This window comes from Callithrix jacchus, chromosome 21 (assembly GCF_049354715.1).
Source record: "Callithrix jacchus isolate 240 chromosome 21, calJac240_pri, whole genome shotgun sequence".
Classification (NCBI taxonomy): Eukaryota; Metazoa; Chordata; class Mammalia; order Primates; family Cebidae; genus Callithrix; species Callithrix jacchus.
Genome location: NC_133522.1, coordinates 36443663 through 36515751, shown reverse-complemented (window position 1 = coordinate 36515751; position 72089 = coordinate 36443663). Strand labels below are relative to the sequence as shown.

The 72089-nt window shown below is 37.1% G+C and overlaps 3 protein-coding genes, 1 long non-coding RNA gene and 1 pseudogene across 4 annotated transcripts; 2 read left to right on the top strand and 3 right to left on the bottom strand.

The window, feature by feature from the left end:
- Window positions 1-12719: 12719 nt before the first annotated feature.
- KRTAP15-1 (keratin associated protein 15-1) lies at window positions 12720-13025 on the bottom strand. The gene has a single exon (XM_035283372.2). It carries the CDS (start codon window positions 13023-13025, stop codon window positions 12720-12722), a length of 306 nt encoding a protein of 101 aa, XP_035139263.1.
- Window positions 13026-28616: 15591 nt separating this feature from the next.
- Window positions 28617-29420, bottom strand: KRTAP13-4 (keratin associated protein 13-4). Its single transcript, XM_003735386.6, has one exon. The coding sequence runs from the start codon at window positions 29364-29366 to the stop codon at window positions 28884-28886; it is 483 nt and encodes a 160-aa protein (XP_003735434.4). The 5' UTR covers window positions 29367-29420; the 3' UTR covers window positions 28617-28883.
- Window positions 29421-32608: 3188 nt separating this feature from the next.
- On the top strand, window positions 32609-34216 carry LOC128930354 (keratin-associated protein 13-3-like; annotated as a pseudogene).
- Window positions 34217-36529: 2313 nt separating this feature from the next.
- Window positions 36530-70717, top strand: LOC144580630 (uncharacterized). Its single transcript, XR_013530542.1, has 3 exons — window positions 36530-36740; window positions 66917-67047; window positions 68410-70717. It is a non-coding gene; the product is annotated as an uncharacterized LOC144580630 (long non-coding RNA).
- KRTAP13-1 (keratin associated protein 13-1) lies at window positions 64694-65558 on the bottom strand. Its single transcript, XM_008986556.4, has one exon. The coding sequence runs from the start codon at window positions 65505-65507 to the stop codon at window positions 64989-64991; it is 519 nt and encodes a 172-aa protein (XP_008984804.1). The 5' UTR covers window positions 65508-65558; the 3' UTR covers window positions 64694-64988.
- Window positions 70718-72089: the final 1372 nt, after the last annotated feature.

Genomic DNA, 72089 nt, shown 5'->3' with positions numbered 1-72089 from the left:
TCTTTCTTTTGACTGATTTCTCCCTTTGGGAATGGGAATGTTCATCCAATGTCAGTACCACCATTGTAACTTGGAAGTGAATAACTTGTTTTTGATCTTACAGGCTCACAGGTGGAAGAAATTTGGGTCTCAGATGAGACTCTGGACTTTGGACGTTTTATTGAGTTGACACTGGAATGAGTTGAGATTTTTGGGGACTATTGGGAAGGGATGATTGTATTTTGCAGTGTGAGAACAGGCAATTTGGGCGGTCAGGGACAGAAAGATATGGTTTGGATGTTTGTCCCCTCCAAATCTCATGTTAAAATGTGATTCCCAGTGTTAAAGGTAGGGCCTGCTGGGAGGTATTGGGGTCATGAGGGAGGATCCCTTATGAATGGCCCATTGTCTTTCCCTAGTAATGAGTTCAGGTGAGGTTGTTTAAAGGAGCCTGGTATTTCCTCCTCTCACTTTCTTGCTCCCTTCTCTCATGCTCACTCTCCTGCCATGTGCGATGCCGGCTCCCACTTAGCCTCTTGCCATGATTGTCAGCTCCCTGATTCCTTCACCAGAAGCTGAGCAGATGCTGGTGTTATGCTTGTGCAGCCTGCAGAACGATGAGCAAAAGTAAATCTCCTGTCTTTGTAAATTACGCAGTTTTTATGGCAATGCAAATGGACTGATACAATATGTGATATTTTAAAAAATTTTTCAAAAAAGGAGGGTGGCAGTTTAAATTGTAATGATAAAATCATATTAATAGAGTATTTTAGAAGGCCTACTTTTTAGGCATATACTTTCTTTTCCTTGCACATGATGCTTAGTCCTGGAGCATATTTTAATTCAATGTTTTGGAAATTAATGAATAAAATTATGTTGAATAACTCTTGATAAAACAAAAATTATTTTCTAAAAATAAAATATTTTACAAGTTCCATAATGTATAAGTGGATATTCCTCATCACCAACTCCCAGAAAATTCAACTAAATATTGATGCATGTAACATGTCAGTGTTAGTAATTTGATTAATGTGATAGATTCACTCAGATCATTTTGGGTAGATGTACATCCACTTATAGGACATATAGGATAAGAATGGGGTTATATATTTAGTCTCAGACCATTTTCTTTCCTGTTGGGGTATGGGGGAGGGGACAGGGTCTCACTCTGTCACCCAGGCTGGAGTGCAGTTGTGCAGTCATGGCTCACTGCACCTTCAACCTCCCAGGCTCAAGCATCCTTCTATCTCAGCCTCCGAATAGCTGAAAGTACAGGTATGCACCACTACACTCAACTAATCTTTAATTTTGTTTTTTTTATAGAGACGGGGTCATACTATGTGGCCTAGATTTTTCTTGAATTTGTGGTCTCAAGTGATCCTCGCACTTCAGCCTCCCAAAGTGTTGGGATTACAGGCATAAGCCACCTCACCTGGCCCCAGGCCACTTTCTAAAGGAAAATTCACCAAAACCACATTTTCTAATACCTGGCCTGATGATTGCTAGTCTGGAAACTTTACCTAAGTCCTTGAGCATTTCTCCTTCCATCTTCTTGTCCAAGCTGCTTCCTCTGTTCTCGTCCCAATACCTTTTGAGGTAGTTCCCAATTTCCACAATGACTGCACGATTCTCTCCTCAAGGCCACTGTCTGCCAGTGTTGTGTTCAGTCCCAGTAGTGCCAGCCAAGATTTTTCTCCCTCTCCCATCCTTGCCAGAGAAGTTACATCAGATTTACTGTTCCAGCAGTAGTAAATTTCATCCACTGGGCAGAAGATCTCCTGGCTTTTCATCTTTGAGTTATGATCTAATTTGTGATATCTCACTCTGTGGAACAGCTGATCATCTTGCTACTGTACCAATTCATAAGGATCTAGGATCAACTGCTAAATTTAAGGAACTTTTCAATCAATGCGTTGGCATATTTAGGGAAATTTTTGACTTCTAAATATTAGTAACTTAGCAATTCCCTACTGGAAAAAATGTCATAATTCAATATCTTTACAAAAAGAGTAACTATTTTTATAATATAATAGATAACATTCATAAAATAATGTGTGTGCATGAAAGAACCATATAGATGGAGAACCATGGAGATCTGTAACCTCAGCACTTTGGTAGTCTGAGGCAGGAGGATCACTTGAGCCCAAAAGTTTGAGATCAACCTAGGCCACTTAGGGAGACTCCATCCCAACAACAACAAAAAATAAATTGAAAAAAAATATATATTAGCTTGGTGTGGTGGCACATGCCTGTAGTCCCAGCTACTTGGGAGGCTGAAGTAGGAGGATTGCTTGAGCTCAGGAGTTTAGGTTTCAGTGAGTTGTAATCATGACATTGCACTCTAGCTTGAGTGATAGAGGCCATCTCAAAAAAGAAATTTAAATAAATTTTTAAAAACAGATTGTAAAGCATCATATAAAGATTAAACTTAAGATCTTTGAAAGAATTCAAACTTAAATATCTACTTGATTAATATTATTTTCTTTCCTTCTTTCTTTTTTTTTTTTTGGAGATGAAGTCTCCCTCTGTTGCCCAGGATGGAGTGCAGTGGTGCAATCTTGGTTCACTGCAACCGCCGCCTCTAAGATGCAACCAATTCTTCTCCTGCCTCAGCCTCCTTAGTAGATGGGACTGCAGGTACTCACCACCATGCTCAGCTAGCTTTTTTTTTTTGTATTTTTAGTAGAGGCAGGGTTTCACCATATTGGCCAGGCTGGTTTCTTTTTTTTTTGAGATGGAGTTTCGCTTTTGTTACCCAGGCTGGAGTGCAATGGCACGATCTCGGCTCACCCCAACCTCCACCTCCTGGGTTCAGGCAATTCTCCTGCCTCAGCCTCCTGAGTAGCTGGGATTACAGGCACGCGCCACCATGCCCAGCTAATTTTTGTATCTTTACTAGAGACGGGATTTCACCATGTTGACCAGGATGGTCTTGATCTCTTGACCTGGTGATCCACCCGCCTGGGCCTCCCAAAATGCTGGGATTACAGCCTTGAGCCACCGCGCCCGGCCTGGCCAGGCTGGTTTCTAACTCCTGACCTCATGATCCTCCTGCCTCGTCCTCCCAAAGTTGGATTCCAAAATGTAAGCAGATATATTATGTGTTATTTTTTAAAACATTGCTTTAAACTTGCATCAGTATATTTTCCTAATTTCAATTCATCTCTTTTAGGGCAGAGACTCTAATTTTATCTTCAATTATCGTTCAGTCCTCAGTTTGCAATTTCATCTGATAAAACATGTCTAGGTGCTTAAGATTCCTTCTGTGAGCATCTAGTGAACTAATAGTTGAACCATGGTTTCATGGGAACTCTGTTCCACTTACTGAGAAAGTGAGTAGACTTTTTAATAAAGGAATGAGTTTTTTGTGTGATAAGGTCAAACAGTACATGGAATTGGCCACCTTAGTAAATCCCATGTGGGCAATCTCTGTAGCAAATGTCTTCAAAATGTGAAACTTGTACTACTGATCACAAAGTCTATTTGTTGATGATGATAAGTATTTACTTTTAGTGGCAAACAATAGAATAGAATGGAGTGAAATGGGATCATATGAGGTAAAATAGAAATTATTCGAGTCATTGAATGTTTGGGTTTTCTGAAAAAGATCAAAAAAGTTTGAAGTAAAAATATTTTTCATTATGAGTCTGGGTCACATGAATTTGAAAGCTTCTGCTTTATAGAAAGTGCACTGGCACGCACTGCTCTAATAACAAAGCAGACAGCTCTCCTGTGTCAGAGAGGGTGTGTATATTCTTCAGTAGAGCTTGTCTTGGATCAGTTTTGAAATCTCACATAGAAGGGAGGGTAACAACATTCCTATGTGGTGTCCATTTTAATCTTATAGCACTTGGAAAGAATTTTCTTCTAGAGGTAGAGAAAGCTTATTTTTTTCTAAAACATTTAAATACATATGAGTATCGTCTTTCTAATACTCTATTTTTTAAACTGTCATGTAAGATTTTGAGGGTAAGAAGAACTATGTTTTCTCTTTTCTTTCTTTCTTTTTTTTTGAGACAGTCTCGCTCTGTCACCCAGGCTGGAGCACAGTGGTGGAATCTCAGCTCACTGCAACCCCTCCGCCTCCTGGGTTCAAGAGATTATCCTACCTCAGCCTCCTGAGTAGCTGGGATTACAGGCGGCACCACCACACCCAGATAATTTTTGTGTTTTTAGTAGAGACGGGGTTTCACCATATTGACCAGGCTGGTCTCGAACTCCTGACCTTGTGATCCGCCCACCTTGGGCCCTCAAAGTGCTGGGATTACAGGAATGAGCCATTGCTCCCATCATCTTTTTATTTTTTTAAACCCAAAGCCACCGCAGTGACTGCCACAAGTTGATATTCCATAAATATTGACTATTGACATAATACATTTTTATATTTTAGGACATATAAATTGAAATGATTGAAAATAATAGTGAGAATGTCCTAACACTATTGTAGGCCTTCCATTATATAACAAGTGTGTGTGTGTGTGTGTGTGTGTGTGTGTATATATATATATATATAGTTTTCTTAAATGGTTAGAGTAATTCTGCCAAATAGATTATTTTATTTTACTGTAAAAATGAAAAAAGAATAGGCTAAGAGGGGTCATTGAAGGTCATGAGCTCATATGTCAAAAAAATCATCCCTGATAACTCAGTTTGCAAGCAACAAAAAAAATACTTAAATAGGGTTCTTAAGAAGAATGTGTAGTAACTGAGAGAGGGTATATTAAGTCACCCTTTCATAATTTACCTCATGGGATACTAAATATTCTTGTCTCTCAATAAATACACTTTATTATTCTGGTTTTTTGTTTATTTTTTATATTTAGTCTTAATGGTTTCATAAAATGTTTTTTAAGTGGGAAAATATTTATATTTTTTAAGAGCTGATGTTAATGAAATCTGAAAAATAAAATGGTTATATACATCACAGAATTAAAACATATATAAATCAACTATTTGTGTTCACCCATTGAAATAGAGTGTATGTTTGGGGGATGGGGGGCAATGGACAAATTAAATATATTCTGAGTCTTCACAATAGAATTTGTATAACATTGGAATATAAAGAATAATTTTTAAAGGTGGGGAGGGATAGCCTGGGGAGAAATGCCAAATGTGGGTGAAGGGGAGAAGAAAAGCAAAGCACACTGCCATGTGTGTACCTACGCAACTGTCTTGCATGCTCTGCTCATGTACCCCAAAACCTAAAATCCAATAAAAAATTAAAAAAAAAAAAAGAATTTCATTACTCTCTTTCAATATGCGGAATATTCTGAGCATAGCATTTGAAGGAACAAAAGTAAAATGCTCCATGTCCTTAATTTTTATGCTGGCTTTCTTTGTGTTTCTTCTAACATTACATAAAATCCAATTACTTAAGTCAATATCAAAATAGCTAAAAATCTCTACTTAGCGGTTGTGAAACTGTAGTAGCTAAGTGGATATTGAGAGCGAATTGTATCATATGCAAGAAGGCCTGCTCTATACTTAGTTCTGCATGAATCACTTTTGTTTTTATGTAGAGGTGTCAAAATTTAAGTCGAGCCTGTCTTCAGTTGCATGAACGTTGTTCAACTCTCCACACTATTTCTTTCATATCACTGTTCTTCCATTTGTGCTCCATTGGCTCAAATAAATATCCTTAGAGAAATTCATCATGTGTGCTGTTAGCACCTCTAATAATATTTTTCAGCATTCATCCTGCCTCTTACCAGGCTATGTGAAACAAATTTGTAGAAATGCAATTCACTGTCAATAGAACACATCCCTAACACCTGAATACTATGTTAGCAGGATCTTTGAAAAAGTAATGCTCAATATTACCTTGCTTTAAGAAGCTTAGAAAGTTTGACTGAGAAAAACACGTACTTTATTACCCAGGAGATCATGACAGTTTACCATGATCAGGATGAATGTTCTTTTATTTGTACTTTTTTTAACCTCTTATATAAGGGTAATATGGCACAAAATATATAGAGAACGTTTTAAAAACAGACCTGAGAACACACTGCTGGCTTACTGTTTGATTTAAGATAAATAAGCTTTATTATAGCTCATACGTCATATCATGTATATAAATAAGTCAAATACCCAACACATCTCTTTGTGTTATTTTACCGATTATTAAAATATATTGCTGCAACATGTATGTTGTTTTTTAAAAGCCCACCAAATTTTGACTACTGCTTTTGAACATAACCTAAAAGTGAAAAGACGAATCAGTCTAATTTTCATAATTAAATTTTGTCTACAATGAAGCTTTCTAAATGTCGTGATCTTGTTTCCATAGAACAATCAAAGCCTAGCGATATAAGTTGCTACTAAAGGTGATACATTCTTTGAATTGTCTTGTATCCCTTTATACACAAATATACCTGAAACTGTCAATAATAAATACCTGCTGCTTCTGGAATGGAACATTCATCTCCTCTAAGAGGATTGTTCCATCTGCACAGTTTCCTGTTTTCATCAGGAAGTATATAGTAAGCATGACCTATGTGCTTCACAATGACATGTACATCAGAAACAGCAGAGAATACTAAGTTGATATAATGTAGGTCAGGACAAGACATATAGCCAGATTTCTACACTTAATAAATAATTTATATCAAAGGTACTGTGTTTCCTTGAAAGAAGAATGAATCACTTGCTAACCTTTTATTAAATGATACTCTGGAGGTAACAAATTATGCAGAAGACACAATCCTTATCTAAAGGATCCTTCAAGCCAAGTTGGGAAATTTGGAAAATAGGATATAGCTTTCAAACTAAAAAATATTCCCAATATTTTCTTAGCCAGAAGGATTTCAAATAATAAAACATAAACAAAGTGAATTGCAAATGTTATCTCAACTAAAATATTGCCTAAAACAGTCAAATAAAAATCTCATTTGAAAATCTGCCAAAATAGTAGATTACAATTAGATGATAGAGGGAAATTCTGAAATGATTACTTAGAAATTTCCAGTAATCCCCTGTTTCTTCTGTAATATTACGTAAGTTTGTTAGTATGGTATCTTGTGACCAATAACCTTTCTAGTTCAAGCTCAAGCTCTTGTCCTCATGCACCTTGTGCATCAGAATCCTCACCTTTGCTCGAACACTGCTTTTTATGTTTTACCTGTGATGTCCCTTTCCTGTGATCTTACCCTGCCATCTAAATCTATAATCCTTTAGGTCCTAAGTCAAGCTTTATCTTTTCTGGGAAAAGTCCTCCAATTTTTATTGCTTTTCTCATAAGATTGTATCAGTGTATTAGTCAAAGTTCTCCAGAGAAACAGAATCAATAGGATATCTTAGTGGAGAGAGAGAGAGACAAAATTGCCACTTTAATAACTGAAGCTTTCGATAAAATGTCTATGCATATTCAGTCACGGCTTTTCTTCTAATGAGTCCTCCACACTCCACAGTGCAGCTCTGCTAAGTACACAACTCTAGCTCAGCTGTGCACAAGAAGCATATTAGAGCAGAAGGCCATGTACAAAGAATTTGTCCGAAAATTGTTTCAATCTAGTTTTCCATCTTATGCTATTTCTGGCCATCACATTTCTCATGTTGGTTTCATTCCTTTACTATCCTTTTTTAAAATCTTATTTTATCATTTTCTGCTTTTCTGCTTTGTTCCTGCATTTTAACCAAGTATTTTCTCTTTTTGCAATTTCCATAAATCTTGGTACTATTGACAATTGGGTAGCATACTTCTTCATTATGTTTGTACCATCCTGAGTGTTGTAAGGTGCTTAGCAACATCCCCTGGACTCTTCCCTTTAGATGTCAGCAGCAGCCCCCGGTTTATGACAATGAAAAATGTCGCCAAACATTGCCATTTGTCTCCCTGGGGCAAATTATCTTCTGTATAGAACCACTGCTTTAGATGGGTATTTTAGAAATGAACTGTGTGGGATAGTTCTGGACAGCGGATGCTAGACCCCATTTGGGATGGAGCTAGAACAATATGGATGCAATATTATATTACTCCATGAATGCATAAGGTGCTATGGATGACTGCTGAATCAATATATTTATACTTCTTAAATCTAAAATAATGGCTGGCTACCCACTTAGCAAGTATTTTTCTGCTCTGGCATGTGGACATAATAGGTTTGATTGTGTTTACCTTATAATGACCTGTACAATTGTAATGGATAAAAATATGACATTTTTGTGACAAGCTTCTAAAATGCCTACATTATCTCTTGAGATCACACCCACTCAGGATCATCATGGACTAAGAGATAATGGTAAGAATTAGATGATCTCTTCACTCTATTTCAAATAATCAAGACTAATTGCTAGGTTATAGGCTCTGTTTTATTATCCCTTGGGCCTTCCAAGAGCTTTCTTCAATTTGTGTGACTTATTCTGTGTGTTCCTCAACAGAGAACTGAATTTAGTATCTACCTGCAGTGGTAAAATGAATTGTGAACTGTGTTTCTTCATTCTGAAGCTTTATAGCTGATATCACAGGCTTTACCCTTCATCTCAACATTTCAATTTAGTTCATTACATGAGCACTTTACTATGAACCTCTTCAGCTGTTTCTACCAAACATTGCATGCTGACAATCACCTACTCAAAGAGTTTATATTTCAAATACAAGAAAGCAAATTCATTTAAATAAGTATTATTTGGACCTGCCATGTGCCGCAGTTTATGCTAGGTCCTGGAGGGTGTAATTTAAAATAAGAAACAATATAGTTAACACACACACCAACAAAATTATACACAAAGCTATAACTTTAGTTAGAATGATTGCTGTAGTTAATATTTTGTGTCAACTTGACTGGATCAGAGGATGCCCAGGTATCTGGTTAAACATCATTTCGGGGTCTCTGTGAGAGTGTTTCTGGATGAGATTAGCATTTAAATCAGTGGATTCAGTAGATTACCTTTTCCAAACTGGATAGGCTTCATCCCATCTATTGGGGGCCATAACAGAACAAAAGGCAGAGGAAGGAGGAATTTGTCCCTTTTTCTTTCTGCCTGGCTACCTGAGCTGATACAGAAATCTTTTTCTGCTCTTGCACTAGGATTTACAGTCAACACTCTCAGTCAAATGGAGAAACTTTGATTATCTGTGAAATACTTTGTTGGTGTCTGTTCATTTCAAATTTTAAAAGAACGCAGAAGCCATTTATACTGATGTTGAGACTCCAGTTGATGCTCCTCCAAAGTATAGATAAAGTCAAGGAAAACAACTGAGAAGAATTAACTGATGTACCTTTATTGTAGTTACCAGAAATTTCAGCATTATGGTAAAATTTTGGAACAAGTTCCATCATGTTAAAGCAAAGTTTGGCAAACTTTTTTTTTTTCTGAAAGGGTCCAGATGGTGAATATTTAAGGCCTTAAGAGACATATGGTCTCTTTCTAAACCACAAACTCTTCACTGTAGCATGAAAACCACAATAGGCCATATGTAAACAGATGCTTGTGCCTCTGCTCTGATCAATTTCATCTACAGAAACAGGTGATAGCTGGATTTGTCCCACCAGCCATCATTTTTTGACTCCTCATCTAGAAGAAAAGCTCTATAAAAAAAAAGTTTGTTCTGTGATACTATGGTTTTATTCACCCTGACTCTATATTTGTGAATATCCATGGTATTTCATATAGGATTATAGTTACTTATATCACTTTCTCATTATTGAGCTTATATAATGAGTTTTCTTTTATTGTTATGTAAAATAATTTTACAGGGTGCTTTTCACATAAGCTACAAATTTGGTAGAGTCTCCAAAGCTGAGGGTAAATATTGGTAAATGACAATACTTCCCAGTCCTAGGCACATCCCCATGATTAGAGGTGGCCATGACAGCTTTACAGCTTTCCTGAGCCTTTTATCCCTAAAGTGCAGTTTAGAAATTTATAAGAGAAAGAAGTTTACTCTGAAATAAGTTTCATTCTTGTGGGATAGTACTACCCTCATGACACACAAAGACATGCACATATATACACCATTTCCCTCTCTTTGGCAAGGGAGAGAAGGTGATGAGACCCATTTGTAGAGAGTATGGTGGCTGGCTGAATGACAGACAGTAGTTTCATTATAATAAGAATGTTTTGGCTAGGCACAGTGGCTCACGCCTGTAATCCCATCACTTTGGGAGGCTGAGGCAGACAGGTTACCTGAAGTCAGAAGTTCGAGATCAGCCCAATCAATATGGTGAAACCCTGTCTCTACCAAAAATACAAAAATTAGCCAGGCATGGTGGCAAGAGCCTGTAGTCCCAGCTACTTGGGAGGCTGAGACAGGAGAATTGTTTGAACCCAGGAGGCAGAGTTTGCAGTGAATTGAGAGTCGAGATTGTGCCACTGTACTCCAGCCTGGGTGACAGAGCAAAACTATGGAAAGAAAAGAATATTTTATATTATAGGAACTCAAATGTTTGTTCAATGAATGCCTAACTGAAATAGTATTTTCTAACCCAATCATATGATCAAATGCTCTATGATGGGATATAAATCTCTCAAGACATGAGATATGTTTCAAATCCTCTCTAAACTCAGTTTTCTTTCTAGCAGGAAAAAAAGAAACACATGAAGCTAAGAAAACAAGTTTACTTAATGCAAACAATAGTAAGTACAGGATGCATTTACTAAAAGTGTCACACTAATAAAGGAAAATGTCATGTGTCTAGAATTGTTTGCCCACCAAGAGGACAAGGCAGAAAATTGAGCGTTTCTGTATCTCCTGTAGCTGTGAGACTAGAATAGCATACCCTAAAAGCAGGGAGCCATTAGAATTAGCTGAGTGGAAGACACCTTCTCTAGGACCAAATCACACTTCCATGGACAGTGCTGTGAGTGTGTGTTTCCTATGGGCCAAGAAGGCCACCTCCAGGACTAATGGATCCTAGCAGAAGAAAGCTCAGTGGGATGGAGCCCTAGCAGGCAGGAACTGTGGATGAGGAGTCAGGGAGAAGTCATGGAAGGGTGCGCTAACTCTGTCGGGCAATATTCAGTACAGGGGTTCAAGGCAGAGTGGGCTGGGGTGGGAAGAAGATGGTTACTAGAAAACACACCAATGTCTTCACTAGAAAAAGAACCAACATTCAGACATCTGTGGTGTCTTAGTTCAGACTAAGATACCATAGACTGGGAGACTCAAACAAGAGAAATTTATTTGTCACAGTTTCAGAGGCTGGAAAGTACCAGATCAAAGTTCTGAACTCTTTGGTGTTTAGAGATGGCTCTCATCCTGGTTTTCAGATGACCACTTTCTCTCTGTGTCCTTACATAGCAGAGAGCACTAACCATCTTGTGTCTTTCCTTATAAAGGCACCGATTCCCACATGAAGATTTCATTTTCATAAGCTAATTACATCCAAAAGGCCTTGTCTCCAAATACCATTGCATTGGGAATTAGGAGTTTAATATATGAATTTGAAGGAGGGGCACAAACATTACATGCTCAGTCCAGAGTACATAATAACAGAGGATATACAATGGCAAAGATTGGGTCTTAGCCAAATACGCAAACCCTCTAAGATCACCAGAAAATCTTTTTTTTTGAGACAGAGTTTTGCTCTTGTTACCCAGGCTTGAGTGCAATGGCGCGATCTCAGCTCACCGCAACCTCCATGTCCTGGGTTCAGGCAATTCTCCTGCCTCAGCCTCCTGAGTAGCTGGGATTACAGGCACGTGGCACAATGCCCAGCTAATTTTTTGTATTTTTAGTAGAGACGGGGTTTCACCATGTTGACCAGGATGGTCTTGATCTCTTGACATCGTGATCCACCCATCTCAGCCTCCCAAAGTGCTGGGATTACAGGCGTGAGCCACCGCGCCTGGCCCAGAAAATCTTTAAGATGCAATGAAGTACATCTGAGTTCCCTGCCACAAAGAGGAATGCTACTGTAAGTCTCTGCTGTGTTTCCACAGAGAGGTGTTAGAAATGAGATTCTGGACTGATCTGGTTTAAGATGGGTCCTTCAAAGGTGAGAACTGATCGGAATTAGGTATATTTATAAAGTCATATTTAGAATTGATAGGCACAGCAAAGAGAGGAAGCTGATATGAGTCCGTTGATACATAAACTGTTGCTTAATTAGGGAACTGTTTATTCAGGTCTGTAGACTACTGGATCCAACAAATTAACCTGTAGAAATTTCCCAAAGCATGCAGCAAAATGAGCTATTTGTTGATGTTATCTCGTCCCTGTAAGTTTTCTGAAGCCAGCAACGAAGTCCATGTTGACACAGGTGATCTAAAGCACCGTGTTGAGGCAAATGTCCCTGTCATCATTTTCTTTCCTCCCATTGTATCTTCTTGAATCAAACAGAAGCAAGGAGAAGTACACCGTTGGAAGACAAGGTGGAATATGGAAATTAAAAAAAAAAGCAACCTTCTTTAAACCACTGGTGTCCTCTAGAAACACATGACAGGCCTCAACTAAGGGGAAAGGGAGCAGCTTTGACTGTCGCTGTAAGACTGGTTTTTAAATTATGCAGCTTTGAACTGCTAATGTGAAATGAAAATAATTCTTGATAACTTAATGTGATCATAGATCTATCTATTGTATTGTTCAGGGATTCAGGGAAGCTAGAGCCCCACATTGAAGTGTGAAGTTCAATGGTGTTAAAAACAATGAAGTAGTTTCTAATTGTGCCTTGAGTCCTGTCTGCTTAATGCATCAGTTAAAATCAAAGATGACCATTTAATGATTCTTGATTTTCTCTCTTATTCAGTAGTAGGGGTATATTTTCATTCAGTGGGTCCTATATAGGGTCTGACATATTAATTCACATTTGGTTTCCACATCCAAGGGATCCTATGTAGTTAGTCTGGCAGGGGCTGCAGAAGATGGAATTCCTTGGGCAGTAGCAGGATGTCTGATAGGATCTGGCCAAATTGAAGGATGTCTGGCAGCTGGTGGGCTCACAATAGGTCTTCTGACAGCCATTGTAAAGAGAGGAGCCCAGTTGGCAGGTGTTTGGAGAAGAGATGGCATTGGTGGTGTAGAACGAATTATAAGTGGAAACTGGACATCCCAGGTAACCTCCAAAACAGCAGGAGGAGACGTTTCCAGAGCCGCAGTTGTAAGACATGTTACCAGGAGTTCCGAGTTCAGCTGAGTTGCAGTGAGGAGTGTGTGAGTGTGTGAATGTTCCCTTCTATACTGGATACTTATATACTCTAGCAGTGAGTGTAGTCACAAGTGCCCATTTTAATGAGAACATTTAATTACACTCCATTCAAAATGAAATACATTAATATTAAAAGAACTTTTTTTATGAATGCAGACTTCTACATGAAAGAATTTCATTGATTTTCCAAAGCAATTGTTCATGAAACAAAACATCATTTCTCATTCATTTTGCTTGGGTAGAATGAAAACCACCATAATTGTACCTATAAGATTGATGCTTCATTCATTCTGTCTTTCTAGATATTGGATCAAATGAGTAACACAGGGAGAGTTCTGAGGTGTGTAAAGATCTAAAAAATACTTTGTAGTCTGGAAGAGACATTTATCTTTCTCCAACGTTATAAATTCAACTGAGAATAGAAAAAATTTCAGTATCTCTTCCTTCTTTCATATCTTGTAAGCCTTTAGAATAAATAACCCAATAAAAATACTTATTGGTAGAATTGCTAAATGAGTGCCTAACATATTTGGGTTTAGAGTTCTTATAACACAAGTAGTCAAGTCACTCTTGTGGGCATGAGGGTTTAAGAATGAAGGGTTGAATTTTTGCAGAAGTGCTTTGAAGTTTACATTGTAAATATACTAAAGAAATCTCTTAGTCAGAGGTTGATTTGCTTCTTGATAGAAGTCATCAATAAGTTTGATTATCAAAAACCATTTATCCCCATAAGGTATATTTAATTTTTTGTGGTATTGATGTTACTGAGAGCAAAATAATAAGCACTAAATATAAAATATGTCTTTAATCTTTTCCTTTCTTTTCTCTCAGAGAGTGACATTTTTACTACAAAGGGAAAAGAAAAGCAAGAAATGGAGAAAATGTCTATCCCATGTAGTCTTCACAGAAAGATAAAATATTTGAAGAATTCATAGTAACAAATGACTTTATAAATTGAAATAAAGGTACAGGAAGGATATATGATGATAATGTATAATTGAGAATGAATGCCTTTGTGACCTCTGATGTATCAAATGACATATATTCTGCCTAGAGTACTAGAGTAATGAGGATTTTTCTGGACTCTCTCAGAGAGTTCATCAGAGCAAACTGTAAACAGAGAGAGGGCATGGACACTGGAAATGACTTAATCTGTGAGAATGGGCAAACCTCAACACATCTACCTTCAGAACTGATACATTCTATAGTGGAAGCAAGCTGAGACAGAACTACAAACCACTGCTCAAGGAAATAAGAGAGGACACAAACAGATGGAAAAACATTCCATGCTCGTGGTTAGGAAGAATTAATATCTTGAAAATGGCCATACTGCCCAAAGTAATCTATAGATTCAATGCTATCCCCATCAAGCTACCAATGACCTTCTTCACAGAACTGGAAAAAAACACTTTAAACTTCATGTGAAACCACAAGAGAGCCTGCATAGCCAAGACAATCCTAAGCAAAAAGAAAAAAGAGGAGACATCACACTACTGGACTTCAAACTATACTACAAGGCTACAGTAATCAAAACAGCATGGTACTGGTACCAAAACAGAGATATAGACCAATGGAACAGAACAGAGGCCCCAGAAGCAACACTGCACATCTACAACCATCTGATCTTTCACAAACTTGACAAAAACAAGCAATGGGGAAAGGACTCCATGTTTAATAAATGGTGTTGGGAAAACTGGCTAGCCATGTGCAGAAAGCAGAAACTGGACCCCTACTTGTCACCTTACACTAAAATTAACTCCAGAAAGATTAAAGATTTAAACATAAAACCTAACACCATAAAAATACTAGAAGAAAACATAGGCAAAACCATCCAGGACAGCATAGGCAAGGACTTCATGACTAAAACACCAAAAACAATGGCAATAAAAGCAAAGATAGACAAATGGGATCTAATTAAAATTCAGAGCTTCTGTACAGCAAAAGAAACCATCATTAGAGTGAACTGGCAACCAATGGAATGGGAAAAAAAATTTTGCAAAATACCCATCTGACAAAGGGCTAATATCCAGAATCTACAAAGAACAAAAACAGATATACAAGAAAAAAACAAACAACCCTATTCAAAAGTGGGTGAACAGACACTTTTCAAAAGAAGACATATTTGAAGCCAACAAACATATGAAAAAATGCTCATCATCAGTGGTCATTAGAGAAATGCAAATCAAAACCACACTGATATACCATCTCACACCAGTTAGAATGGTGATCATTAAAAAATCTGGAGACAACAGATGCTGGACAGGATGTGGAGAAATAGGAACACTCTTACACAGTTAGTGGGAGTGTAGATTATTTCAACCATTGTGGAAGACAGTGTGGCAATTCCTCAAAGATCTAGAAATAGAAATTCCATTTGACCCAGCAATCCCATTACTGGATATATGCCCAAAGAACTATAAATCATTCTATTATAAAGACATATGAACACATATATTCATTGCAGTCCTGTGTACAATAGTAAAGACCTGGAACCAACCCAAATGCCCATCAATGATAGACTAGACAAAGAAAATGTGGTACATGTACACCATGGAATACTATGCAGCCTTAAAAAATGATGAATTCGTGTCCTTTGTAGGGACTTGGATGAATCTGGAAACCATCATTCTCAGCAAACTGACACAAAAACAGAAAGCCAAACACCACAAGTTCTCACTCATAGGTGAATGTTGAACAATGAGAACACATGGATTCAGGGAGAGGAGCATCATACATTGGGGACAGTTGAAGTGGGTAGGGGAGAGACAGCAGAAGGTGGGGAGAGTGGGGAGGGATAACATGGGGAGCAATGCTAGATATAGTATGCACCTAAAATTAAATAATAAATAAATAAATAAATAAATAATATGGTAGATATTAAAAATAGAATTTGGATTACTAGGTAAAAGTTTTAAGGGAAGATTAAGCTAAAAATCTAAAATGAGATGCTTTGGCAATTAATGGTATTTCCATATTGAGGGACCTGGGAAAATATAATTAGGATGTTGTAAGTGGAATTCCAATCTGACAGGAGGCTGGAGATAATTGGTCAATTTCCTTCCATATTATAGACTTTATGATTCTAAACTTTTGAGGACACAGGTTGATCTGTAATTATGTTTCATTTATTAGGTAGCATAGTTTGTTTTGTGTTTCCAGAATAAACAATTCTTAGGCTTCTCAATTACGAATAGCAAAAAGCATTCTAGTAGTTTCCAAATTTTCCTGTTGTGTTTGTCAATAAAATATTGAATATCAAAATAGCCATACAAATATTTAGCTCACCTAAATTGAAGTTGGTTGCTTGCTTGCTTCAATGTCATCTATTCCCATAAAAGCAATTTCAGTAGAAGATTATTCTGGGGGATCAGATATTAAGTAATGTCGAGGATTCTTTTCTCAGAGTATGGATGTTTTTGCATTCAACTACTTTTGTTCAGAAGTGGAATGGAAACGTTTTTCTAAAAATGAGCAAATCAAACAACACAAAAACCGCAGCAAGAAAAATCTCAGTGTCTCCTCTTCCTCAGGGTATCAGTCTTCATTACACCATTACATCAAGGTGAAATACAAGTCACAGAACAAGAGAAAATATGACCATTATTTTAGAAGTGTTGTAATACTTGTCAGAAACACCTGAAAATAATTTATGTCAAAGTCATGTATGTTACTTTTTGAGGCAAGGGAAGAATCTTCTTAAGATGCTCCCTTTGTCTCACCACTGCAGGGCAGTTACTTTATAAACTTTCTTTAAAACGAATGTTTTTCAAATTCTGGGGATTCTTTTAGTGGGAAACACGGACTCTAATTAGAGATGAAATACACTGGGGATTTTTGCCACATGATTTATTTTTATTTTTAATGCTTTTTCAGCATCTTAGAGGAATAATCTTGAACATTCCAAAATGCATAAAGCAATTTATTGTTTTTAATTCACTCAACCATAAACACACATACACAAGGGAAGAAAAGCTAAGATTGATTCATAATAGTCTGCATACGGTTCTAAACAGAAGCACGGAAAATAAGGGAATCTTAGTAAATATTTTGTTAAAGCCATTCCAGTTGAGGTTTGATTTTTAGAAATATATTATATCTTGCATAACACCATTGCTGTTTTCTGATGACATTTTTCATTAAGTTAGCTTGCTATTTTGTGGTGACAATCAATGTATGTTTTTGTTTAAAACAAATGACTATGAATAGATCGGTTAGCTGGCAAGTTTGCTAGCCAGATGGCAACAATTTTGAGACAGATTGTGAAACGGATATCAATTATTTTTAATTAAGGCAGTTTTCCTCAGCCCAGACACTGTCTACCTCTAAAGCAGTTCTCTGAGTTATCTGCAGAGTGACCTTTGGTAAGGGAATATGAGTAATAGCTTTAAAGAGTCAACACGATTACCTGAATCCCAAGGCACAAATGTTACCACACTTCTAGTTGTAAAATCACAAGTAATACATATGTCTAACTATGTTGATCTTTTCTATTTCTTTAAAGTTGGCAGGTGACCTGTTTTTATGTGACATGTGGATGACATGACCAACGTTAACGGTGTATAAGTGCCCAGGTCCAAGAAGTGACATTCAAAGTCACAACTTTGTCACCCTCCTGCCAACATGTCCTACAACTGCTGCTCTGGAATATATGAATATATTTTCTGGAATATATGGATATATATTTTATGAAATATATGAGAATTCAGAGTGAGGATATCCAGTAAAAAGTTAAGATTTTAGTGAGTGAGATTTGTTGAAGACTACAGATCACCTAGCCTTGGTGCCAGATAAGAAATCAAGTCTCCGAATGAAAGTACTAACATATTCCAAAATTCATTAGCAAGTAGGACCAACCTGTTTTATACAATCACTTCTATACATTTGTTGAAGTCTCAACTTGCTCTTGTTTTTTGAGTTGTTTGATTGGCAACACTTTCTCGAAAAAATAAAATTCAAAACCAATGCAAAAATTCTTTTGATATAGTATTGGACTAAACATGCAAGTAGTTGATAATTTTTGAATCAGTAGTTATGCTCCAAATGTTTTATCATTTAGGTCAAGAACAACATTATTAAATGGATGACAAAGCTACCTACAGGGTAACAATATGGCTTTATTTATTTATTCATTTTTTTCAGTATCCAATACCATTTGATGATTGTCTCAATTTTTTATTTTTTCTTTATTCATAATCAGTAATATATTAGCATAAACAATGATTAGCTTAGGAAATTTCTACTTTACTTTTGTCATGTTTCATCTAGTGGATAAGTAGCATGCACAGTGAACAGAGTTTTTACTTTATTCTGTTGTTAATCTAAAAGAAGACAGAATGCTTAGAATTGTTCTTAAAATTTCTAAATAGAGCAGAACTATCACTTTTTTTTTTGAGACAACATCTGGCACTATGGTTTAGGATGCATTGCAGTGGCACAATCTTGGTTCACTCCAAGCTCTGTCTCCCAGGCTCAAACCCATCCTCTCACTTTGTCCTTCCAAGTAGCTAGGACTAGAAGCACACACAACCACACTCAGCTAAAAATTACCACTCTTGGTGCAAAGAGAACATGCAGACAGATCACTTGAGAAGCTAATTACACTTTTATACAAGTGATATGTCAGCCTACTCATTCAAGTCTTGGTGGAGGGTTGTTTGTTGTTCTCCCCTAGCCAGTAGTGCTATGGCCCATTCCACAGCTGCAAGACGCAGCAATATTCATCAAGCCAACAGTAGGTGGAGTTAGTAGGAAATTTGAGAATTTCTGGCTAGGTGTGCATGAAGTATGGGCATGAAATTTGTACTGCCACAAAGCCACAGATAAAGGCTAATCTAAATGCCCTTCCTACAGTAATTCGGCCATGTCTTGTATTGTTTAAATCTACAACTATTTTGTATTATTTGATAATACTTTTCTTCTTTAAATTTTGTAGATGGAAAAAAAAAAAAAGAAAAAAAGCCAAAAATAAAAGCTGATTTTTTAATTAAAAAAAAAAGTTAGGTTCTGAATTTCTACTGCTAAAGCCAGTTGATAATGAGTGCATGAACTTGTACAACAATTTTATGACATTTTTTAATCAACATGAGAATAGGTAGTATTTTGACTACATGAAAAGTATTTGATGCAATTTCACTGAAGACACATCAGTATCTACTTCAAAAGACAGCTAAGTGTTCAAGAAGACTGAGTTCTAAGATGGTTATTTACTATTAACAGTCGAAAAATATGTGTCAATACATCACGCTGATCTGCATCATTTTCATTTAGGTCAAATAATTGTTTTAAGTCATTTTTACTCATGTTAAATTATGTGTTTTCTTGTGCATGTACAAAAATAATTGACCAAATGTTGATGATATATACCCTTCCACTAGCAGGAAAAAAATCACTAAGAATTAAATAAACTCAGTTTTATATTAGAATTGTCAAATGCTTCAAACAGAAAATGAACTAATTCCAATAATGTTTTTGATTTCTTCACCTAGCCTAAAAAAATCCAAGTAAAGCTATGAAAAATTTATAATGTTCTGTTTAATAATGTTAATGTAATGTTATTTTAAAAGTTCAACATTGAAGATAAAATTATTTGTTGTATCCATAATGATAAAAAGTACAAATTTTGGTAAAGGACATCATGGTAAAGAAAATAGAAATCCTGTGGAGAAGATGCACATTTTTAACTGTGGTAAATATATAACTCACTTTGTATCTGAACAAGCTGCAATATTCTATCAATAAAAGTAGAACCTATAATTTGAAAAACTTTAAAATACTTTGTATATACTCTTGTATTGGCAAACAATACTTTTCCTTACCTCATCAATCACCATGTTCACATTTTTCTGCTGTAGTATTATCTTAGAGCCCTTTTTTCATTTATTTTTAGGTAATAATTTGTATTGTTTTATATGGCAAAGCATATGAAAGAAATCTTCTTATGTTTATTAATATTTTTTACACATTGTAGGCGACTTCTGCTTCCTATAATACTACTTTACTCAGGAATATTTCCATGAATTCACTCTGGTTGGTTCCATCCTCCTTCAATCCAACCTCACCAAAATGGGAATCTGCTTTACATTATTAGTGAGATGTCAGAAGAGTCTGCAGTTTCACCATTCTTCTTCATAATGTTCAGTGTTATTGAAGGCATCACTTGATATCTATCACCTTGAATCCTAAATCTGAACAAATCTACACTCATAAAAATAAATAAAATGTTAAGATTTGCTATGGCACTCTGAATTCCTAACACTTTCTTCCTGAGATGCCATCAAATATTTTTCTACCACTCTATTACTTGTTATAATCATTAAGAAAAAAAGTCATTTAAATAAATTAGTTCACCTCCTTTGGAGCTCTTCTCCTAAACTCTAAATTTATTTGTGTTTTCATTCTTTATTATTGATACTACTCAGGAGACTAAACAAATGAATCCAATAGTGGATTATCTCTATTCAGATGAATAGTAATTCTTCAGTATTGGTATAGTATTAGAAATACTAAATATTCATTGTTTAAACTAGGAGTTGTATTTTTAATAAAAAGTAAAAACAGAAAAGAATGACAAAACAGGGTTCATTCAAGAGATCATATTCTACCACGTCTTTGATTTATAAACCTTGGCAAGTTTTAAATCATTTTTGAGTCTCCATTTCCCCAAGCCTGTAAAGGTCTATAGTATATAATGTTTGTTTTTCTCACAGGATTGTTAAGTATTAAATGAAGATCTGTTATCTGATATCCCTTTCACCGTCTTGGATGGTATCCTCTCACCTGTGACCACAGGCATAGCTATGGCAAACCATTTTATCTCAGCTTTAACCACCCAACCACCTTTGTGTGGATAACATCTCCCCTCAATCACACTCAACACCTCTTTTACTGTATCTGGTCTTCTCCAAGGTCACAACTAGGAAAAAAGAAGGATCCCACTGTTATTCTTCCCTTGCATAATTATAAGCATCCAGGAAATAAACATCTTGGATGTTGTTCAGCCAATGGGAGAAATAAGTGGATGGATAAATGCTTTTCCATGATCTGATCCTGCAGTGGACAATTCCTAAGTCATTCTGCATGTTCCTAAAACGTTCTTACAAGATTTAGTCAAGTTTCTCTTCATAAAATAAACTCAAAAATGCGCACTTTCGTTATATTTTCCTCTTTGATTTTTTAATCTTCCATAGTGTCTCATACTTGCTTCTTGGGGTCTTGCACCAAATCTTTGACATTAGCTCTGTTCTGGGGAGAGGAGGAGCCAGAGTAAGACTAGTGGATATAAATGTTTGTTTAACATGGCTCAAGCATGTTGCTGTTAGCTTGATTGGGGTTGAGTCTTGAAGAACCATCAGTAGCAATTTGTCTAACATTTTTTCAAGGTTCTTGGCTTTCTTTCATTGGATTAGAACATGCTCCTTTAGCTCGAAGAAGTTTGTTATTACCCACCTTCTGAAGCCTACTTCTGTCAATTTGTTAAACTCTTTCTCCATCCAGTTTTCTTCCCTTGCTGGCAAGGGGTTGTGATCCTTCAGAGGGGAAGAGGCATTCTGGTTTTGGGAATTTTCAACCCTTTTCCATCAGTTTCTTTTCATTTTCGTGGCTTTATCTACCTTTGGTTTATAATGTTGGTGGCCGTTGGATGGGGCCTCTGAGTAGAGGCCCTTTTTTGTTGATGTTGATGCTATTCCTTTCTGTTTGTTAGTCTTTGTTCTAACAATCAGGCCCCTCTGCTGTAGGTCTGCTGGAGTTTGCTGGAGGTCCGCTCCAGACCCTGTTTGCTTGGGTATCACCAGCAGAGGCTGCAGAACAGCAAAGATTGCTGCCTGTTTCTTCCTCTGAAAGCTTTTTCCCAGAGGGGCACCTGCCTGAAGCCAGCCAGAGCTCTCCTGTATGAGGTACCTGTCAGCCCCTACTAGGAGGTATCTCCCAATTAGGAGACGTGGGGATTAGGAACCCACTTGAAGAGGCAGTCTGACCCTTACCATCGCTGCATTGCTGTTCTGGGAGATCCACTGCTCTTTTCAGAGCCATCAGTCAGCTACCTTTAATTTTGCTGAAGATGCTCTCACAGCTGCCCCTTCCCCCAGGTGCCCTGTCCCAGGGAGATGGGGGTTTTAATCTATAAGCCCCTGATTGGGACTACTGCCTTTTATTTCAGAGATGCCTTGCCCAGAGAGGAAGAATCTAGAGAGACAGTCTGGTCAAAGTGGGCTTACTGAGCTGCAGCACACTCCACCCAGTTCGATCTTCCAGGTGGCTTTGTTTACACTGTGAGGGTAAAACTGCCTAATCAAGCTTCAACAATGGAGAATGCCCCTCACCCCACCAAGCTCAAGCAGCCTAGGTAGACCTCAGACTGCTGTGCTGGCAGCAATAATTTAAAGTCAGTGAATCTTAGCTTGTTGGGCTTCTTGGTGGTGGAACCCACCAAGGCAGACCACTTAGCTACCTGGCTTCAGCCTCTTTTCCAGGGGAGTGCATGGTACTGTCTTGCTAGCATTCCAGTCCCAACTGAGGGGGATAAAACTCCTGCAGCTCACTCTGTGTCTGCTCAAATGGCTGCCAAGTTTTGCGCTTGAAACCCAGGGCCCTGGTGGCATAGGCACAGGAGGGAATCTCCTGTCTGCAGGTTGCAAAGACTATGGGAAAAATGTAGTATCTGGGCCAGAATGCACCATTCCTCATGGCACAGTCCCACATGGCTTAGTACTTCACAGCTTCTCTCGGACAGGATTGGGAGCTCCCTAACCCCTTGCACTTCCTGGGTGAGGCAACAACCCACCCTCCCTTGGCTCGCCCTCACTCTCCAAGAAGTCTCAATGAGATGAACAGGGAACCTCAGTGGGAAATGCAGAAGTCATCCACTTTCTGCGTTGATCTCACTAGGAGCTGCAAATCAGAGCTGATCCTATTTGGCCATCTTGCCAGCCCTCCATAGAGAAGAACATAAATGACCTGATGAAGCTGAAAAACATAGCATGAGAACTTCGTGAATCAAGCAGAAGAAAGGATATCAGAGGTTGAAGATCAACTTAATGAAATAAAGTATGAAGGTAAGTTTAAAGAAAAAAGAATGAAAAGGAACAAACAAAGCCTCTAAGAAATATGGGACTATGTAAAAAGACCAAATCAAACCTATGTTTGATTGGTGTACCTAAAAGTGATGGGAAGAATGGAACCAAGTTGGAAAACAGTCTTCAAAATGTTATCCAGGAGAACTTCACCAACCTAGTAAGACAAGCCAACATTTAAATTCAAATAATACAGAGAACAACATAAAGATACTCCTTGAGAAGAGCAACCCCAAGACATAATCATCACATTCACCAAGGTTGAAATGAAGGAAAAATGTTAAGGGCAGCTAGAAAGAGACTCCAGGTTACCCACAAAAGGAAGTCCATCAGACTAACAGTGGATCTTTCTGCAGAAACCTTACAAGCCGGAAGAGAGTGGGATCCAATAGTCGACATTCTTAAAGAAAAGAATTTTCAATCCAGAATTTCATACCCAGCCAAACTAAGGCCATAAGTGAAGGAGAAATAAAATCTTGAGACAAGAAAATGCTGAGAGATTTTGTCACTACCAGGCCTGCTTTACAAGAGCTCCTGAAGAAAGCACTAAACATGGAAAAGAACAACTGGTACCAGCCACTGTAAAAACATACCAAATTGTAAAGACCATCGACACTTTGAAGAAATTGCATCAAATAATAGGCAAAATAACCAGCCAACATCATAATGACAGATCAAATTCACATATAACAATATAAGCCTTAAATGTAAATGGTCTAAATCCCTCAATTAAAAGACAGACTGGCAGATTGGATAAAGAGTCTAGACTCATCAGTGTGCTCTTTTCAGGAAACACATCTCATGTGCAAATACACACATAGGCTCAAAATAAAGGGATAAAGGAATATTTACCAAACAAATGGAAACCAAAAACAAAACAAAACAAGAGGAGAAAAAAACAAAGCAGGGGTTGCAGTTCTAGTCTCTGATAAAACAGACTTTAAACCAACAAAGATCAAAAGAGACAAAGAAGGGCATTACATAATGGTAAAGGGATCAATGCAACAAGAAGAGCTAACTAACATGAATATACATGCACCCAATACAGGAGCAGCCAGATTCATAAAGTAAGTTCTTAGGGACCTACAATAATAGTGGGAGACTTTAACACCCCACTGTCAATATTAGACAGATCAACACAGAAGATTAACAAGGATATTCAGGACTTGAACTCTGCTATGGACCAGACAGACCTAATAGACATCTACAGAACTCTCCACCCCAAATCAACAGAATATACATTCTTCTCAGCACCACATCACACTTATTCCAAAATTGACCACATAATTGGAAATAAAACAATCTTCAGTGAATGCAGAAGAATGGAAATAATAACAAACAGTCTTTGAGACCACAGTGCAATAAAATTGGAACTCAGGATTAAGAAATGTACCACACAACTCCATGGAAACTGAACAACCTGCTCCTGGGTAAATAACGAAATTAAGGCAGAAATAAATAATTTCTATGAAACCAAAGAGAACAAAGACACAATGTACCAGAATCTCTGGGACACATTTAAAGCAGTGTCTAGAGGGATATTTATAGAACTTAATGCCCACAGGAGAAAGCAGGAAAGCTCTAAAATTGACACTCTCACATCACAATTAAAAGAACTACAGAAGCAAGAGCAAACAAATTCAAAAGCTAGCAGAAGATAAGAAATAACTAAGGTCCGAGCAGAGCTGAAGGAGATAAAGACACACAAAAAACCTCTTCAAAAACATAAATGAATCCAGAAGCTGGTTTTTTGAAAAGATCAACAAAATGGACAGACCACTAGCCAGATAAATAAAGAGGATAAGAGAGAAGAATCATATAGACAGAATAAAAAATGATAAAGGGGATATGGCCACTAATCTTTCAGAAATACAAACTACAATCAGAGAATACTATAAACACCAATACACAAATAAACTAGAAAATCCAGAAGGAACGGATAAATTCCTGGACACATATACCCCCCAAGTCTAAACCAGGAAGAAGTCAAATTCCTGAACAGACCAATAAAAAGGTCTGAAATTGAGGCAGTAATTGATAGCCTACCAACAAAAAAAGGCCAGGAGGGACATGATGGATTCACAGCTGAATTTTACCAGAGATACAAAGAGAAGCTGGTATAATTTCTTCTGAAACTATTCCAAACAACAGAAAAAGAGGGAATCCTCCCTAACTCACCTTATGAGGCCACCATCATCCTGATACCAAAATCTGGCAGACACACACACAAAAAGCTTTCAGGCAAATATCCCTGATTAACATAGATGCAAAAATCTCCAATAAAATACTGGCAAACCGAATTCAGCAGCACATTAAAAAGCATATCAACCACAATCAAGCAGATTCATTCCTGGGATGCAAGGCTGGTTCAACATACATAAATCTATAAACGTAATCCATCACATAAAGAAAACCAATGACAAAAACCACATGATGATCTCAATAGATGCAGAAAAAAATACTTTGAAATAATTCAATGCTCTTTTATGCTAAAAACTCTCATAAACTAGGTACTGATAGAACATATCTCAAAATAATAAAAGCAATTTATGGTAAACCCATATCCAATATAACACTGAATGGGCAAAAGCTGGAATCGTTCCCTTTGAAAACCAGCACAAGACAAGGATGCCCTCTCTCACCACTGCTATTCAACATAGTATTGGTAGTTCTGGGCAGGAAAATCAGGCAAGAGAAAGAAATAGAGTGTTCAATTATGAAAAGAATTCAAATTGTCTCTGTTTACAGATTACATGATTGTCTCAGTCCAAAATCTCCCTAAGTTGATAAGCAACTTCAGCCAAGTCTCAGGATATGAAATTAATGTGCAAAAATCACAGGCATTCCTATACACCCACAACAGACCAGCAGGAATCCAAATCATGAATGAACTCTCATTCACAGTTGCTACAAAGTGAATAAAATAGCTAGGAAAACAACTTACAAGGGACTTCAAGGATCTCTTGAAGGAAAACTACAAACCACTACTCAAGCAAATAAGAGAAGACACAAACAAATGGAAAAACATCCCATGCTCACGATAGGAAGTATCAAGATCGTGAAAATAGCCATAGTGATCAAAGTAATTTATAAATTCAATGCTATTCCCATCAAGCTATTATTGACTTTCTTCACAAAATTAGAAAAAAAACTACTTTAAATTTCATATGGAACCAAAAAAGAGCATGTATAGCCAAGACAGTCCTAAGCAAAAAGGACAAAGCTGGAGGCATCACACTACCTGACCTCAAACTATACTACAAGTCTAAGGTAACCAAAAAAGCATGACACAGGTATCAAAACAGATACATACAACACTAAAACAAAACAGAGACCTCAGAAATAACACCACACATCTACAACCATCTGAACTTTGACAAACCTGACAAAAATAAGCAATGGGGAAAGGATTCCCTATTTAATAATGGTGTTGGGAAAACTGGCTAGCCATATGGCCGAAAACTGAAACTGGACCCCTTCCTTATACAAAAATTAACTCAAGATGGATTAAAGACTTAAACTTAAGACTTTAAGCCATAAAAAATCCTAGAAAAAAACCGAGGCAATACCATTCAGGACATAGACATGTGCAAAGACTTCATGACTAAAACACCAAAAGCAATGGCAACAAAAGCCAAAATTGACAAGTGGGATGTAATTAAACTAAAGAGCTTCTACACAGCAAAAGAAACTATCAGTAGAGTGAACAGGCAACCCACAGAATGGGAGAAAATTTTTGCAATCTACCCATCTGACAAAGGGCTAATACCCAGAATCTACAAAGAACTTAAATTTACAAGAAAAAAAAAAAATCAAAAAGTAGGCAAAAGATGAACAGACACTTCTCAAAAGAAGACATTTATGCAGCCAACAAACATATATTAAAAAGCTAATCATCACTTGTCATTAGAGAAATGGAAATCAAAACCACAGTGAGATACCATCTCATGACAGTTAGAATGGCAATCATTAAAAAGTCAGGAAACAGCAGATGCTGAAGAGGATGTAGAGAAATAGGGACATTTTTACACTGTTGGGGGAAATGTAAATTAGTTCAACCTTTGTGGAAGACAGTGTGGTGATTCCTCAAGGATCTGGAACCAAAAATACATTTGACCCAGTAATTGCATTTCTGGGTATATACCCAAAGATTTATAAATCAGTCTACTATGAACGTATGTTTATTGCAGCATTATTTATAATAGCAAAGACTTGGAAGCAACCAAATGCCCATCAAGGATAAACTGGATAAAGGAAATGTGGCATGTATACACCATGGAATACTATGCAGCCATAAAAAAGAATGAGTTCATGTTCTTTGCAGAGACATGGATGATCAACTGGAAACCATCATTTTTAGCAAACAAACACAGAAACAGGAGACCAAACACCACATATTCTCCCTCATAAGTGGGAGTTGAACAATGAGAACTCATGGACTCAGGGAGGGGAACATTACACACTGGGGCCTATTGGGGGATGGGGGAAGAGGGGAAGAGGGGAAGGATAGCATTAAGAGAAATAAGAGGGCCGGGCGCGGTGGCTCACGCCTGTAATCCCAGCACTTTGGGAGGCCGAGGCGGCTGGATCACGAGGTCAAGAGATCGAGACGATTCTGGACAACATGGTGAAACCCCGTCTCTACTAAAAATACAAAAAATTAGCTGGGCACAGTGGCGCTTGCCTGTAATCCCAGCTACTCAGGAGGCTGAGGCAGCAGAATTGCCTGAACCCAGGAGGCGGAGGTTGCGGTGAGCCGAGATCGTGCCATTGCACTCCAGCCTGGGTAACAAGAGCGAAACTCCGTCTCAAAAAAAAAAAAAAAAAAAAAGAGAGAGAGAGATATGAAACTTGTACTTTCTGCACATGTATCCCAGAACTTAAAGTATAATAATAATTTTTAACAAAAGACGCATCTGTGCATTACCCAAGCCTCCTAAACCCAATTATTCCCACTTAAGATCATTGGTGAATGATCCTTACTCTCCTTACCAGTGGGAGACAGGGACCCTGGCACTTATACCTACTAACAAAGAGCAAGGCCTCTATTCTAACAGTTGCTTCAGCTTTACTTTGCTCTTGGTTGAACATTCACATTCAGATATTAGACTTTTAAGTATCTTTTAGTATTCAGTTTACCTTATAAATTATATCCTATTCTTGTTGTCTGCATTTCTAGTTTATGCATCAGATTTTCTGCTTTTCTATTTCAGTAGAAATGCATGTCCTTTATTCTTAGACAATTCTTATCGCTGTTGACACAAGTCTGCAAATGCAAACTATGGTCTTTAAGAAACAATGATTCGTAATAGATAACGTACCTAATTTCAACAGAAATGTTCTCAAATCTGTCAGATTATATGTGCCCCAAATCCAGTTATACCACCATATTGATTTTTACTTAAATCTCCCAAATTATTGAATATAAAAATGTAAGAATAATAATAATAAATAATAAAATAAAAATACAGTAAACAATATATTTGGGTACCAGATTACATAAATTTATTAAATTAAAATTTCCATTTTCAACAGTTATTGGATGAAAATCAAATAGCATATATTCAATCAATGGTAAAGATATTAAACTTAATATTAGGTTACTCATTAATTTAACAGTCTCCCAGAAGTAGGTGATTCAAGAAGCTGGTGGTGAAAGAATAAAAGGATACTGGGAACTAGAGAGAATGAATACAATGGCTGCATTCAGTAGAGACTTTGATCCCAATACTCAAAAGGATCCAGAAATTTAGCAGGTGAATTGATAGAAGCGAGATCCACAGATTGGTCTGTAACAAGAAGACTGGCAGGGTCTAGAAGCCAAGTAATTTGGGTAGCAGAATCTGGATCCACAACTCAGGGAAGGAAAACCACAGCCTCCATATTTCAGGGATCTGAAGCTATTGGATCCATGACCCAGTGAGTAGCAGCTCCTAGATCCATAGCCCAGGGAGCCGCAGCTGCTGGACCCAAAGCCCAGAGATCCAGAGCAAGTCATATGGCAGGGATTGCAGAGCATGGAGGTCCTGGGGTGATAGCAGGATGTCTGGCAGCTGGTGGGCTCCCAGTAGGTCTTCTGACAACCCCTGTAGAGAGAGGAGCCCAGCTGGCAGGTGCTGGGAGAGCAGAAGTCAGTGCTATAGACCAGGTTGCTGGCACAGGAGCCTGGGTAGCGCAGGTAGCTGCCAGAGGAGCAGGAGGAGAAGTTTCCAGAGCAGCAGTTGTAGGACATGCTGATGAGAGATGTGAGTTCAGCTGAAGTGTACCTAAGAAGATTCTGAGTTTTAATGTCGCATCCTGGACAAGAACATTTATATCCTCTCAGCAATAGGTGTGGTGCCCAACAGGGTCATCCTTTACATATTTGCACTCCCTCATTTACATATGTGTAACCCTGTAATCTTGTCTGTAATTGCATTTGAATAGCTTTCCACATATTGTACTTATGGGTGCTATAATTTTGGTGTTATAGCAGAAAGTAAATGAACTGCACTTATGTCAGAAATGCTATGACTGTTTTACGTTAACGCCTGGCTCATCATGACAAGGAAAGCTCTTCCTTTTAATTTGGCACATGCTACCTGCCTATTTTCCTGTGTATTCACAGCTAGCTTTGCTAGTGGATGTTTTCCTCTTAAGATTGGGGAATGAGAGAACATTAGTTTTCTTCTGGTGCAATGAATTAGTTTCTACCTGGATAAGAACCTTTGTGGAAATGATCCATCTTGTCACCATTCATTGCTATACTCAAAAATTACTTTGTGGTGATTTGTTATGTCAGTAAGAGAAAATTAATACACCAAGTGCTACAGTTATAAAGTGTGTCTCATCCAGTGAGGAAAGATCAAGTAGAGACAAAGCAAGCAGATTGAAAGAAATGGCTAGAAACTGAAAGAAACCTTGCCATATATTTAAAGAAAAGATACAAAAAAAGAAGCTTGATTGAGACACAGCCACAGAGAAAATCAATTTGAGGTCATCTCTGTTCAGCCAAAGAGACAAAAGTTTGTCTGCTGAAGGGAGAAAACAATTGAAGGAGAAACAAGGAGAAAGCTCAGGAACTTGAGAATATTTTCTTACTGCATTCAAGCTGTCACTTCTCTTGTTCCAATGTCTTTATGAGCAAAAATTTTCAAAATTAGCATATTTTATGAACTTTGATATATTTATCATCTACTTTTATAATTATCCAGGCCTTTACCCTCTTAGAATGTTTCTAGCTTTTCGTACTACTCATTTTCAATGACTTTTTGCCACTTGTACAACCACGTACCATCCTACATTTTCCTGCAAAAATGTTAAATTTCTTTTCTCCCCAGTTCTCTTTTCCTCTGCATGTATATGAATGTTTCTCTGTTACCTCTCTATCTCTCTTCCTCTGATTCTCTTTCCCTCTATTTTTCTTTCTTTTGTATGTATGCTTAAGTTTGATTTTATCTTTTGTTTTTTCTTTCTTTTTTTACTCATTATATTTTATGTTTTGTTCATTTGTTTGTTTGCCTCTGCTGAATTCTAGATTCCATGATGAAAAATAAAAATTTGACAGCTTTGTCACACTCTCTGAGGATGGCCACTTTGTAAGTTCATTCACAAAATACTCTATGTTGAAATACAAGTAGTTAAATTATATTCAGGACCAAAGAAAGTGTACCGTCATGGTTGATAGCAATATTTTATTTTATAATACAATATAATAAACTTACAACAATGTTAGAAATTTTCTTGATTAAATTTTCTCAATTAAACTATATGGCAATATTAAAAAGTAACTTAATACAGTCCTTCTGGAAGGAAGAAGAATGAAGAAAGAAGCAAATATGCCCAATTCAAATATCTTTTCGGAGAGCTATTTTTTGTTTCTCAACAGCAGTTGATTTCCCCTTGTCTTGTGCCTTAGGAAGTGGGTTTGGAAACTATTCCTTCCACATTTTCTTTCATTTCAAATGTAACTCTTTAAAGTAATCTTGAAGGCAAAACTTACGAGTTAAATGGGGAGCATCAATTTATTCAGGTGAAACTGGAGGATTTAGAGAATTTGCTTCAGTTAATCCAGCCTTCTTATTAAAAAATCCTTCTCTGAACCAGTTGTGAAAAGAGGTGTTCTTCCCTTCTCTTTGCCTCTAGATCCCTAAAATTTTGTCCACATTAATTTGATAGAAGTTTAAGAAGAACTTGTAAATGCCCCTGTTTTGTACTCAATCTTGGAGATTTTATTGTTTGTTCTGTTTAGTATGGAGCCTCGTTATTGGTGTTGTTGTTTATCAACAATTAAAAATTGGGATATTTCACATAAAATATGTGACTTAGGGATATACATCGGAAGGCTTCTGATCTTTTGACGGAAGATTCTCTTCACTGGACTATGAATAATAGTTTCAGATACGTGAGATGTGTTTTCAACAGAATCTCATCCACAGTTGAAAATTACAACTTTTGGCACCTACTTGCTTCTCTTTTTGAATTTACCAATCAACTTATCACTAACATGCTGGAAAATCTTACTTTCGCTAACCATTCAGGTTACAACCTCAATAAGCAAAAGCCAATACTTCTATATAAAGATCAAAAATAGAAAAAAGAGTACGAGCCACCTGTAATGTAGTTAGAAAGTGTACCTTGCTTACAATTGGAATCTAAGCAAAAGAAAGAGGAGGAAACAATATTTGAAGAGAGTACAGTGGGAATTTACCAATGTTGATGAAAGACATGAACTCACATGTAAAATAATAGTGAGGAGAATGGTGTGGATCTAGTCTAAGGTGAAGATGTCTGAAAAAATGGGTTTTAGCAGACATTACCTGCAGACAGTCTGAACATAAGCTCCAAAACCAAACTCAAAAGTTTTATTTCATTATTCCTCTAAATCATTGAACTGAATATTTTTTTTGTTTACCCTGATTGGCATACTCAAGATAAAATGTCCAGTTTAAATTCTTTGCTATCCATCAAAAAATTGATTTACTTTTTGTATTAGTCCATTCTCACACTTCTATAAAGAACTACCTGTGACTGTTTAATTTATAAAGAAAAGAGGTTTAATTGACTCACAATTCTGCAGGCTGTACAGGAAGCATGGCTGAGAGGCCTCAGGAAACTTACAATCATGGCAGAAAATGAAGGGGAAGCAGGTGGTCCTACATGACTGGAGCAGAAGGAAGAGCACGAAGGGGGCAGTGCTGCACATTTCTCATGAAAACTCACTCACTATCACAAGGACAGCAAGGGGGAAATCCGCCCCCATGATCAATCACCTCCCTCTAGGCCTTTCCCAACATTGGGGATTACAATTGTGTGAGATTTGGGCAGGGACACAAATCCAAACAGTATCACTTGTTAAAAACTATAAACAAGATTCAGTATTTTCAGACTTTCTGCATTTCTTCTCTTTCCAGAATCTCCCCTGAGAGAAGGTTGGGAGAAATGTAAGATTCGAGCATAGGTCTGACCCAAGTGAAGGAGAAAGAAGAGAAAGAAATGCTTGAGACATATGCAGGGGACTGTAGTTCTTTAAGGCCATTGAGGAAACCCAGAGTCAAAGTTGGCTGTCAGTTATCTCCCAGAAATCTCTATACCTCCACTGTGCTCAGTCTTTGCCTGGGAGCAGCCCATAGAAAGCAAGACTTCCCCAAAAATGCCATGTTCACTTTTACAACACAGCAGGTAGGGTCATTGGCTATTTAAGCCTCCTGTAATTTAAGATCAGAGATGTGAATTCTCCAGGCTGCTACACAAATGAATGAGAATCTATTAGGACCACGGGCCTCATATTAGATTCACTGAATCTAAAATTCATTTTTTTCTCACATTTCAACGGTGTTTATTTACCACTTTGATTCTCTTCATAAGACTCCAAATTGGTTTTCACTTGTGATTGTCTCAGTTCCATCCCTTGCTGTCACCAAGTCTCCAAATAATTGTCCAGGTTTCCTTCTGGTCATAGGTATCAATGTTATTCAATTTGTCTTGGCTCATACTTTCCTGTCTACACTGGATATGAGATACAGTGGGTAATGGTATATAAAAGATTAACAAATATTTTATAGAATGAGAAAGGATGGTGACAAATAGGTTTAGTTTTAAACAGCTTTCTAATTAAGGTCAAAGTTGTGTCTCTATTGATGAAAAAAACAAAATAAAACAAAACATATAACTTTATCTAATTTCTCACTGTTTAGCAAAAAGTATTTGTCCAGTACAGTCAATAGTAAGACACTTGAAAATTATGCTAGGAGGAAAAGGAGGTACCTTGCTAGACATAATAAAATAAGGATTAATGTGGAACAGTCATAGCATTTCTGACATAAGTGCAGTTCATTGGCTTTCTGCTACAACACCAAAATTATAGCACCCATAAATACAATATGTGGAAAACTATTCAAATGCAATTACAGACAAGAATGCTGAGTTACACCTACATAAATGAGGGAGCACAAAAATGTAAAGGATGACTCTGTTGTGCACCACACCTGTTGCTAAGAGGATATAGATGGTCCTGTCCAGGATGCGACATTAAAATTCAGAATCTTCTTAGGTACACTCAGCTGAACTCACATTTCCCATCAACGTGTCCTTCAACTGCTGCTCTAGAAACTTCTCCTCCTGCTCCTGTGGGGCCTACCTGTGCTACCCAGGCTCCTCCTGTGGCTTTCCCTACCCCAGCAACCTGATCTATAGCACTGACCTCTGCTCTCCCAGGACCTCTCAGCTGGGTTCCTCTCTCTACAAGGCATGTCAGGACACCTGCTGGGACCCCACCAGCTGACAGACTTCATGTGTGAAGTCCAGCCCCGCCAGACCTTTTGCAGCTACCTCAGGACCCCCATGCTCTGCGATTCTTGCTCGACTGTGCAGTCTGGGTCTCTGGGTTTTGGATTCAGTAGCTGCTGTTCTCTGAGCTATGGATCCAGGAGCTGCTCCTCACTTAGCTATGGATCCAATGGCTTCAGATCCCTGAATTATAGAATCCATGCCTTCCCTTCCCAGAGTTAATGGATCCAGATTCTGTCACCCAATTTATTTTCTGTCTAGGAGGTAGTTCCATTCATCTGTTGACAGCCATTCTGTAGATCTGGTTTCTACTGACTAATGTGCTGACTGGTCATTTGAGAAATGCATATTCTGTAGTAATGTCATCTATTAATTTCTTCCTTTGAGAAGTATTCTAATATTATTGATCACCTGGTCTACTTTACTTTCCAGCATTCAAAAACTGGCTTTTTTTTTATTAGTTCTGTCAAACTACAGTATCAATGAATGATCCAAACTGCATTATAGATACGATGCATAGTTTTTGCATTTCTTCCCAAAGGTGAGAAGGAAGTGAAAAGGATTTTATTCTAATAAACTCTTCATTCTTCTATCCAAATGTGCTGTTAAATATTGTTATTAATTAGTGAAGCATCGACTAGGATGTACATTGCCATTGCTTCTTGTAATGGGCTTTGCCTTGCCCAGATTATGGGTCTCTGCTCTAATTTTGGTTGGGCTTTAGTTTCCTCCTCTTTAAGCAGGAGTTTCCTGGATTCTCAGAGTTTTCAAGGATACCCTAACCCTAACTCTTGTTAGGATAGTTAAGATAGCTTTTGCTATCATTTTTTATGATAGCCTTTACCATCATCAAAAATGATTATATTGTATCTTGAAATAAAATTGGATAGGCTGTGTTTATACTGTTCTGCTCTCCAACCTCAAAGTGTTACAAAAAGTAAGTTACTAAGACAGTATAAAGAGCATTGAATATTCTTGTTCACTCCATGAATATGCCATGTATTGCTAAGAAGAGAACGTATTAGAAAAGTTTGAAGTATACACTTGGAAAAAAATTATTTAGATGACTAGGCCTGTTAATGAAGTATATTAAAGTGGAAGACTAACACATGGATGCAAATGTTTGAAAAAGAGCACCTATGAGCTTCAGGTAGTGACAGCGCAGGAGTGTCACTTATTTTTAATTAGCTAAATCCCAGTACCCCAATTACTGTTTTCAATCTGCTCAGATGATCTCCATTTGTTTACAAAGGCAGGCAAAAAAACTTCAAGGGGAAGGCAGTAGACTTAGAAGGTGTTAGTAGTACCCGGGTTCTTTGCCAACATATAAACTGAATCTAATTGAAAACTCCAAAGCTTTTACTATCATGAAGAATGATAGTTTTGTTTGTATCTTTTAATGAAATTGGATAGGCTGTACTTATACTGTTCTGCTCTCTTCCATCCAAGTGTTATAAAAAGTAAGATGCTAAGACAATACGATAGTAAAGGGAGACATAAAACAAGCAACGTTCAAATATTTTCCTGTCCTTTATTTTATAAGGTCTTTGAACATTTCCCGAAATTAGAAATAGAATGCAGAGTATTAGACACTTGGCAAAAACTTAGTCTTATAAGTATATCACAGTCACCTCATCATGTTCTCTTTACTTCCTCTTTTACTGCTCATACAATAAAATGTGAAATATAAAAGGACCTGTAGAGTTCATCGAATTCAGCATCCTTATTCTACAGAGGTGGAAATTGAAACAGTAGAGTTAGATAGAATTTTTAAATGTTACTCAGCAAGCTATTGTAGAACTGTGAATAGAACTACTTTATTTCATCCAATTGATTTTATTGGATCTAAAATTTTTATTGGATCTATCCAGCTGTGACATTTTCTCTTATCTCCTCCCTTTCCTCATTTGCTCCCTGTTTTCATCTTCTTCTCCCTCCTCCTTCTCCTCCATCATGTTTAGGAAATAGTCATGGTCCTTATATAGGTAGAGGAAAGAAAGAAGAAACTATTAAAAAAATGTGTGGGAAAATTATCAGGGATCAAGGTACAAAAATTAAAATGATAAATTGTAAAATCCACTATAAACTCAGTCATTTTTATGGCTTCATTGATTTTTAAATATTAATTATCCTAATTAGTCCCATGTTCATAATATTTACCCAGGAGTAATGATCAAGCCTATATCCTCAAAACATAGGCAATGGCAAGGGTTTAATGAGGACCACCTATAGCTTCTTGGCCAGGCTGAGGTCTCCTCTGCTATTGTCTCCAAATTGCAGATGCAAGAATAGTTTTCTGGCTTTCAGGAATACACTCTAATCTTGGTTTCCTATTACTGCCATACCAAATTAGATTAAATTTAGAGTTTCAAGCAATACAAATTTATTATCTTTTAATTCCATAGGTCAAAATCTGATCAATCTGATGGCCTCACCGGGCTAAAATCAAAGTATTCTCAGGGTTGAGTTTCTTTCCAGAGGCTGTAAGGGAGAATCTATTTCCTTGCTTTTTACAGATTCTAGAGCAGGGGTCGACAACCTCCTGGCCACAAATTGGTACTGGTCCATGGCCTGTTAGGAACCAGACAGCACAGCACGAGGGGATTGGCGGTTGAGCAGTCATTACTGCCCGAGCTCCACCTCCTGTCAGATCAGCGGCAGCATTAGATTCTTATCAAAGCACAAACCCGGTTGTGAACAGCACACACACGAGATCTAGGTTGCATGTTCCTTATGAGAATCTAATGCCTGATGATTTGTCTTCCATCTTCTGAGATGGGACCATCTAGTTGCAGAAAAACAAGCCCAAGCCCGGGTCTCCTACTGATTCTACATTATGGTGAGTTGTGTTGTTATTCCATTATATATTACAACGTAATAATAATAGAAATAAAGTTCACAATGAATGTAACATGCTAGAATCATCCTGAAACCATTCCTCTCCCCTCCTCCAATCTGTGGGAAAATTCTTTCAAAAAACTTATCCCTGGTACCAAAAATTTTGGAGATGGATGTTCTTGATGCCACCTACATTTCTTAGTTCATGGCCCCATTCCTCTGTCTCCAAAGACAGCAGTGGTGGTGAGTCCAGTCATTCTCATAGTGCATCACTTAGACCTACTTTTCTGCCTTTACCTCCCACTTTGTACTTTTAATTACATTGGGTCCACCTGGGTAATCCAAGACACACTCTCTCTATTTTAAGGTCATCTGATTGGCAAGCTTAATTTCATCTGTAACTTTAATTCCTCTTTGCCATCTGAAGGAAAATTTCCACAAATTCCAGAATTTAGAAGTTGAACGTCTTTTAGGAGCTATTATTCTGCCTACCAAAACTAGTAAACATGAAGATTTAAAAAAATAACTCAAAGTTTGATTGATCACAAATAGACAGCAGTATAATAAAGTGCTTACAAATGGTGAAACTCAATTTTGGGGACTTTGAACTTATACCACAATTGTCCCTGCTGTTATATACAATGTGCCATTTCTAGCTGATAGTGGAGACAAGAAAGCTTTATTATCTTATCATGAGAAACTCATAACTCCTGAGTTGATATCATGTCATTACCACTCAGGAAACGTCCACCCTCTCCCATTCCAAATTGCAAGCCACCCTCTACATTTACCAGAATGCAGCTTTTATTCTCTATTTCAGCAACTGCATATAGTACAGTGAATTGCAGTCTTTTGATTTTCACCAAGTTGATCCCATTCTACACAGTTAACAGGAGACCAGCTGGCACTTACTCGGATTACATCTAGTTGCCTCCATTCTTGCAGCTTCCTCCTGTGGCATACTTTGACAGCTGCTTGCACTTTGCGTTTTGAACCCAGGAGTTTAGTTCCCAAGCAACTGCTGCCCACGCAGTTATAATCTTAGAAGCTACCGGTCATCTGCCTACCAACCGGTTTGCAATTCTGATTTCCAAGAATTAGTGTAACCAGTTTCCCAGGAAAATTTCTCATGAATCATTTCTAGGCATTTGATTTCAACAATTTCTATTTATTAATGCTTATCTCATTGGTGGTTACAGACAGCAGCTTTGGCCTCAACTTCCTGATCCCATGTTCATTTGTTCTGTATTAGTCAGGCCTCAGAACACGTTGTCAAACATTTTGTCAGTACCATCATTTCTTGTAGTATATTTGTTGAGCCTTTGCCATGGATCAGAATCTTTGCTGTGGAAATATATTGTTGAATATATTTTTAAAAATAAGATTGTATTCATTCATTACTCTGTAATAAATGAATGAAGAAAATATGTGGTCTCTGTTCTAGCTGGGCTGAAAGGCTAACAGATAAAGCAAATATTAAACAAATAATTGTTAAATTACAATAATAATGAGCTGTTTTTGATGCTAAAATTACATACATAAGGGAACTTTACTTAGTCTTAGAAGTCAAGAAAAATTTCCCAGAGGACTAACATTGAAAAGAGATTTAAACAATAAATAGAAAATAGGTAAGTGGTATTGGGAGAAGTGTTTTTAGGACCAAGTGTTTTTAGGAGATGCGTATAATACAACTAAAAGTCATTTTGGCTGGTCATTAAGAGAAAATGAAAGAATAGTTTGAAATTACGTCACAGAGGGATTTTGGAGCCATTCTATGCAGGTCCTTCAAGTTGTAATTTGGAATTGCAGCATTCTTCTAAAACCAACAAGAAGCCATTAAATGTTTTTAAGCAGAGGTATAAGAATACCTCTGTTTGTAAATAATATTTTTGTTCAATCTATATTTACATACAATAAAATAAACTATTTCAAAGGGTGGAGGATGTTGTCTTTGATGAATATACACACCTATGTAATGACTACCTGATCAAAATACAGACCAAAATACAGAAAATTTCCTCACTCTGAAAAATTCACTCATGTTTCTTTTTTAATCAATCCCTGCCCTCAGATGCGTACTGTAGTGATTTCTATCATCATAGATTAACTTGCCTCTTCTAGAACTTCATAAAAATAAAATCAAACATTATTTCAAATTTGTACCCATCTTTTTTCACTCAACTTAGTATTTTTTGAAAAGCTCCATGTTATCATGTTTTATTCATTTTATTACTGCTGTACGTTTCCTTTTGTTACTAATATCACAATATGTGTATTCTTTTATCTATTGACTGACATCAAATTTTCTCAAGATTTGAAAAATAGAGCACAATGAATATTGATTGGTTCAGTTTTCTTTTTTTTTGTGTGTGTGTGTGTACATATGTTTTTAGTTTTTGCTCAGGGGAAAAGAAAAACTATGCATGGAATTTCTGGACCATGGAGTGGGCATCTGCTCAACTAAACTAGAAATTACCAAACAATTTTGCAAAGTTAGTTTCATTATTTTACTATCCCACCAGCAATTTCCTAGACTTCTAGAAACTCCATCGTCACAAACATTTGATATCGCCATATTTCTTTCAGCCATTTGCTAAGTGGCATCTCACTGTGATTTTAAGTTCCATTTAATCGGTGACTAGGGATTTTTAAACTTTTTATGCTTATTGGCCATACCCACGTATTCTTTCTACAGTGTTTATTTTCACCTTCTTATTGTTATATTTTTATTGATACTGAAGTTGAATATTTTCCATATTCCCAAAGTAGTTATTAGTATTAGTTATTTCCTATGTGTTAGTTCCCTTCTTTTTTGGAAGAAGAAATTCAACTGTTATCTTAGATTCAGAGGGCACGTGTGCGGGTTGATAACATGGGTATATTGCATGATGCTGAGGGCTGGGGTACAATTGATCCCATCACACAGGTACTGATTGTGGTACCCACTTGGTTTTTAATCCTTGTCCCTTTCTTCTCTCCCCACTCTAAAGTTCCCATTGTTTATTGTAGCCATCTGCATGTCCATAAATACCAAATGTTGAACTCCCATTTACAAGTGAGAAGATACAGTATTTGGTTTTTTGTTCCTGCTTTAAATTCACTTAGGATGATAGCCTCCAGCTGCATCCATGTTGCTGCAAAGAATCTGATTTTGTTCTTTTTTATGGTTCCGAGTATTTCATCAGGTATATGCACCATATTTTCTTTATTCAATCCACTGCTAATGAACAGCTGTGTTACACAAAAGGGGTCCCAATCCAGACCCAAGAGAGGGTTATTGGATCTTGGACAAGGAAAAATTCAGGGCGAGTCCTTAAAGTGAAAGTAACTTTATTAGGAAAGCAAAGGAATCAAATATGACTACTCCATAAGCAGAGCAGCCCCGTGGGCTACCGGTTGCCCATTTTTATGGTAATTTCTTGATTATATGCTACACAAGAGGTGAATTATTTATGTTCTCCCTTTTTAGACTATATAGGGTAACTTCCTGATGCTTCCATGCATCTGTAAATTGTCATGGCCCTGGTGGGAGTGTAGCAGTGAGTATGACCAGAGGTCACTCTTGTCTCCATTTTGGTTTTAGTGGGTTTTCGCTGGTATCATTATTGCAACCTGTTTTATCAGCAGGGTCTTTATGACCTGTATCTTGTGCTGACCTATCCCATCCTATGGCTTAGAGTGTCTTAACCATCTAGGAATGCAGCCCAGTAGGTCTTGGCCTTATTTAACCCAGCTCCTATTCAAGATGGAGTTGCTCTTGTTCAAATGCTTCTGATATTTCCACCCTTTCTTTTATAAGAAAACTCTTAATCCTAAGGGTTGCTAAGGGTAGAAGATCCATCTTCTACAACATCTTCAGGCTGAATAGGGTTGAGGATATTCCTGCCTAACTATTAGGGTCTCTTGTGTTCAGGGTAAAGAAGAGCTCAGTCAGAAGGAATCAGTATGTTGAGGGCTATTTATAACTCTTAAGTTCTGGCTAAAGGAGATATCTGGAAGGTTAATAAGTATTCAATTAAAGAAAACGTTTAGTAAGATTGTCCTGTATTCCTACACAAAGAATACAACAGCAATATATTCCACAAGAGTAAACCAAAATAAGTAAAATGATCCCAAGCAAACTAAATCAGAAGACTTTTCATGACCTAGGCAACTGGTGGAAGCAAGCTGATGTGGGGTTGCTAGCTGATGGCAATGTGCCCGGAAGTAGACGACTGATTCAGATTTTTAGATTACCCATCCTTCTTGTTTCTTCTGAGCAGCAGTTAGAAATCACTGGTTGTATACACAGTCAGTAGGTGGCGCTTATGGGAAACAGCCAGCTGCAGCCAAGGTGGCTAGGTATATAACCTAATCCTTGTTTACTGGGAGAAGCTCTTTCTTGTCTCAGCCAATAGGTTGATTTGTGGAGTGCACAGTGGTCTGGCAGCTCCTTGGGAGCAGCGGGCAAGATGGGCAGGGCCAGACTTGGCAGTTCTGCCAACTGGTCCCCTGATGGCAGGCACAAGCACCAGCCTTGAGGGAAAATCCTATCGGCAGACACCAAACACTCAGAGGTGGGTCAAGTATGGAGGTGGGAAAGCTCCTCAGTTCCAAGTTCTCTGCAAAGGCAGGAGGGGTGACCTAAACCTTTAATCCAGGAAAGTGGGTGCTCCAGATGCCTGTATGTTTATACATATCAGTGACTCTAATGCCATTTGTTGAAAAGACATTTTTTCTATTTGAATTGATTTCACATCTTTGTAAAAAAATAGATAGCACACATGTGGATCTGTTGCATAGCTCTACTCAGTTCCACTAATTTAATTATCTATACTTAATTCCAGTACCATAATATTTTAATATGCATATCCTTATTTTATTTCTCATTTTTTAAGATTGTGTTGCCTATTCTTCTGTTAAATTTTATAAATTTCAGTTGAATTTCAATTTGGCAGTTTTGGCATTTTCGTTTGGAATGTGTTGGATCTATGAATTTAGGGATAATTTTTATTATCTCTAATTCATAGATCCATGATATGATTCAAGATCTTGAAAGAATTCCACAAATGATATGTTTTGATATTATTACAACATATTTTTAAACTTAATTTTTCATATACTTTCTATTTGCATAGACAAATAAAATTGATATTTCTGTGGTAATTTTATAGATTACTTAGGATTTTTGATGTGAGCAGTCATTAGCCTATGACTAGAGTGTTTTACCACCGATTTCCTGTAATTTTTTTTTTCTCTTTTGTTCTTATGAAGATCAATAGTCCAATGTTGACTAGAAATGTTGTGGGAATGTGCAATATGGCTGATTTGTATGCATATGTATGAGTGTGTAGTGTGCTACCTTTGTTTCTATTCACAATAATAAATTTGTATCTTTCTTGTTTTGATTGCCTATTGTTTACAGTATTAAGTGATATCTGACCAGGGAGATAGGTAAAAGATGATTGATATTATTATCTGGGTTTACTTAGAAGGCATCTGCAACAACGTGCCTCCTCTGCCATCCGCAGCGAGCCTGAGAACTGTATGTTCAAACTCTACTCAGCTCAGGGAGTTGGGTCTTTGTATATAGCAGTTTATTAATTGAATTGCTCCTATCAAAGGTCACCACATTCACTATACCATCGTATCCTGACTACCTCAATCTTTAAATTTCATTCTCATTCAGTTTAGCTCCAACTTCAGAAAAACTTTTAAACATGTATCTAAACGTTGGGGCTATCCTGAATATCAAAATCACAAGAACTATGAGAATCCTAAGGGAAATATGAGAAGGTAAAATAAAATGATCAGAGCAGAGAGAAAAAAACGTATATTTTGTATTCAGGGAAGAACTGAAATTTAGTTGGTTCATGGTAAAAGAGGTTTTATGTAGAAATGTGAAACAGAACTTGCAATGTAGAATGATACATACAGATAGTCTGATGATTGGATGTCACCAATCACAGGTTTTTATCCTTTTCATTCAAATTAGTGCAAAGCACCTTCTAATTGGATATGCTTATTCCAGTTTCTCACTCCAATCAAGCTATTTTTACTCACTCTCTAGACTCAGCTGATAGGATACTTTCTTTGGGAACTTTTGCTGACTTATAAGACAGGTAACATCTCTTTGCTAAGTGTATATGTTGAGGCTGCTTTTTCACATTTTTAGTAACTACTTTAATTAAATAATTATTTGGCTAACATCAATTAAACCTGCTAGATGGTAAGTTCAGAGAAACAGAAACTGTATTTTTAAAAATTGTTTTAAAATTTTCTCACTATACAATAGCATATGAATGGATGCATTTTCCTTTAACAATATACTAAAACATCTTTTTCCTCATGCATTCCCTAAGAACAGAGCCGGATGAATCTTATTTTGAGAAGTAACAACATGTTACTGAGGCATGACTAATGAAGAACATGGGAGTTAAGGTTGGGGAGAACAAAGTTGTTATCTGTAATCACTAAAGTGACAAGAATAAATAAGTAGAAATTGGTAAAATCAATTGCTTATAAATGATTCATGATGAGCTTCCTGGGAAACTGAATATAGTAATTCCTGGAAATCAGAACCACATGCTGGTCAGTAGCTAGATGGCTGGTAATCTCTGGAAATACAGGTACAGACCTGAACCCCCAGATTCAAGACTCACAGAGCTAATGAGTATAATAGATCAAACACAGAGGGCAGCAGGGGAAACCCACAAAACTGGTAGAGGCAAAGCCCATGAGAGATCTAACAGAAATTTGGCAGAGAACAGGACTGCCTTTGTAGGGAACTAGAGATCTGGAATCACTGTTGCTGAGTTTCCGGAAGACAGAAAGAACCTTACCTTAATCCTGGTAAATTCAGAATGTTGCAAAAAACTCAGGGGTTTGGGCTGGCCATTTCTAGGGAAACTTTAATATGGCATTGGGATAGTTTCTTGAAAAATAATGATGAAGTTTATAATAATATAATGATAAAGTTGATAATATAATGATAAATTTATCCTTATTTCATCCTGAAATTAGATACTAATCTATTTAACTTCAGTACCAGTTGTGATACTGTAAATTTATTGCTTCCAACATTAAAACTACCAGCTGTGTGATGCTTAAAATATAACTGTGTGGCTGAGGCAGGTAGATCACGAGGTCAAGAGATCGAGACCATCCTGGTCAACATGGTGAAAACCCATCTCTACCAAAAATACAAAAAATTATCTGGGCATGGTGGCACACACCTGTAATCCCAGGTACTCAGGAGGCTGAGGCAGGAGAATTGCCTGAAACCAGGAGGGAGAGATTGCAGTGAGCAGAGATTGCACCATTGCACTCCAGCCTGGGTAACGAGAGAAACTCCATAACAGTTTTATATATATATATATATATATATATATATAACTGTGTATTTATTATTGAAACTAAACCTGATTAATCTTTAAAATGCAGTTTGCCTTTCTAACTAGAGTATTTCCAGAGGCCAGAGAACCACTTTTATATCTAAAATAGGCATATAATTTCCATTAATCCAAGATGGCTTCAGCTTAGCCAGAAAATATTCCTTAATATTAATGCTATTTGGGTGTGTATTCTAGATCTCTAAGATGTCAGAGACTCACAGGTGAGAATTCTGTATATAGAGCCAACTTGAATTATAACATTTTTTAAATTATGAAAGATATAAACAAAATAAGATCAAGTTCACGAGGGAGCATCTAACATTACCATTCCAATTTCTGTCACCGAAAGCTGAATAGAACCTTTCATATTTTCTCTCATTATTTTAATCCCTTTGGATTTCCCAGTAAAAGTCTACTAACCATGATTATTACTGAAGCAATCTTGTGGTGATGAGGATGGTGGTGATATTGGGGAGGAGGAGAATAAGAAAGAGGGCTGATTAAGGGAGAGAAAATGAGACCACAGGACACAATTAACACCACACTAAAATGAAACTTAGGAATGAGGGTTCCATCCTCTGCTTGATGCATGACCTGGAAACTTCCTGTAATCCCAACACTTTAAGAGGTCAAGGCAGGTGGATCATCTGAGCCCAGGAGTTCGAGACCAGTCTGGGCAACATAGCAAAACCCTGTCTCTACAAACAAACAAACACCCAGAAAACTTGTCAGGTGTATTAATGCATTTTCATGCTGCTAAGACATACCCAAGACTGGATAATTTATAAAGTAAAGAAGGTTTAATGAACTCACAGTTCCATGTGGCTGGGGATGGCTCAGAATAATGGTGAAAGGCAAAAGGTACATCTTACATGGCAGCAGACAAGAGAGAATGAGAACCAAGTGAAAAGGATTTCCTCTTATAAAACGATTAGATCTTATGGGACTCATTCACTACTACAAGAACAATACGGAGAATACTGCATTATCTCTTCTGGATTCCTTCCATAGAGTGTAGGAATTATGGGAGCTACAACAATTTGAGATGAGATTTGGGTGGGGACACAACCAAACCATATTACCTATAGTGGCATGTACCTATAGTCCCCGTTACCCAGGAGGCTGAGGTAGGAGAATCACCTGAGCCCAGAGGTCAAGACTGCAATGAGCTGTGATCAAACCCACTGCCCTCCAGTCTAAGGAATACAGCAAGACCCTGTCTAAAAAAAAAATGGATACTGACACTTCTAGATCTTCTAGATCTCAAGTGCCCCCTTTATACAGTAAATGTAATTTGGTGATCTATACTTATCTTATCTCTGTAATACTTTACATATCTAGAAAGAGTGAAACATTCTCATTTTTTAAAGGAATGGCACTTTTGTCAATTCTACGATTCTCTTAGAGTGTCTATTTTCTCATTTGCAAAAGGACCTTAGACTGTAATGAGTGAATTCTCTCACAGATCTGCTTGAGGGTGTAAGGAGACGATGCATAGAAAATTTATATAAAAATTGCTTGGTTATACACAAAGATGTCATTTTGCTTTTAATTTTGGCTCATTTATAACCATAATATTTTTTGACAACTTGTTATTTCGTGAAATGCTACATTCATAAAAGCTTAGAAAGCAACCGTAAAGAGAAAATCAAATAGCATCGTTTTTGTGAGATATACCTAAAATAGTCATGTTGGCTGCTACAGAAGGCTATTTCCAGCTACATTGAGTTTGAAAATGTGAAAGCACCAGTGTGGAACCCACGGTTTCCACATCTACATCCTTTCCACCTAGGTTCAATTACGATTTTCTTACTCACACCCAGAGAAATAAATCAGCTTGAAAGCCAGTCGGTGAATGCAGGGATTCAGGCACCTTTGCACCCAAATTGGGGTGAATTTAAAGATGGTTATTAAGAGCTCATAGGTATTCTTATCTCAATTTTACAAAGATGAGTTCTTTGTTTTTCTTAATGTGAGCATGCCACAGAAGGCTACTGTCACCTTGCTCTGTGTATTTTGGTGCTTGTTCAGCTTCTTAGTCCCCTCTCCCTGTCAGCAGCAACATGACGGCAAAATTATCACTTTAAGAGAGTTAAAAACTCTGAGGACATTTGTTAAGTCTTTCTGTACAAAGTTCATCATTCACAGAGAATTATAGATCTTTAATTTTTTAATTTTTATTTTTCTGAGATGGAGTTTTGCTCTGTCCTCAGGCTAGAGTGCAATGGCGTGATCTCGGCTCACTGCAATCTTGACCTCCTGACTTCAAGAAATTCCCCTACCTCAGCCTCCTGAGTAGTTGGGACTGCAGGCGCGCACCACCACGCCTGGCTAATTTTTTGTATTTTAGTAGAGACCAGGTTTCACCAGGTTGGCCAGGATGGTCCCGATCTCCTGACCTCGCGATCCACCCTCCTCTGCCTCCCTGGGACCACAGGTGTGAGCCAACGCGCCGGGCCTAGATCTTTAATTTTAATACTACAAACACACAACAAAATAACATTCGAAAATGAATAGATAACAAGTCACCACATTATTCTGTGGTTAAGGAGTTTATTACCCTTAAATCATGCAAATTTTATTTTAAAAAGAAAATTTGTTAAAATGAAACCTATCACAGGTGCTGGCGTCAGACTTTAAATTTGAGCTATTATTCAGTTAAGCACTGGCAATATGCTTTTTAAAAGATAAAACATTTGTAGATGTAAGACAGAAATTAATTTATGGTTTTTAATTTTAAAAACTCATACAATTATAAGTTAATCAATGCCATTTGTGATAATTCAAATGTTAAATAAAGAAATATCACAATGAAAATTAGAATATATTTTGAAATGGATGATACTGATAATAAAATGCAGTCAAATTAGAGAGATGTAGCTGTTTAAAAGGAAAAGTTTAGATTTTAATGAGAATATTGAAAAGCTTGAAATCAAATTTTCAGTACTTTGTGTGACAATGCTAGGAAAAACATAGCAATTTAAGCCAACAGAAGTGTCAGAAATTATAAAGATGGAAAATTATGAAGATAAGAACAGAAGCCAATTAAATAGAAGTCAACCATAAAACAGAAATCACCCAGGTCAAAATTCAGGTTTTTGTGAAGATCAATAAAATCAAGTTGTTCAATTTTGTTTTGTTTTGTTTTGTTTTATTTGAGACGGAGTTTCGCTCTTGTTACCCAGGCTGGAGTGCAATGGCACGATCCCGGCTCACCGCAACGTCCGCCTCCTGGGTTCAGGCAATTCTCCTGCCTCAGCCTCCTGAGTAACTGGGATTACAGGCACGCGCCACCATGCCCAGCTAATTTTTTGTATTTTTAGTAGAGACGGGGTTTCACCATGTTGACCAGGATGGTCTAGATATCTTGACCTCCTGATCCACCCGCCTCGGCCTCCCAATGTGCTGGGATTCCAGGCTTGAGCCACCGTGCCCGGCCCTTCAAGTAGTTCAATTTTAAAAGAAGCATAGAGAAAAAGGAGTCAAAAACTGCACACAATTTATATAATTATTTGATAAAAAAAGTTTTGTTCTTATATTCCAAGGCAGAATTAACCTTTTCTCTATTTCCTTTAGTTAAGTTTCTTAGCTCTCTCCGTTCTCTTTTTGAAACACTGCTTCCAAACAGTCTTCACGGCAAAACGTTAGAGTAGCCACATGACAAATAAAGAGCAAAACTACTCTTGGACAAGAGTTGAAAGTCAATTTGTTCTAAAAAATTATAGAATTCTAGTTTATGTTCTCTGCACCAATCGAAGAGCTTGTAGACACATTCTCTTTCACTTTATTCTAATCTCTAATTCTACACTTATATTCTGGTGTGACTGATGCGGGGGCAGTATTAGATGAAAAAGACTTGTTATGCACCCAGATCCTGGTTAATCCACCTCCAAGACTCTTTCGGTAAGGTCTGTACAGTGTAGGCCTCCAGGGGTAGTTTGTTTTTAATAAGAATAAAAAATGAATTATTTGTTAGTATTGTGAAAGTGAAAAATTTCAAAATTTGTGTTCTTTTCATTGTGGAGATATTGGCCTACTATTTTTTGGTTTGTGGATTTGCACCCTGATGTATAGACGGAATTATTTCGGATCCCAGGGGTGCTGTCCAGAGACTACATAACTTATTTTTGCAGCTCTACCCACTTCTTCTAGAAATTGCTGATCAATCTATTACCAATCAGCCTTAGTCTAATTACCTGTTTTATCAGTAATTTATACAGATTTAAAATTTCTGAGTTTTTTTTCTTCATTTTTGAAGGATATTTATAACTGATATCAAATTCTAGGTTATTTTTCTTTTCCAGGCTTTTAAAACTATCATTCAATTTTTTTCTGACTTCCAAAATTTATGCTGAAAATTAGCTATAAATCTTATTGGTATTCCCCTAAAAAATGTGTTGTTTATAAAATTCTGGCCACTTCTAAGATCTTTTCTTATTTTATTGTCATCAATTAATTATTATAGGCCTAAGTCTGAATTTCTCTGTTTATTCTAACTTAAGAATCCTAAGATTCTTTGATCTGTGGGTTGAAGGGATTTTTGATATTGTTGTTGTTTGCTCACTGTTGTAGTATTTTTGTCAAAAGACATCATTTTGACTAATAGTTTTTCTGTGCTTTTTTCTGCCGCACTTCTGCTGGGACTTCTGTTACATAATTTTTAAACTGCTTAATGTTTTTCAACAAGTCTTTAATAACTTACTTCGCCTTATTTTCCATTCTCAATTTCGTTGTGTACTTAGATAATCTTTTCTAAAAAAAAAATTTTTAAGTTTATTTATCTTTGTTACTGTTTTGTGAAATGTTTTCTTTTTGTTTTGTTTTATTTTATTTATTTATATTATACTTTAAGTTCTGGGGTACATGTGCAGATCATTCAGGTATGTTACATAGGTACACACGTGCCATGGTGGTGGTGAAATGTTTTCTTAATTCTATCTGATAAATTTTATTTTAAATATTTATCTTTCTGTTTAGGAATATTCACTAGATTATTTTTTATTATTTTCAAATCTCTTAAAATTTATCAATTATCTTAATATTTTCTTAAGATAATCTTATACCCTCAGATTTCTCAGGTGACTCCTTTTGTTGTCTGCTGATAACTTTAATAAAGATGATTTAAGGGCATAAGTTTTTAAGGACTCCCAAAGTGAGACTTAACCATTTTGGGGATTACTGATTGCATATACCAAATTAAATTGTGTGCTGAATTATTATGCCAAGTGCTATTTTAGTGTTTGGAGGAAATGAAAGCTAAAATTTGTTCTTTAGCTTAAAAATATTTTCTTAATATTAAATGGTAATATTTTCTTAAGTCATTCACATATCATAGTCATTTTGCAGTCAATGCTTTCTAATCTTAATGTTTGTATTAAATGTGAATTTTCTTCTGTTAAATGTTTTCCTTTGGATTGGCTAACACTCAAGTTTTTTGTAATGTTTTATTGCTTTATCGACATATAAAAGCTATGGCTTGTGGCATATAAATATTGCTATTTATCCACATACATTTGTGTGTGTATGCATACATATACACTAATAAACATATACAAATATTTTTATGATGTACAAGAGAATATAATCCCTTCCTTCTGCATTTTAGAAAGGTAAAGAGCTTCTCTGTAAAATTCCTCAATTAATTGAGTTGAACAAGAATTGTTACTAAATTTAATCAGCTTGATTCCACTTTCAATTTGTCTAAACTGCAACCAGATCCTGCTTCTCTTTATTCCGTGCTCTTTATTATAGTCTATATTTCATCTAGTGGGGAGGTTGGTTATAGTTTCAGAGTGTTTAGTGTTTTAGTTTGACATTGGAATTATTTGAGATGTATTCATTCTAATTATTGTATTTTATATCTTTAACATTTTTATGTTTAGTTATATAGATAATAGTATTCTGTTGAAATTCTTAAATTTGTCTTAAAATTTTTAAGAACAATAACCACAATTGCTTTTCTGTACATTCTAATACATCCACCTCTTGTGGATTTTTTTGCACTCTGTATTGTCTCTTGGAATGGCTATATCTTGCTTTTCTATAGAATTGGTTATTTTTAATTAATTACCATAGGTAATTTGAGAGTTTGAGTGGTTTTATTTGCAGATGTATTTACTTTGGATATAGTAGACCGGGATAATGTTACTAACACTCCCAGATCATCAAAAACAATGCAATTCAAATGTTGGCTTCAGTTTCTATAAAACACATATATTTGATTACTCTTAAAAATTCTAATATACTATTTAATTTTCTTACACAAAACCTAGCATGCTCACCTTTGTTTCCAGGTCCTTAGAAAGTCCTGTAATCTGATTGCTTGTGGTCATTCAAGCCATGAGCCAATTAATATCCTTTTTTTTGAATAATTGAAGAACTCTAGGAAGGAAGCAGCTTACTGTCAACACTTCCTTTGATTTAAACCTTCTTCTAATTTTGTTCCAGCAGTTCTTCGCCTGAGTGGCTCTAGAGTTTATATAAAGATTGCCTTATTCAGTTTTACTAGGAATCTTATTGATAGGGTTGATTTGAACTATCAAGACTGCTGCTGCCAAAAGTTATATTTTCTAAATAATATCATATTAAATTTCTGTATATAATAGTGATGAGTAAAAAGGTTAATTTTATTACATATGCAAAATTACTTAGAATAAGCAGAAAACCTGGAGTGAGAATTATCAATCGTGAATTTGTTCCAGTAAAATGAATACATAGAGGTGAAACCTAGGATTATTGTCACTAAAAATCAAAATGATGAGTTTCAAAATAATGGAGTAATACATAACTGTTCTAAAGATCTAACCCTAGTTATCCTCTGTTTATTGTAAATTAACTGTCCAAACATTGCCTAAACATAAAAGGTACATTTATACATCTTTGCTTTGTTCATTCCCTTTTGTCTAAAAAAGGGCATGTTTGTTTTCTTATTCCATCCTGTACTACTTCTGTTCTTGCTTTTCTGAGTAGGCTCTATCTTTCAGGAAATTGTGGACATCAATTTTTCTATGAGACTTAAACTTCGGCCAGAACTTGATTCACTTTGAGTTTCCAGAGCCTCATGGTTAGAAGAAAGGCAACACATACAATTTATTTTCCTCTGAGTGTTGTTTAAGATTCTGAAGAATAATGACTTGAAAATCTCTTTTAACATTTTCTTAACTCAAGAAATAAGCCTTTTTATGTTTAGATTTCTCTCCTTATCAAACTGTGTTCTGTGGTGGGACTGTATTGTTTACTGAAATACTTGGCCTACAAAAGATTAGCACATAAATGTAAAAAATTGTAAAAGAAGGATCTCCAACTCTTGTTGAAATAAAAGCGTGTTGTTTTCAGATTTCTGTAGTTTGAGTAATTGGATAGCATGAAGGTAAAAACCCACATATCTTGAACCAAGATTCCTTATCCAAAAAATAATTGGCTTCCTCCTTACATGTTGTTAAAAAATGAATTCTATTGAAAATTACTCAGTAGGTTTCAGGGGTTTGTTTGGTTTTACCAGTCAACATCAGATGAACTGAATAGAAGTTATTTAAGCCTTATATTTAGTATTTTCTGAAAATACACAGCTACAAAATAGACACTCTTGTTTCATGTAATAAAGCTAACAGATAATCTAAATTTTCTTTTTCTTAAATTTTTTTTCCTTTTCATATGTATCCATCAATTTTTGTGCTTTTCTTTCCCCTGTGAAGACAGTCACAAAAACTGACATCATTAAAAATAATAAAGCTAACGTAGTTCTTGTCTTTATACAAAAAGACAAAAAAATGAAACACACAGAAAAATTTAGTTTAAATCTCATAACCTCCAGGATTTCAAAGCTTTAGGAGGAAAATTTATTTTTTACATTTATAAATGAGATAAGTAAAGAAATTCCTGTTCAGTACATAAGTAACAAATAATAACAACCCAAATGTACATAGAAAGCAGAAAATGGTGTTAATTTATTTAATGTTAATTAGATTTTCTTCATTTCTGAAGGCAGAATGAAGATATTTCTGCCTTCAGAAATGAAGAAAATCTAATAACATTAAATAAACAACATATTTAATACAGTCATGCATTGCTCAACGATGGGGACACATTCTAAAAAACATGTTGTTAGACCGTTTCATCACTGTATAAATGTTATAGAGTCAACCTGCGTAAACCTGGCTGGCATAGCCTACAACAAACCTATGCTGCATGGTATAGCTTATTGTTCTTAGGTTAAAAATCTACATAATGGCTGGGAGCGATGGCTCATGCCTGTAATCCCAGCACTTTGGGAGGCCGAGGCAGGTGGATCATGAGGTCAGGAGTTCGAGACCAGCCTGACCAACATGGTGAAAACCCATCTCTTCTAAAAATACAAAAATTAGCCAGACGTGGTGGCACACCTGTAATCCCAGATACTTAGGAGGCAGAGGCAGGAGAATCGCTTGAACCTGGGAGGCAGAGGTTGCAGTCAGCTGAGATCCTGCCATTGCACTCCAGCCTGGGTGACAGAGTGAGACTGGTGCACTTGTCTAGGCACTTACCATGAAAGGAGCTTGCAAGACTAGAAGTTGCTGTGTGTAAGTCAATAAGTGAGTGGTAACTGAATGTGAAGTCCCAGGACATTATGATACACTACTGTAGGCTTTATAAGCACTGTACACTAAGCTACACCCAATCTATTTTTAAAAATGTTTCTTTAGTAATTAACCTTAGCTCATAATAAATTTTACTTTGTAAATATGTACTGTTTTAACTTCTTAACTCTTTTGTATTAACAGATCTTAAAACACAAACACATTGTATAACTGGACAAAAATATTTTCTTTCTTTGTATCATTATTCTATAGGCACTTTTCTATTTTAAGTTTTATTTCCCAAACTTTTTGTTAAAAACTAAGAACACACACACATCAGCCTAGGCCTACATGAAAAGGATCATCAATATCACTATATTCCACCTCCACATCTGCCCACTAGGAGGTCTGCAGGGGCAGTAACAGGCATGGAACTGTAATCTCCTATCACAATAATGCTTTCTTCTGGAATACCTACTGGGGAATCTGCCTGAAGCTGTTTTACAATGAATTTTTTTTATGCTAAGAAAAAGAACACTGTATGGCGTGTGCCTGTAATCCCAGCTACTCAGGAGGCTGAGGCAGGAGAATTGCCTGAACCCAGGAGGCGGAGGTTGCAGTGAGCCGAGATCGTGCCATTGCACTCCAGCCTGGGTAACAAGAGCGAAACTCCGTCTCAAAAAAAAAAAAAAAGAAAAAAAGAAAAAGAAAAAGAACACTGTAAAATAATAATGAAATGTAGAGTACAGTAAATACTAGGTAATAGAAATTTTTCAGCTCCGTTGTAATCGCCTGGGACCACTGTTGGGTATGTGATCTGTCATTGACTGAAACGTTGTTATGTGTGGTCTTTGACTGTAATTGGATGAATTCCATTGCTAATGCAGCTGTAAGATTTAAAGGTTAGAAAATTGATTGGCAGCAAGATGGACAGAGAGTCCTAGGGCCAAAGCAGTTTGAACCGAAGAATCTGAATCTATTGCCCAGAGAAAGAAATCCACAGACACCATAACCAGAAATCTGAAGTCACTTCTGCACTGTGATGCCTCAAGCATACAGATGCTCTTTTTCTAAACACATGTGCCGCACACGTCTTCCAGTTTAACATCCTCATGCGCTGAACTCAGCATACAAATCTAAATTTTGTTTTCGCACTCTTCAAACTTCGGACACATTTTTTCCTTAGAGATACATGAATACGGAGTAAACAAGGATTTTTTTTTTTTTTTAATTTTACTTTAAGTTCTGGGATACAAGCACAGAATGTGCAGGTTTGTTACGTAGGTATGCATGTGCATGGTGGTTTGCTGCACCTATCAACCTGTCATCTAGGTTTTAAGTCCCACATGCATTAGGTGTTTGTCCTAATGCTCTTTCTCCCCTTTCCCCCTACCCTCTGACAGGCCCTGGTGTATGATGTTCCCCTCCCTATGCCCATATGTTCTCATTGTTCAACTCTCACTTATGAGTGAGAACATACAGTGTTTGGTTTTCTGTTCCTGTGTTAGTTTGCTGAGGTTGATGGTTTCCAGCTTCATCCATGTCCCTGTAAAGGACATGAACTCATTCTTTTTTATGGCTGCATAGTATTCCATGGTGTATATGTGCAATATTTCTTTATCTAGTCTGTTATTGATAGGCATTTGGGTTGGTTCCAAGCCCTTACTATTGTAAATAGTGGGGTAATAAACATATGTGTACATGTGTCTGTATAGTAGAATTATGTATAATCCTTTGAGTACATAACCAGTAATGGGATTGCTGGGTCAAATGGCATTTCTGGTTCTAGATTTTAGTAAACAAGAATTTTCAATGCTCTTCAGATTTTGGTTAAGACGAGGGTTATCCCGCGAAACTATAAGTATCCAGGAAACTCATGCTTAAAGTGGGAAAAATATCTAAAGTTCAACCAAAATTAATGCAGAGACCCCACAATCTGGGCACTTCAAAGCCCATTACCAGAAGCAATGAAAACACATATTCTAGTTAATACATTACTAATAAATAACAACATTAACAGCATATTTGGACAGAAGAGTGAAGTTTTTTAAAATAAAATCATTAGACTTCCCATTTCTTTTGGGGAGAAATGCAAAAACTGTAAGTGCTATGTACAATGCAATTTGAGTTATTCATTAATTTTGTAGTTCGACAGAATGAATATACCATCCAGTATTTGAGAACTGGAGAAGAAAGAGGCTGATGATCAATACATTAGGATACTTCACATAGAAGGTAGATAATAGATAATCTTACTGCAGAGTCTACGTTTCTCAAATAGGTTTGCCCAGTCAACAAATTAGACAATAGATACCAGATGTACAGAATGGTTGATAACAGGATGAATAAAAACTCCTAGGAGGAAAATAGATTGGGTGGCAGAAACTGGATCTATAATTTACGAAAGGGAAGCCATGGAATGAGAATGTGTGGACCTGAAGCCATTAGATTCACAACCAAGTGAGTAGCAGCTTCACAACCCATAGCCCAGGGAGGGGTAGCTGCTGGCTGCCCAGAGACCAATAAGAAGTCATCCGGAAGGGACTGAAGAGTGTGAAGCTCTTTGGGTGGCAGCAGATATCTGTCAGGGGATGGACACCTCACAGGACATCTGGCATCTTGTGGGCTCAGGCCAGGTCTCCAGAAAGCCCCTATAGAGAGAGGAGCCCAGCTGGCAGGGTCTGAGAGAGCAGAGGTCAGTGTTGTTGACCAGGTTGCTAGGGTAGGAAGAGCCAAAGGAAAAACCTGGGTAGTGCAGGTAGCCCCTACAGGAGCGGGAGACGTTTCCAGAGCAGCTGTTGTAAGATATGTTGAGAAGAGACATGAGTTCAGCTAAGTTACACTAAGAAGATTCTCAGTTTCATTTATTCTTCCAGGACTCTTGTATTTATGTACTCTTGGCAATACATTTTGAAAGCTACAAGATCATCATTCCTACATTTGTACTCTCTGATGTGCATGCTACTGACTCAAGAATCTTTTCTGTAATTACAGCTGCATAGTTTCCTATGCATTGTATTTATATGTGCTGTAACAGTTTTGTTATAATACCAAAACAATAAACTACTATATAAAAAACATTGTAAATGTTTCGCATTAAAAACCCTTCCATTATGGCCAGGAATGTTCCTCCTTTCCATGTTGGTGTATGATTCATATCTATCTGCTTCTGGCTTTTCTGGGTTATGCATTCCTTCTAAGGGTTGTGAATTGAGGTAACTTTTTTTTTTCACTTGATAATAGGCACAGCTTTGGTCTTGCTGAAAATTCTTCTAAAGTATGACTTTACTTGTGACTGTTTATTCTTATTGTCTAAAATTATATTCCAAGCATTAAATATTAACGCAGGTATCTCATGTCCAGTGGAGAATGTCCAACAGTATTACACATAGAATGAAGGAAAGCTAGGAACAGATTGAATCCTGGACAAGTATTTGGAAGCAAGTGAATTGGAACAGAATTACTTATGAAGACCAATCTGAGCCTAAAAGAAGAGCCTCATCGAGTGTGACCCTATTGAGGGGAGGGGAAGAAGAAAAGGACCTAGGACAGAATAAGATATTTAAACTTTTCCTCTTTCCTATTTTACACTTATGATTTATTGAATGTCCATGTTATTCCAATCAAAACAGTTCAAAAATAATTGAAATTAATACATTTAAAAATCTATTTTGCGTCTTGCTCATCTAGGAGGCTTGTCAGGCATTGCCGCCCCACATCAGGTCCTCTCCTGCATTCTGTTTGTTTGTTTGCTTTGCTTATTGTCAAACATTTTTCTTCCCTGCCCCACCTCCGTAAGATTATGTTTTCAATGCAGGATAATGGAATGTCTGCTTCTAACGAGCTCTCTAAACTGAACACTAATGGATTTTCTTCAAGTACAAAAAAACGTTCTCAGAGAAAAACATGGTAATAAAGAAATACATAAGAGGTAAATGTATAGGTAAACATAAATGACATTTGAATATTTACAAAGCAATAATTGAAATGATTTTTAAAATACATATGGAATTAAAATGCCTGAAAACAATAATTCCTAAAAGAGGACAACTGGATTTAAAGTGGTCTACATTTTAGTGTCAGGGTCTGACAGGCAGACCCCCACCCAGCAATAAATTCACTCAGGCAGAGAATACAGTGTAAGAGCAGGCTGGAGTGTCTGGGCCATTCAACCAAAGGAGTTAATGGCCACTGATCCCAACCCCCGGCCTTGCTGGCTTTTACTTTATTCAGCTCACATTCAATGACAAAGGCTTTGAGTCAATACTATTAGAGGGTCCCAAGGCCTAAAGCAAACACCATCTGTGGGTAAAAACTCTGGCTGCCACCCCTCACTTCCCCTCCACTACCCCTCTCCCCCACCAAAGCCATCCGGCTTTTGAATAATTAAAGGTTAGTTTTTAGGACCACATGAGTAAACAAGTTATTCACATAAACACATAAACTCCCTTACATTCCTTTGTTATTTACTCTTGCTATTAGCTCAAAGAATATTAAGATGCCTTCAGCCATAATTCTATCCTGAGGCTTTTACAAAACCTTCAGTCCTTCCAAGAAGTTCTGTGACTATTTTTTATATTTTTCTTTAATATTTTTCTCTTAATATTTTTGCCATCACCCTTATGAACTACCACATTTTAGCAATTTTAGAGAAACGATAAAATAATTTATATTAAACAGAAATCAAGAGTGCTCATTAAAATTTTTATAAAATTCTAAAATCACTAAAACAACACAAATATATTAAGACGGTAGAAACTGAGATGATTGAAGTTATTTTACTAATCCCAAAAAGGCAGAAAAGGAACATAAAGTTAGATCAAGTAATAAAATTATAGGTAGTAGGTGTGTGTGTGTGTGTGTGTGTGTGTGTGTGTGTATAAAATAAATTCAATACAAAGTCTCACAATGCCAGACTGGGTTCAGAAAAGTAAAAAGCCACAATATCGTTTTTTCAAAGGTAAGCAATAAAAATAAAGGGACATAGAAATATTGAAAGAAATGATATATATCATCTAAAACAACCCCAGTATAAGCTGGCTTCAATAATAGCAGCCACAGAAGCTTTACTAGTAATAAAGTAGAATGTTAATATTAAAATTGGGTGTTAGTTGACTGTGAATATCATACCCAAAATGCTTAGAGATGTAAAAGCAGCAGACAAAATTAGTTAGGATGTAAACACTTGACCAACACATTAAAGAAAATTAATCGAATTGACATATCCAAAACACTGCACTCAACAAGATTAGCAAATACATTCTTTTATACGTACATGTATTTTTTCTGAAAATACGCTAGATCACAAAGCAAGCTTCAACAAATTTCATGATTGTAATAATTCATTATATGCTTGCTGATGAGAGAGGAAATACAATATAAGTAAAAAATAATATCTAGAAAAATCTCCAAATGTCAATTTGGAATTTAAAATGTACATAACCCCTGATTCAAAGAAAAAAAATACTTAAACGCACATTAGAAAATACTTTGATCTGAATAATATAAAGATAAAACACGACCGGGAGCGGTGGCTCAAGCCTGTATTCATAACACTTTGGGAGGCCAAGGCAGGTGAATCACGAGGTCAAGTGATCGAGACCATTCTGGTCAACAAGGTGAGACACCGTCTCTACTAAAAATACAAAAAATTAGCCGGGCCTGGTGGCACATGCCTGTAATCTCAGCTACTCAGGAGGCTGAGACAGGAGAATTGCCTGAACCCAGGAGGCGGAGGTTGCGGTGAGCCGAGATCGCGCCATTGCACTCCAGCCTGGGTAACAAAAGCGAAACTCCGTCTCGGAAAAAAAAAAAAAAAAAAAAAGGTAAAACACTGAAAGCTAGAGATTTTTACACATTAAGTGCATATATGAGAAAAGAAGAAAGACTCCTAGAAAATGATAAATATGACCAATGGGGTGGGACAGACAGCATAACCAAGAAAGTAACATTTTTAAGAATGAAAGAATACAGCTAATGTCTTAATATTAGCCTTTTTCTTATTGGCAGATAAAGATATTTTTCTTTCTAGAAAGTAATTAACATCAATAACCAGAAACAATGGTATCTGTTCTGCTCATCCAACTTAAGCTCCCCAATTTCCTAATGATATGTTCCTGTATTTCTTTTGCCTTTGCCCATCAAATAGACAGCACACTTTGGGAAATTATGAATACTGATGAACCTGTAAGATTGAGAACTGTGGAAATCTCTGAGCTGTTTTATGTGTTCACTTCCTCATATATAAAAATATTTGAATTTTTAAAAAGGGTCTTTGCCATAGGTCTGTTTGATGGGCTAAATAAATAATAAATAGGATTATTCTTTGGGCCTCGATTAAAACACCATTAAAAGCTATCTTTCTGCAATAGGTTTATATTTCTTAGTAATCCTTTTTATCTTAGTTTCGTATGTTTTCCTGAACTACGTAACTTGCTGAATGTTACTGAAAAAATAAGCACAAAGTATCCCAGCTTTATGTTGAAATCCAAGTGAAATAGTTAAGTCTGCTGATATAAAAAACTTTTTTGGGGGGGGTCTGTATTTAGTTTGCACTTCAGAAAAGCATTGATGAGAAATTATAAACATATTGGAAGTATGTCCTTTTCACCAAAAATTATTATCTATATTCTTCTATCCATATGGTAAAATAAATTACAGTGGGGACTCAACACTGGATATGTAAGTGTAGTAATTTTTAATGAGAAGTATTGGATAAACTTATTTAAAGTTATTTAAACTTTTTTTAATAGATCTTTTATTTATTTGTTTATTCATTTATTAACCTACACAAACATAAATGTTATTCTAGTTCACTAAACTCCCCGAGAATCTGTCAGCTCTACAGTTACCTCTGTCAGCATAGATACGACCCATGTTCTTTGAATGAATCAATGTGTTTCCTAATTCTAAGAATTTCATTTATAAAACTCTTCAGCTAGAAAACATGAATGTTGAGTAACTATAGTTTGGATGAAAACAAATACCCATAGTTCAAAATAAATTAAATCAAATCCACAGGTAAAATTTACTCCCAAATGCATATTGAGCTTTTATTTAACTTGCCAAATCAAACTCAAAACAAATTCTGATCAATAACCTATAAATGACACCATAAAATGTATTTGAATATAAGAATAAAATAATTTATTGAATTATAATGATTAAGCTTTTATTAATTTTGGCAGAATATAAATCAGCATAAGTTCCATCAGCAGTGCTGAATTTACCCTTACTATTGGTTTAAGTCACTTCATTAAGAATGCAAGATTCAGCCTTTTTTAGCCTGCACTTGATGGAAAGTGACTGGGCAAGAAACTGGTGATCAAAGATGAAGAAGATAGCTGTTACTGGAAACAGTGAACATGATGAAATGCTGAGCAGACATTTTGATAACGGCTTAAAGCATACTGGAACTCAACAAGTTGATCAGCAGAAGTAGAAGCCACATTCGTAGGTTGGTCTGTAATAGGAATACTGGAAGGTCCTAGAAGGAAAATACGTTGGACAGCAGAATCTGGATCCATACCCCAAGGAAGAGAAGCCGTAACCTCCATAATCCAGGGAACTGAAGCCACTGGATCCATAGCCCAGTGAAGAGCAGCCCCTAGGTCTACAGCCCAGTGAAGAGCATCCCCTAGGTCCACAGCTCTTGGGAGCATCAGCTGCTGGACCCAAAGCCCAGAGATGCAAGTTAAGTCACTTGTCAGGGGCCCCAGAGCACAGAATTCTTCAGATGGTAGCAGGACATCTTGCAGGGGCTAGATACCATGCAGGATTTCTGGCAGCTGATGGTCTCCCAGCAGGTCTCCCGACAACCCCTGTAGAGAGAGAAGGCCATTTGGCAGGTACTGGGAGAGCAGATATCAGCATTGTAGACCAGATTGCTCAGGTAGAAAGAGCCACAGAAGTTTTCAGAGAAGCAGTTGTAGAAAATGTTGATGGGAGATGTGAGTTTGGCTGAATTACAATGAGAAGATTCTCAGATTTAGGGCCATCTTGCGAACTGAGCAACTTATATACTTGTATCAATGGATATGGAACAGTACAGGTTTAATTCTCTCTCATTTATACACCCTCTCCTGCATATGTGTAAGTCATTAGTCTCTTTTACAATTGTAGTTTCCTGGCTTTCTATTATTTTTATGGATGCTAGAATTTATTATTACAGCACAAAGCCAATGAACATTTCTACATCAGAAAATCTAGTTGTATTTGTTAATAATGCCCATCCTTTCCTGTTCTGAAAAGGCCCCTCCTTTCCTCTCTGGCCATGACTCCATTTGTTTCTGCTTGTACTTTGGGGATTCTGTCTGTCATTTTTCTCCTGCGTCAAGTAATCAGTGGTGCAGCTCTGGCTTTTGCAAGGATGCTTCTAATGACTGACTCTACTTGTTGCCGCTGATTTATATTCTCCAAATTTATTTTCCATCTATTACATATTATTATATGGTGTTTCTCACATCCAACAGAATGAGAAAGGATAACACATCATGAGAAATTGCTAGAAACAGAGATGAACCAGGAAAACAATTAAAGAAAAGTCTGCATCCTAAAATGACTCAGGCTTTTTACTGCTCAGATTAGGAGTGAGCTCTGTGCATCTGAAAGTCATTTCCCATTTCATAATTTTCTCCCAAAATATAAAATATCCTTCTTACAGCCTCATGATCTGTGGAATGGTGACAAAGTCTGGCTATCACCACCTTGCACAGTCACTTTGTCTATTTGGTATTTTTGTTCTTCTTCCCTGGTGGATGCACTCTGGTAAGCACTAAGAAGCCATGCAAAGATCTTCACACTGTGTGTCCACTCACATATGACCAGCTACACGTCTACGCCAGACTTTCTTGTATCAATATTCTAATATTTTCCCTTCCAGGGTCACTAACCGGTTTATCAGTTCAATTTTCATCATCCAGGAATACTAGAAGTATCATCAAATGCGGCCATTTTTCTTTTCATACCAAGTAGATAACCAGGGACTAAACCTAACGTCCTGCCAAGAGAGGTGATGTTTTGCTCACCATGCTGTTTAAATGCATCCACATAATGAATCCATCTGTCTGCAAATGCAGCTTGAGATTTTTCCTTCCTCTTTCAGCTGCATTCCAGTCTCCCAGTATAGCCAGGTGTGAGCTAAGTAAAGATGATCACTTTCTACCCCATGCCCAAGTTCTGGATCTCTCCCAGGGCCTGGTCATATCCCAAAAGCTGACCTTCCATAGATGTGTTAATTCACCACTAAAGATTTTAAAGATTTTAAAGCCTGGCTATACACATTCATATGCCTACATTATGATTCTCCCACTGGAGCTTGCCGTAAATTCCACATTGCATTTTTTTTGTATTACAGATACACCCAATACCGTAGAGTCTGCCAGATTTAGTCAAACTAACAGGACCGCTTAAATCTGTACTTAGACAGGCAGAATCATTTCCTGCACCTGATGCTACCTAAACCTGGGTCTTTGGGCCAGAGAGGTGTTTCTAAGTGATAAATATGTTTCAGAGCTCAAAACAACTACAGGTCTTCTGCTTCCTAATATGTAGCAGGAAGTGCAAGAGAGTTCATCATTTATTATGTATTTGTACATGTTTTGTATTATATTAAATTGTTCAACATGAATATATGCTTATGCAAAATAAATGAATATAATATAGATTATTTTACATAGCATTTGACAAAAGTTTTATTTTATAAAGTTCTTGATAATATTTAGATGGGTAAAGAATTAGAGTAGGAATGACTGATCAGAAAAACATGTTAATAGTGTATGAATCAGAGAAGATGAACTCTAAGTTAATATGATCCAAAATTCAAGACATTCAAAATTCAAACAATGGGTACATATCATATATCTGCAGACTGATTTCTCATTGCTACGTCATACAAATTATAACTTGATTCCTAATAATTTGCTGAACAGGAGTACATTTATACATCTCTGCTTTGTTCATTTGATTTCAGCTTCTGAAAATTCTCTTTAATCATTACTACACTACGGGTGTTTTTGCTTCTTGTATTAGTCTCCAACTTTCATGAAATCTCGACTCTTGATTTTCTTATAAGACCGGGAACTCTAGTGAATCCGTGATCCACTTTGAATCTTCATTTCCTTATGTGTAAAATCACTGTAAGTTCATAAAATGCACATTTCTTGTGATTAGATCTAAAAATTAACAGGGAAATTTTTTGAACTCTCCTTTTTTAGCTCTATATAAAGATATCTTTATGCTATTAGCTTGAAATCTTAGCAATAGACAATTTATCTTACCACTTTATTATTTTTTCTGATACTTAGGTTATAAAATATTAGAATGAAAACATAAAATGAGAAAACTAGGCACCTGCAAATGTGTGTTGAAATATGAATGAGACAATCATTTTTGATGATATGAAAAGCTTGCTTTTTCCATCCATGTTTAATTTGATTCTTAGATCCACAAAGGTGAAACCCTACATCTCATGACCCTAATTAATTCTTACAGTGGATAATTGGTTTCCTCCTTGTACACATGTAAGGAAATTAATTATATGCTAAAATACTTGATGAGATGAATGGATATGGTTCTCTTTGCCACCTAACATTGACTGAATGAAGAAAGCGACCTAAGCCTATGTAGAAAAAAGTTCCGTGTGACCTAAATACTGAAATGATTTGGAGCTGAACTTCAGCCTCTCTTTTGAATCTAACCACATTCCTATTATAAAAGTAGTCACAAATTCTATGACTTTCTGTTTGTTTATTTATCAAGACCTTTCTTAGATTTTGGCCCTGGTAATTTCTGAATATTTTCACATGTATTTTCCTTGTCTAGATTTTCTAAACAAAAGACATTAGTTATATATATTTTTTCATTTGTGAGCATTTGATTTTAACTTATTTACCCTTAGGTATGAACTTAATAATTTATCCCTAATCATTGCATAGGAGATTTCTTTTAAAAAGTGCATAAGTGATTAGAAGAGAAAATGGAATGAAAGTGCTCAATCTCAAGACTGCTTTGGCAGTTTGAAGGACCATATCGGTCTTTACCACACCACATGAAATCACTGTGCATTGTGGCTGAGCTACATTTCCAGTCATTCCTTGAATGCACAGACTTTCAGCCTTTTCTGCTTTGCTTATTGTATATAATCTTCCCAGACTTCTAGCCGCCAATTTTTCTGTCTTTGCAAGTCAAAAATTTGCAGCTCCTTTAAGATATTATAGAATAAGTTTTCCCTTCTGCATTCCTTATCATCTTTGTGTCCTCATATTTTTACATTTAATGATACTTACATGTATAATGGACCTATTTCTCTAACCGCTGTTTTACAGTCTAAAGGAATAATGCATGGGAACAGTTATTTAACATTGTTTGAACTCTTTTTTTCTTCTCCTTTCTTTTCCTTGAAAAAGGAACCTAAAGTTTTTATAGGTTTATGTTTATTTATTTTCACATTTACCTGTTTCTGGAACTACTTTGCAAGAGAAAACAGAATTTTACCAGAAAAAGAAAAATAGGTATCCCTTATTACACATGTGTAGATAATTGGATCATATTGAATTCTCATCAATAAGATACAGACATTTGATCGTGATTGCCAACAAATACTGGGTGACTTTAAAAAAGTTACTTGAAATCATTTTGATTTGTCTTCAATTCAATTTTGCTTGTATGTATGTCTATAACCATATAGATCTAAGTTTTATTTTTGTTCCCTGAAGATTCCTGATATAACTGTCAGCTAGTTTTCTACCTTATTCTTATTGGCCTTGTCACAAGAATCAACATTTCATAAGGGAACCAAGCTAATTCCCGAGTCTGAGATTTTAATGAACAAAAGCCTGTGTATTTAGTAGACATCTACTACCTGTAGTCTGAGTAACAAAAATCTCTGAACCCCCAAAAGTTTGTTTGAATCCCAAACTTCATATGGTTTTCAAACCTATTCCTATATATATACCAGTTGTTTCATAATAATCCCCTAAATATGTCACAACCAAAACTTGGCAATAAAAAACCACCACAAACATAGCTGAATATCAGACCAGTAGATTTATTTCGTTAAAATGATTTGACTTTTTCCACAATTGTGGAAAAAATAAAATAATATAAATTCTAACTTTAATGTGTACTTCAAGATTATTTTGGGTTAGTACACAGGTTTTCAGATGAAGCCTGCCAGTCAGTATCTGGGGCCAAAGACAAATTGAGAACTTGATAATTAGAGAATAAGAGGCTAATTCTTTCTGTACAAGATGAAGACAATAAAGGTTATGAGTAGAGACATTAATGGCATCGGCCAATAAAATTAGCAGTTTAACAAGATGATCAATAATAGAAGCCTGATCCACAAGTTGGTCTGTAACAAGAAGACTGGCAGCTCCTAGAAGCCAAGTAGGTTGGGCGGCAGAATCCAGATCCATAGCCCAGGGAAGGGAAGCCGCAGCCTCCATAACCCAGGGATCTGAAGCCACTGGATCCGCAGCCCACTGAGTAGCAGCTCCTAGATCCATAGCCCAGGGGGCGGCAGCTGCTGGAGCCAAAGCCTAGAGGCCCAGAGTAAGTCGTCTGGCAGGGATTGAAGAGCACAGAGGTTCTCGGGCGGTAGCAGGAGGTCTGGCAGGGGCTGGACTCCACACAGGATGTCTGGTAGCTGGTGGGCTCGCAGCAGGGCTCCTGACAGCCCCCGTAGAGAGAGGAACCCAGCTGGCAGGTGCTGGGAGAGCAGAGGTCAGTGCTGTAGACCAGGTTGCTGGGGTAGGAAGAGCCACAGGAGGAGCCTGGGTAGCGCATGTAGCCCCCACAGGAGCGGGAGGAGAAGTTTCCAGAGCAGCAGTTGTAGGACATGTTGACGGGAGATGTGAGTTCAGCTGAGTTACACTGAGAAGATCTGAGTTTGGATGCCACTCCTGGAAGGGACCATTTATATACTTTCAACTGTGGGTGTGGCACCTGACAGGGTCATCCTTCACGTGTTTGAGCTCCCACATTTGCATATAAGTAACTTAGTAATCTTTGTAATTGCAGTTAACACGCTTCATCTTATATTTATGGAAGAACTCATTTTGTTTTTACAGCTCTGCGTCAATGAAATACATTTATGTTACAAATGCTATGACTGTATGTGATTAATGTCCACTCCATTATGGCCAGGAAGACCCCTCTTATTTTCTCTGGCCATGATTTACACACTTGCTCCTGTTTTGGCTGGGAAATTCTTTCTGTCTTGGATGGGGATGGCAATGTACTCATATTTTTTGTCAGTGGCCTAGCAGCAGAAATTTTATTGGTTCACACTCTCCAAAATAGTTTGCCGTCTATTATTTACTATAAGCAATGTTTATCATTGCTGTCTCAAGGACTATGTAAAAGTAATCCAGAGGGATTGAGAGATAACTAAAACCAGATATCATCTTGAACACGTTTAGAAAAAAAAATTAGTGTTTAGAAAAAAGAAATCAAAACAAAAGCCAAAAAAAATGAAAAACATCAATATGGACAAATGTGGAAAAAGCAAACCTCACCTCACTGCTAAGATAAGGTAGGAAATAAAGCACAGTAGCAGAAGGATGATCAGGACTGCCAGGGTTCCAGCTAACTGATGGGTAGTCCATCCTGAAAGCAAATCAAAATGCTTTCAAATAGACGTATTTAATAGCTTTTGTATGATGCATTCATATTTGTAAGTGTCCTGGAGCCTGCATGCTTATAACACCTCAAAACCCCCACCTCAGTATTCTGAATGCTTTCTGAGTATTTCCAGAATAATGCCACCAGCTTTTATGTTTTTCCCTCTTCTTGTGGGACGTGACTCTGTCCCAGCCCTCTTTAAAGAGATGGATTTAGGTTGTGTGGGTGTGGAAAAATATAATTTGGGGATCCTCATTAAAAATACCATATTATGAATATAATAATAGATATAAACACAGATATTAATATAGAATAAACACTTCCAAAGTTAACAAAACTCAAGACATCACAAAATCAAGACAATAATATACCATTATCATCATCATCTATAACCTTTTCCTATATTTTTTGGCTGCATCCTCTTGGATCATCTCCACATAGGACAATGATTTTTTCAACATGATTTTCTGCAGAACAAATGGAAGTAAAATTCAGTGTGTTTTAGAAATAGTATATCAAAACTACTTGAATTACTTTTTAATGACACAGAAAAGTGTTTTTTTTTTACATTGCCATTTCTTGTGAGCAGTGCCACAGCTGTAACATCTTCTGTCATTTCTTTTCAGCAGTGCTTCAAGCCTGAGATTGTGCGCCTCTCATCCAGATGTCCCTGGTTTACCTCCCACCTGTGTCTGTTGGCAATGGGGGATGTTTGTATGAGGATCGGCTACAAACAGCTGTGGATCCGGGGTTTTAGGTGTGTCCTAGTTTGTGGCAAAGCAGTGTCTTTGTTCCAACGCTTCTAAGGTTTATAAGGTCGACGCTGGGGGCTAGATGTGTTAGAATAGTGCAGGCAGCCCTCCGGAGACGCCCACAGCCTGAGGACGCCACCAGAGACTCTCAAGTCACAGCAGCATAGCTGGAGCAGCAGGTTCCTTCCAGTCTCCCTGGGAGTGCTAATAGAGCTTTGGAAAAGGTCAGGCAAGAGAAGGACCCTCAAACTTACCCTTCATTAAGTTACGTTTGTCTCTGCCTCTGCCTAACATGCCCTGCCCAAGATGTCTGAGCCTGTGCAAATATGTGATGTCAGGGGTTCAAGAAATATAAAGCCATGGCTTATGTCATAGAATTGCAAATCTATTTAATAAAAAGGTAATAAAATTATCCAACAGATACTAAAAGTATCAACTTTTTCTTAATGTAAACGTATGTTTAATTGGAATTTTCTTTAGAACTCACTATATAAAACTTGCATAAGTCAAAGAAATGACAAAGAAGCTTCCTGCACATCAAACAGCTACTTTTAACAACTTTATTCTGTGATACTCTAAATATCTACATTTTTTTCTATAAGCTCTTGGCAGCTAGGAGAACAGTTCTAGGTCACATGATGCTGTGAAGACCATTTCCTTCTCAAATCCCCATTTTCCAAAGAACTTTTTGAAAGTAGTCATCCTATCACAACTAAGGGTAACTTTTTGTTGAATGGAAATAGGACCAGTGTTAACCAAATTAACGAAGTCAACCAATGTGTAGATCAGGGCTCACCCTTCTAACTTTCCTCCCGGCTTTACAATAGTGCCCTTCTCCTCTTCATGCATATCCTGCTTTTTCTACAGTACTGTGGTGGTGAATGATACCACTTAAAATAATAGACCACAAGCGCATAGGTCCTCTGTCAAATCCAGCCCACATAGGTTTGTTCATCTCATAGATGCAGGCCCCCATGGGCTTTTTATTAAACTGTAAGATAGTTGCTAATATTCAACAATCAAAAGATTCACAAAAATTTGGATTTGTGATTTAAAAAAAATATCCAAAAGTCTAGTGATGCTGGGTTTCCTTGCTCACAGTTGGCTGGAACTGAAGACAAGCTGCTCCACTGATGTGGGACATGCTTCTTATCATCCCCACAACTCTAACCACCCCTCTTGTCTCCCAGTTCCACAGCCAAATTTCAGTGTGACAACACATCAAGCCTGCACTACTTTGTTGTGTCAGTTAATGTGTCTATCAGAAGTGAGAGAATGTGAGATGAATTAAGAAGCTTTGGGTTTTAAGAAAATTTCTGAAAACTGTTTCCTTGTGCACTTGACAAATATTCTTTCATGTTTAATAGGAAAATACATCATGTTGGTGACAATGGATTAGAATATGAAGCATCAATCATCAAACAAATCTCAAATCCACTGAACCACCTCACTTATATTTATGACCTGCCTGCATCATCTAGTGATTTGAAATAATCTCCTCTGACTTCAAATACTTTATAAGCCAGCAGAATTTGAATTGGTTTTTATATGCTGGGCAAATGCTTAAATCAGTGGTGTCTAACTTCGGATATGAACAATGGGTCATTTTAGAACATACAAATAAACCAAAACATATTTGATTAATTAAAAAAATGATTAAATTCCTCTTAAGGCTGCCTCATTGATGGTTCTGATGTACCACCATTTTTGGAAATTACTTCCTTAAGTTAAAAGGTTAACATCTAGCCAGGACCCCACAGGAAATCCTCATAACCCTGTGAAATCTTACTATATATCTGACCATTGTAATCCCCTCTGGACAGGGCTTGTCTGTCAAAGTATATAAAGTACATTAAAAATAGAGAAAAGGTAATCTGTTTTCGGCTTGCACTATTGTAATTTGATTGTAAGGTGCGGTCCTTGATAATAATACGTTGTCTTCTCTCTTCACGCTATTGCAAAGATGTAATAGCTCTTACAAATGCTCTTATTCAGGAATGCTGAAGATGGATTTAGTGGCATTAATATCCATCCTGCGAGATGGAACATCTTAGAGTTTGAACAGAGGCCGTGTCACTACCTGATGACACTGTACAGATGGTCTCATGATGACTAGTAATGACTCCTTTCACCATAAATACCAGAGCAAATAGTGATTTTGACAGACTATGACAGCTGAAATTGGGAAGCAGAAGAAAAAGGGACTTCAGTTAGAAATCGAATGAATGGCATGATGAATATGTGCGTAGCACAGAAACAGTCCCTGGATGTAGAAGGCACTCCACAGATAGACGTTGATAGGATAAAAAGGGAAGTGAGACATGCAGATGTCTTGCCTGAAATCAAGCATCTCAGAAGCCTATCTAAATGGTAACTACTTTGCCTTTGTGCATTCTTTGATTGGGCATCTGGGTGAAAGTTGGCTGTAGCTGTTAATAGATTTGGAAGCTTTTTCACTCAGAAGTTGGAAGCCTCAACAATGGGTCAGATGCAAACCATGGGCTGGCCTTTATCAAGCTGGAATCAAATCCTAGCCTAGTGGCAAAAAGCAAGATAAGGGGAAAAGAGAACATGCTAGAAGATGTGTGTGAGTGTGAGTATCCTTCCTCCTCTGCCATTTTTGAAAGGGGAGGAGTTCCTTTATCACCCTCACAGGTCATGTAATAGGGTGTGACTCGCTTCTTCTGTGCCTTGCATCTCAAACCCCTAGAGGGGAGCATGCAGACAGGCAAGTTGTGGGGACCGTGGGCTCTGAAGCCATGGCAGCATCTAGGGTTGAATGTTTACAGCTTCTGAAGCCCCAGTGGATTTATCTTACAGGCTCTTTCAGCTTAGCAGTCCACAGCTGGCTTATGTTAATCAGCTCAATTACACCCTCTGCCTTATCACAAGGAGAGAAGACTTTATCTCAGGGTTCTTGCCCTAGTGTACCAGAAAAATCAGATCACATGTGGGCTTGAAGGATTAGTGCAAGGTTTTATTGAGTGGTGGAAGTAGCTCTCAGCAGGTGGATGGGGAGCCACAAGGGGATGGAGTGGAAAGGCAGTTTTCCCTGGTGTCAGGTCCCTCGGTGGCTGAGCTCTCCTGTAATGGCCCTCAGCCAAATTTCCCTTGGTGTTCCACTGTTGATGGCCTGCCAGCATTTCTGCTGGTGTGTTCCTCTTGACATCCAGCCCTTGGTGTGTTTGCCCACTGTGGTCTCGGGGTTACTATAGGCACAGGAGGGGGACATTGTGAGCCAGGGTGGTACAAAGTGCTTCTGTGTTTTCAGAGCTCTAGAAGTAGAGGATGTTTAGAAAATGCAACATTTGGGCATGAAAGCAGGAGTGCCTTTCCTCACTTAGGTCTGTTGGCACAGACCCTACCCAGCACTTCCCAGCCCCCTTTCCATATCACTTTGAGGAAGTCTGGCCCCATCCTGATTTTGGATGCCACCATTGCTTTCCTCCTTTCCTTCTGTTTAAAGTGTTTGCTGGAGGTTGAAGGAATGACAAAATAGCATACAGAAGGCAAATCTGCATTCACGCAGCATTTCTTCATCTAACCTCTGGAAGGTATCACAGGATTGGGTGAACTTTCTGTTCATGAGCTCCCTTTATTCCTGAAGGGAAAACAAACAAACAGACATGGACAAGGAAAATAGGGATAGGAGAGGAGGATAAAAGGAAGCAAAAAAGGAGGTTATTGAAGGTGCTTCTGTATTTTCAGAGCTCTAGAAGTAGAGGATATTTGAGGTTCCTCTGTGTTCTAGGCTTGTGCACTCCTTTTTGATGTTCTTTTGTTTGTTTGTTTGCTTATTTTGAGACATAGTTTCACTCTTGTCGCCCAGGCTGGAGTGCAATTGAGTGGTCTTAGCTCACTGCAACCTCTGCCTCCTGGGTTCAAGCAATGTTTTTGCCTCAGCCTCCCAAGTAGCCAAGATTACAGGCACCCGCCACCACATCTGGCTAATTTTTGTATTTTTACTGGGACAGGGTTTCACCATGATGACCAGGCTGGTCTCGAACTCCTGACCTCAGGTCTTTGTCCCGACTCATTTCTACAAGCCCAGCACTTGGCCTCTCAAAGTGCTGGGGTTATAGACATGAGCTGCTGTGCCCGGCATGGCTTGTGCACACTTAAAAGAAAGCAAAATCAAGTGAAGAGTAGCTGTTAGTCCTCTGTTGGCTGAACTCTGTGGTGGATGGATGATCAGAGGCACAGACATGGTAGACATGAAGTAACCCAGTATCTCTTGGGAGCAACTGGAGAGAGCCCCAACATCTGGAAAACCTCCAAAGTTCTTGTTTTGTATTTTTCCCTTTATAGTACTGTAAACTGCCTACCTCTCTTTGTTCATTTTCCCATTTCAGTGCTGAAATACTGTGATGCTAAGATTTGGTTGTGACAATATTGCTGGTGCCCGGACAATATTCCTTTGCAAGTTCTATCCCGTTCCAAGTGGATTGAGGCTTTCATGAAGGTGGTTATAGGGCTTTAGGATGTAGTTGAGCCTATTTATTCCTGGGCAACTGTTATACACATAGTTCCTTCTTTCTTTTTCATTATTTTCCTTGATATTAACTTTTCACTTACCCTCATTCCAGGATTTGATTTATTTTTAAAGACTTGGAATTGAAGACAAGGGACAAATAAGGTAATCTCGGGTCATTGTGGAATGGAGTATGTTTGACCACTCAGAATCTTAAACCCTGATGATTTTAAGAAATGCTGTTTAAAGTATGGATGACAGAATCCCACCAGCCCAGAGAGTAGTTCTAAGGAGGGGCCTGCCATTGCAGTTGTGAGACAATGAAATGTAGAAGCTGAGCATGCATTTTGCTGACAGAATGCTTTGCGGGCAAACCCTGATGCTGCCCTTTCCAGCATTGCCTCACTTTGCCCATTGTGTTATGGTGAGAATTAACTGGGATAATATAAATAGATAAATAGAGATACTGAAACATAAATCACCAGAGTACTGCCAGATGGTTAGTAAACCTCTACTGAAATAACAAAGCAAACTCTTGCCAGGTGATGCTGAGGTATCAGATTTGAGAAGCACTGC

Coding starts and splice junctions, on each gene's coding strand:
- KRTAP13-1 (XM_008986556.4), bottom strand. CDS start 65,507: ATGTCCTACAACTGCTGCTCTGGAAACTTCTCCTCCCGCTCCTGTGGG.
- KRTAP13-4 (XM_003735386.6), bottom strand. CDS start 29,366: ATGTCCTACAACTGCTGCTCTGGAAACTTCTCCTCCTGCTCCTCTGGC.
- KRTAP15-1 (XM_035283372.2), bottom strand. CDS start 13,025: ATGTCTTACAACTGCGGCTCTGGAAACGTCTCCTCCTGCTGTTTTGGA.